Source organism: Ascidiella aspersa, chromosome 4 (assembly GCF_963924565.1).
Source record: "Ascidiella aspersa chromosome 4, kaAscAspe10.2, whole genome shotgun sequence".
In the NCBI taxonomy this organism is placed as follows: domain Eukaryota; kingdom Metazoa; phylum Chordata; class Ascidiacea; order Phlebobranchia; family Ascidiidae; genus Ascidiella; species Ascidiella aspersa.
Genome location: NC_139450.1, coordinates 22,719,464 through 22,779,094, shown reverse-complemented (window position 1 = coordinate 22,779,094; position 59,631 = coordinate 22,719,464). Strand labels below are relative to the sequence as shown.

General features: G+C 36.3%; 2 protein-coding genes across 3 annotated transcripts; one reads left to right on the top strand and one right to left on the bottom strand.

Annotated features, from left to right (window-relative positions):
- Window positions 1-21,596: 21,596 nt before the first annotated feature.
- Window positions 21,597-32,541, top strand: LOC146148704 (intraflagellar transport protein 81 homolog). 2 transcript variants are annotated; one of them, XM_083387097.1, is made up of 14 exons: window positions 21,597-23,130; window positions 23,199-23,412; window positions 23,527-23,586; window positions 24,085-24,216; window positions 27,013-27,182; window positions 27,382-27,499; window positions 27,786-27,974; window positions 28,075-28,218; window positions 28,656-28,836; window positions 29,050-29,237; window positions 29,985-30,143; window positions 30,477-30,599; window positions 31,590-31,682; window positions 32,200-32,541. In XM_083387097.1, exons 1-14 carry the CDS (start codon window positions 22,970-22,972, stop codon window positions 32,311-32,313), a joined length of 2,046 nt encoding a protein of 681 aa, XP_083243223.1. In that variant the 5' UTR covers window positions 21,597-22,969; the 3' UTR covers window positions 32,314-32,541. The 2 variants fall into 2 exon arrangements, with proteins under 2 accessions (XP_083243223.1, XP_083243224.1); XM_083387098.1 differs by lacking the exons at window positions 21,597-23,130; window positions 23,199-23,412; window positions 23,527-23,586 and adding an exon at window positions 23,768-23,937.
- Window positions 32,542-33,238: 697 nt separating this feature from the next.
- Window positions 33,239-52,941, bottom strand: LOC146148703 (uncharacterized). The gene is made up of 19 exons (XM_083386555.1): window positions 52,707-52,941; window positions 51,954-52,095; window positions 51,759-51,884; window positions 51,215-51,309; window positions 50,279-50,402; window positions 48,989-49,101; window positions 47,446-47,571; window positions 47,174-47,309; window positions 46,944-47,046; window positions 45,637-45,762; window positions 45,242-45,359; window positions 44,317-44,371; window positions 43,438-43,526; window positions 43,060-43,209; window positions 38,563-38,851; window positions 37,229-37,462; window positions 36,603-36,696; window positions 35,570-35,659; window positions 33,239-35,055 (listed from the first exon to the last, which is right to left on the bottom strand). The coding sequence occupies exons 1-19, from the start codon at window positions 52,854-52,856 to the stop codon at window positions 34,473-34,475; spliced, it is 2,943 nt and encodes a 980-aa protein (XP_083242681.1). The 5' UTR covers window positions 52,857-52,941; the 3' UTR covers window positions 33,239-34,472.
- Window positions 52,942-59,631: the final 6,690 nt, after the last annotated feature.

The window sequence follows — 59,631 nt, the reverse complement described above, 5'->3', positions numbered from 1 at the left end:
CGTAATGAACAACCTGAAAATTTTATTGCACAAAAATTTTTCTTCTTCAGGAGCGTCGTGTTGATTTTTTGTTAGGTGCTTCGAGGTCCCAGAAAATTGTCTCGCGGACCCCAGTTTGAGAACCACTGGTCTAGCAAGATGGATGAAGACGTAACTTCACATGTGCTCAATTGCTTCATCTGTGCACGCTCGACCAGCTAAAATGCTCATACAAGCAACTCCAAAGGGATAGCCCAGGGGTCGGCAACCCCTGGCACGCGTGCCACTTGCGGCACGGAAGATGATTTTGATTTAACACGCACGTTATATCACCTTTTTTGATTTAACACGCACGTTATATCACCTTAAGAAAGTGTAACCATTACATCAACATCACTACCACATCATTAACATTAATATTACATCACTAACACTAGCCCTAACAAGATGGTTGCACAATGCACAGTGCACAAATTGCCGGTTCGTGTCACAAATAATGTCTTAACTGTGTTGTATTTAATATTAATTTTTTGTGGGCGTTGTACTTGTTGTTTACCATAAATTCGTATTACGTCACAATGCCCTAAATTTGGCACAACGTTTACAACCTAAAGCAGTGTTTCTTTTTCTTTTTTTTTTAAGTAAGTAAGACAAAGTAATTTATTAGGCCACAATCGTCAACGCGGATTTGATTTGTTTCGTGCTTTTAGCTACAACGAACATCAACAAAATGCTAACTGCGAAGAACGATGTAAGTTCGAAAAAGCAAATTTTACTGCGCTACTTGCCTGGTGGGGTTGCGCAGTTGCGCACCTGAGAGGGAACACTGTAAAGCAGTGTTTCTCAACCGGTGCGCCATGGAAGGCTGCTAGGTGCGCCGCAAGCGATAGTAAAAACAATATCGAAATAAGTAAATTAATCGGAATAAGACTTTAATAGACAAAATAACGTTTTTAGTCTCAAAGGCTGGAAGTCCCTTTAAAGATATGCAACTATAAAACCCATATAATAAAAAAATGCAGGCAATTTAAGAGAAATATCGGTACCCCTCAAAAATTTCGCGCTCGCTTCGCTCGCAAGGTGCGCCGCCACCTTTTTATACGTCTCTTGGTGCGTCCCCAAGTATAAAAGGTTAAGAAACACTGACCTAAACCATCAGGGCATTCTACATAAGTGGTTCTCAACCGCCGGTCCGCGTCAACTTTCCTGCCGGTCCGCCAAATATATTACAAATTTATATCTCAATTGCAAAAAGCAAGATGTTGAAGGCGGCTTGTCCATCAAATTTAGAACTTAGCTAGTTCCGTAATTTGCAGCATTGTGACGTAACATAGCGTTAATGGTCTACTTTGGACTTCATCGTACGTTACGATGCTGCAAGTGTTGCGCCCAACTGTTTAAATGTAGGCTACAACTTGTCTAAGTCTTAAACTTTAAGACCAGTTGTATGTGAAAAACTCCAACAGAACCACGTATAACACGTATGATATCAAAAAGACAGCAGGAAATTTCTCATTACATTGAAGTTTTCGTTATTTGTTTAAGTGGCATACTTTGTCATAATTACATTTTGGATTGATTTTAATTTTTGAAGGTCCAACTGTCTGCAAAAATTGTTTCAAATTTTACCGGCCCCTAAGCTAAAAAGGTTCATAACCACTGTTCTACTTTAAAAGTAAACAGGTGTGTTTTCGTGCGACTGAGAAACCAACCAAAAGCGAAACTAATAATAATTAACCCTTCTAAGAATCGGCTTAAAAGCATCGAAGTATATTTCAAAAAAGGTATACGTAAATTAAATGTCAGATCACAGCAGGGCTGCAGAGTCGGACTCGGGACTCGAGTAAGACCAGGTAAAACTACCCAAGTCCGACGTGTGCGCATGCGCAGTACCAAATTTCGAAACTGATAAGGGAGCAAACTGTAAATTGTTAAGGTGGAATAGAATATGCTGGTGGCATATTTTCCAGTATATCCACCCTAATTTAGTTACGTAAATTGGAAATACAGAGGCTTAATCGGACTCGGGACGCGATGAAATCTCCTATTCGGCCGGAGTTGGACTCGGGTTGTTTTTAACCAACTCCGCAACCCTGCGGTTGTCAGTGCAACCAAACGTAGAAAAATGTTTTGGCACGCGAGTTGTTGATATTTTGACATTATTCATAAACTGGCACACTGCGTACGAAAGGTTGCCGACCGCTGGGAAAGCCTACTCAACTTTATTAAAATAAGCAGAAACTGTCGGAAATGCTAATATTGTGGAACGTTTGAAGGAGGCTCAAATGGAAGGAGACGTGCTGGTAATGCTTTTGCACCATAGCTCGCGACAGCCACTATCCACTCTTCTTAACCACATAGAAGGGCTCTTATGACGTTCGAAATATCAAAGAATCTCTCAGCGGAACACAGAGGACGTATCTACTCTTCTGTCACGCCTGTCATGGATGAACAATGAGTGTGCATGGATATGAGCCAGTTCCAATACTAGGTCCAACACAGGACCCAATGGCTCCTGATGAGCTATTGCAGTTTACGAGCTGTAATTGTCATGGAGTTTGCAACCAACAACCGGCGATGCAACTGCAAGAAGAAGGGGGTCATGTGCATCTCGGCCTGTGGAGTCTGTAAAGGCATTACATGCAAAAATGGCATTCACGATGATATTGAGTTGGAAGAATGCATAGACAATGACTGCTGAAACTTCTGACATTGTGAATGAGAAATAACTCTTGAGTATCATATATCTATGTGAAATAAAAGCTACTTTGTGCGTAGGCTAAATGTAAAAGTGAGTGTTGCGTTTTTCCACATAGGAGAGGAGTCTGTAGTAAAATATAACTGTTAATAATCAATCGAAAATCATGAAAAACTTTTTTTGTGAAAATTTTTAATTTTTTTTAATTCTCGAAATTTAACAGCTTTTTGGGGGGTTTCCCCCGAGACTTGAACTTCATTTTAAACACATTTATTACACATCTTAACAAACATATTGGTGAAGAAATTGTTTGGTAACAATCTAGTTAACAGATTTTCATATGTTTCCTTTATCATCGGTGTAACTCCGCGTATAGTGCAACGTTCAAGCATACCCTACGTAAAGATGTTATGCAATTAACAAAAAACTATTTTCGCGTTATTAGACCCTTCGACGAAGATGCGTTATGCTATCTGTAAAATTACTATTTTGTTACCTTTTAATTGCCTTATTTGTTTTTGCAATCAATTTTGCGAGCACAATAGGAGATTTTACAAATAGGCCTATGCAATAAAGATGAAGATTCTTAAATTTTGTTTTCCCACGCAAAATTCAGGTAGATTTCGCAAATTATGACGCTTATTGCAGGTGTGATTGGTTTACATTGCTGGAAAAACGCCATTTAGTCCTTGTAAGAATTAAACTGCTAAATTCTCCTTTTAACCTGGACAACACCGAGTATTTCGTCTAGTAATTACATAAAAAACAAAACGGACGTGTTCGCCACACCAAAATTATATATTTTGCCTATTCAAGCGACTTCACCTAAGCGCAAAAATCGTTGTTAGTTAAACCGTTTTAATGAATAAAACCAATTTTATATTATGGAAAATACTTTTTAGGGTTTTCTTTGGTTTATCAGCAGTTCTCAACCAGTGGGTCATGGCTCACTAGTGGGCCATAGAAACTTTTTAGGTGGGCCACAGACCAATTTAAAAAAGCTAGATTTATTGAAGAATTTAATTTAATTTGCGTCACGATACTTAATTTTACAGGAATAATCGCTTGGGAGGAATTGAGAAGGAATGTAAATGAAACGTAGATTTATTGATATATGCTTCGCTATTTTTTGTTATAAACCTTTTTTATAGTTTGTTCTTTCATAAAAATGTATTGGGCCACAGAATTTTCGTGCAACGATAATGGGCCACGAAAGAAGAAAGGTTGATAACCACTGGTTTATATTGTAGAGCAGCGGTTCCCAAACTTTTCTAAAAATTTGCCTAGTGGACCCGTTGCAATTATTTTGATATTTAAAGGCCCGATAAAAATTCAAGGGTCAGTTGACCCATGTTTCTTGAAGTACACTAGTGCAGTCACGATTCTTTCTGATGTAACAACTTTCTAACTTATGCGAACGATTCGCTGATAGCAGGTAGTACAGCATAATAGATGGTATAAGATGTCATAAGATACATCATAAAACACTATATTATCAAATAACAAAGCTTAAATGAAGACGAATAATGATGACAGATAATGTTTAAAAACTTTCGCTAAAGCCTAATGTTGAAAAAAATAAAGACTGGCTCTCCTTGCGGACCTCCGAAACTGCTGTACGGACCCCAGTTTGGGAACCGCTGTTGTAAAGAAACGACGCATGTCTGTTTGTGCTTGTAATTATGGCGTGTTCGCCTGGTAAAGTGTCAAATATTTCACCTCGATACCGTTTTCTTCCAGGCCGTTCTGGAAAATCCAGCCGGCATTTCGACTTAGCTAAACCGCAACGCAGTCGCTCTTGTGCTATATAGTGTCACGCTGCTGCTGAAATAAAAACTAAAGTCAACGATGCACTCCTTTCTGGAAACACATGTTTTCATTGCGCTGTAAGCTATTTCATTAAAAGCGAACTATGCTGAACTATGTGAATGTACAATAGATTTATAAGCGACCCGGCAGTATGCTCTTTGAAATGCAATGACAGTTTGTTTTAGTTTCGATATAGTGGAGTTCAGATAGTACGGTGGCCATGTCTCACCTGTTGAAATATACATTAGAGACCCCGAGTGAGATATGAACACGCAATTAAACCCTTCTGAGTTAAATTTTATGCATACTGTCAGGTTGCGCATAAAAAGTATAAATTATTTGTTTGCTGGCGCAGTTTCTCGCTTGTAAGTATTTTTGAGCTACGCCGATCCGTTATGATTTGTTGAAACTGTGGGTTATGATGACCACAATGGAAGAGTGTTTATTGCGACAACGCTAAAACAGTACTTACAATGCGTACAATAATTTACCTCCGTAACGTAGGCGATCTGACTCTAGAAGTGAACAGTGAGACCGCTCATTTTTTTTTTTTTTTTTTATTAATAAAATAAATAGCGAAAAAAAACGGACAAGAAAAACAAATCAAAACAACAAAGCTCTCAAGCAGCTAACGACCATTCAATTTTGTGTATCGTCATACTTCCTCTTTTTAAAGCCGAATATCGCTCGGAAGTTCGCACAGAAGATAGCAACAGTAAAAAGCGTAACATAGTCGGGACAGTGTCGGCATATTTACATTGATAAATAACATATCGCGCGCATAAAAGGACACAATTAACAAATGTTTTGCACGGTTCGTTTTTATGCACTCCAAAAAGTAATCGATCGCGGGAAAAAATACACCATATTCGTAGTTTAGTACTTAACCACGCACTTTCCCAGTATAGACGTAACAGGACACAAATAAAACAAGTGGTACAGGGTTTCCGTGGCCTTTTTGCAAAAAGTACATTGGGTAGATTCGGTTTTACCAAACGAATAAAGGGAGTCATTTGTAACAATTTCGCCCAAGTTAAACTTTATCTGAAAGCTTCTTAGTTTGTTTTCGATTGTTGAATTGTAGAGGTTGCGGTAAATTTTCTCCCATGGCAGACGTGCACCCCCGCAATTTAAGGTCCAGTGCCATTTTAATTAAGCTTTTGGAGGAAAGAGAATTGTTGTTTGTATTTTTTCGTAAACCGATTTGGTGAAGTTATACTGCTGGATAAATAATTTTAATGTTTGGGTTCTATACGATCGGAACGTTGCTGCGCTACCCGAATCCCAGTCTTCTGGGAGACTCGATATTAATTTTATGAATTGTACAAAATCTGTGTTGTTAGGTGTAAAGTTAAATTTATTTACTAATGTGTCATATTGTAGATACTCGCCGTTTCTATTCAATAAATCCTGGTGAAAAATTGTATTGGAATCTATAAGTGATGGCATAAAAAAACATTTGAGCGGAATTTTCTTTTTTGTTTAGCCAAAGCGGACGGCTGTTTGACTTTGGATCTATAATTTACAAGAGTTGTTTGCACGCCGTTATTGCGCAACGAAACGTTCGCATAGGAAGTATACGCCTTGTGATTGCATTGTTTGTTCCTATGTTCCCATTAAGAAGCGCTTCTAATCTGTTACCTTGGATAAAGGGGCCCTCGATTTGTTTCCAATCAGCTTCCGCGTTTTCATCAAGTAGTTTAGAGATCCATTTCGTATGTAAGACTAACAAGTAATTATCTATATTGATCATTTCCATCAGCCCCTAGAGTTTCTATATTATGGTCGGACATTATACCGGGGACTATGTCTACATTTTTAACGTTTTCGACGAGAGGTCCGTCAATTAAAAAGAAATCTAAACGCGATGATACCGCTGGTAGTTTCTGAAGCCTTGAGAACTTTTTACGGTTGGAAATTTGTGGCGAAAAATATCTGTTAATTTGTAATGTGTCATATATTGCAAAAGACTTTCTCTTGCTTTTCGGTTACGGTGATTTTTACTTCCGTTTTGGTCTAGGACATTGTCCAGAACTAGATTAAAGTCCCCTCCCATGATTATTGGGGCATCGGAAAAGCTGTCAAGTACGGCGAATAAATTGATGAAAAATTCTGCATCGTCCTTATTCGGCGCGTAAACATTAACAATTACTATTGGGGTTGCATTTATTGTAATTTCAACCATTAAGTATCGACCTTCTTGGTCTACCCGTGTGCCTGAGACGGAATAGGATAAGTTTTTGTCGATTAGTATTGCCACCCCTCTACTGCTTGAGGTGCCGTGCGCCATAAACGCTTCCCCTCCCCATTCCATACCCCATAACTTTTCGTGCTTAGCACTACCATGGGTTTCCTGCAAAAGGGCAACGTGACACTTTTTACGACGTAAAAAATTAAAAATCGATTTTCTTTTCATAGCAATGTTGAAACCTCGAACGTTGTGTGAAATAATATTTAAAGACATAAAAATAATATTTAAACGCGTTCGACACCAATATCAATGTCCCACTCGTACTCCATGCCACAATCACATCTAAACGCTTTATTGGGACCCATAAGACAGGAATGCTTTTTCCCGCAACTACAGTTGACTATTTTATATTTGCAATGGGTATTACTACACGCTTTACACATGGTAACCTTAGGGAGCGAGTGAACAGTAAAACAATTACAGACAACAGAGTACCTTTCGCACTGTATGCACTCAAGCACATCTTCCTTCGTCTTGTATTCTGGCTGGAGCTCATCGCACCACGGCATACGTCTCAATGTCCCTTCACATGGAGGACATTGACATGTTTCTTTACCCTCTTCGACCAGAAATAACTCGTCCGTGCAGCACTTTATTGCAACGGAATACTTGTTGGAACAACTCCGCACATAGGCTAATAGATTTGCTGTTAGGAAGCTCGTCTGGGCTTCGTTGCAGCCTTTTCCTTGACCAGTTGTTGGTAAGCTTCGGTGTGCTTGACTTGATGTTGGCGTTGTTTTCAGAGTTGAAGTCCGGGCAGTTCTTATCAGCATCGTTTAGAATGCTGCTTACGGCTGTTGTAGAGTGTGGATTGTTATCAGCGTTGTTGACGCCAGCGCTAGATTGGAGGGCAACTGCGTTATCGTTTGTCTCTCCGTGTGCTCTTCTTGTCTTTTTACTAGCCGAGGAAAATCTTTTTGACGTTTGGGACAGTTTGCTTGTTTGTGACCTTTCTCATCACAATACTTGCAAGTGAACACTTGCCCATGATATGTTACGTAAAATTCACAGTCCGCCATCCTAATATAACTTGGTAAAGGGTTTTCTTCCACGTCCGTTGAATTCATTGTCAAGATTCTCATTCCGGTTAGCAACCCAACCTTGTCCTTCCTGTGTGTCACCTTTTCAACTTTTCCATATTTTGCCGATATTTCCTCTGCTATGAGTTCACTGGGGAAAAGGATAGGCACCCAGCCAACTGCGATGTTAATCTTGTCATTTTCGTATAGTTTAACAAATTTTACTGATTCTGATGCGCATAGCTTTGTGTAAAGTTCCAAAACATTTTGTCTATTGGTGCAAGTTATGTCGACGTTTTGGCCTCGCATTTCTGCAATCCCAACTAATTTCTTCAGCGGATAATCGATACTTTTTATAAGATTTAGAATTTCGTCTCCTTTTAATAAATTAACTGTCCTCATACTTAAGCAATTCGGCCTCTTAAAGCTGGCCGCATTTTATTCACTGCCTGAGCGTAACTTGCTCTGCTTTTCGCTCCGCACTCCACGAGCGCCAGACTTGGAATGTCCTGGGCGAACATTTTGCCACCACTGATCTCTATGAAACCTGAATAGCGCAACTAGTGGTTGAAAATTGAAGCCAATTAGAAAGCTCTGACGCGACCTTGAAAGGTTCCAAAAGTGCGTAAATTTTGCATTACGGCTTATGGGAGAGGTATCTTAAAATTGTCTTTATGGCTTAAAATGGAAAATTAGACTTGTTGAAAAACAGTTTTACAGATAAAATTAGACAATGCACTAATTTGTCTATAAATTGAACTTGTTCGTATGATTAAAATATTATGAATAAGCAATGAAAGTAAGAAAACCTCAAAACAATTTCTCAGAACAGTATGAACACTTAAAAACAATTTAATTTACAGTTCAAGAAATTTGTCACTATAATACACTACATTGCTACATTCAATATTGGTCTTGTGGGGGACTCGATTGTTGTTTTTTCATTTTGAAAATAAAGGCATGATACCGCCTGGGTATTTTGTAGTGGGCATTTAAAAAGAGATTAATAATTAAATTTGATAAAAGCAATATTAAAACGGTCAAGAGATTAGTTATCTGCTTTGGCATTTATGTCATCAAACTCCTTTTCTGTTATGTTGTATATCCTTCCATTAATGGTAGATGGGGTTGAAACCGTTTGTATAATATATTTTTTTTCATCAGTCTTTTCTGGCCACTTCAAGTTTTTTGATCCACTTGGGTGCAGGAAAGAAACAAATGCTTCTTTGTCTTTGTCATGTTTGGCCTTAACAACACCAATCCACCACACATTGTCATATTTACATGCTATGTAAGACATAATCTTCAATTTCACAGTGTCTGTTTCTGGCTGCTTGAAATGATGTATAGCTTCAAATGTTGAATCCTTACTTGTCCGTTTGTATCCAATTGACCAACTGGACACAGGTTGAAGATGGTGATATGAACGTGTTCCTTTAATAGTAGTTCCAATCAAATATCTTACCTTCAGAAAATGTCTTGTTGTTTTTAACTCTTCTGTTCCGAGTGTGAAAAACTGTATACCACCAATGTTGTTTTTACCAAATTTAATTAAAGTTTCAGTTGTCAAAATTTGATCTTTATATGGGTTTTGCAGGCTTTTTCGTGCCACCATTCTTTTCACGACACCACTAATACCATCGCATGGGGACTTGCCGTGGCTGGTAGCGAAAAATGACCAACAGGCAGCATAACCAAAGTCCTTCTTATGTTGGCAAAGGTTCAAAAAGTTTTTGCAGTTTTTGTATTGGCCTGCACCCTAAGCTACTGACAACTGCACTGCAAAGCTGAGCTTAAATGTTTTCCGTAGCCCATTTGTGCTTAAAAACCAAAAAAAAAATAAAGTTTGGGGGGTTCATTTGGTCGAATTTTTAAAAACTATCCGCACATTAAAATTTTCTAAAAATTTCCATACAACTACTAGAAAGTATAAGATAAGCATAGTTTCCCACTCTGGTCATTCAGATATTTTCAGCGAAATAGGTTTTCCGTAGCCCATTTTTTTATTTCGAAAGCTAATAGTACGTAAAATTCAGCAAAAAAATAGCGTGGGGGGAACATTGAGCTGGATTTTTCAAAACTATCCGCACATTAAAATTTCATGAAAATCTCTATAATATCGGCGAAACACATTGGTTACCTACATAAGAGAACAATCCAATCTCCTATATCCGCACAATTTATTGGTACAACAAAACCAACCACAAAAGGTATCGTGGCAGCTCCCATCATAACATAACACGAATATATATAAAGAACGACACAAAAATAGTGCACTCATATTGAAAGAAAACTATGTCAGCGTTTTTACATTATGTCAGCTTTCCATTTTGAAGTAGCAAGACATAACTGATTTATCACAATTTACATACAGGTCACTCGACAAAGTAGCTTTGCGCATCTGCGGTTGATTAAAATGGCAATGTGACAGCAAAAAATGCCTAAAATGCAAAGTATTAAAAACAACAAATTTGGGCAGATCTAGGGGCTGGGCATAAAAATTTTTAGATCGATGTCACAACGCCATATATCAACATGATGATACTAGTAACTATTACAAACTTTGTGCTTCTGAATTAAATTCCACTTGAACATGAATAGGTGTTTTCTATGACTCTGAGCAAGCCCTCTGTCCGTCTTCATCAGACTGTTATTGGGCTCTGAAAAATCCTTTGATGTGAGCCTTATAATATTGAGTTTCCTAAAACGATCACGATGAGACGTCGGACATTTTTTAGTGATTCGCGCAAAAAAAAACTTTACACACCTTGCCAGTAATTATTGCACTAAGAAAGCGCAATAGCGGACGCTTGTTGAAGGGGTTATGGCGGGGAATTGCTGGGGCTGCAAGCCTACAACCCATATTGGTTGCTAAATTATATTTGTCATCCGAATGAGACATCAAAAGTAGTAAAACTCAAGGCTTCTTTTCAGTTGTGTTACAGAACCCTTTCTCTTTAAAAACGTATAACATGTAGATCTGTCTTAATGAATGGAAACACAATAAATTACTGTATTTTGGGTCGCGAGACCTCGGTACTAGCAATTTTGGGTAGCACCAAAGAGTATTTGCGGACCCCTGTATTAGACACATAAACTTGTTTTATATATTCACCGAAACTACAGATTTAAACTCTGTTATAACTAGGGATGTTCAAAGTAGAATATCGAATCCTTGGATTCGAATCCAGATGAGATTCGAATCCAATTCTGCCGTTTATTTCGGGTAATTGGAACCGATATAATTTAATGTTTTACCGCCGATTGTCGCGCCTAATTGTACAAACGCGTGTGGTAAGTTGGCCTGTCACTGCGGCGATTGCTTTAAATGTAACCAGGTAGTGCAGTGTCAGCGTTTTTTCGGGCGACCAATTACTTCGCGTCTCGCGATAACGTTCGTCTAATAATTAGGTGTCAATCAAGCATTATTGGGCGAGCGACTAACGTGTAATTTCAGGTGGGGAGTTCCCAATTTCCCTAAATGCGTTAAGTTGCAAACGAAACCAGGGTTTTTTAAGGTTTGGTTTGGGTGACCGCTAAGTAGTTTTAAGAGACCGCAAGTGTTTCATTTAAATACCAGAAAGTTGCAAGTCCACAATTTGGGAAACCGCTGGAGAAATTTAAACGCCTTAAAAAAAACACTGAACGTAACATTACGTTGTAAGAGGTGCTGGATGTCGACCAAATGCGCTATAGGGTTACTTAAGGTCAACTTGAGGCCAACTTTAGGCCAATATTCAGCGAGGTTATACAGTAATGCACAGGGTAATTGTCAAGTATTCGTTATGTCAATAGTTATTCTTTGCAGTACATTATTTGACTGCATAACAGATCATTTTAGTCAAAAAAAGAAGCACAAAAACCCAACAATGCTTTAAAAACAGGACCAAATTGCTAAAGAGTTCAGTATTCGGTGTTGCATTGTACTCACTATTGCCAAACATATAAGTTTTGGCAACAACCTGGACAGTGGACATATTACAGTTTACACAACTGCTTCAAATGACAGTTGTTAAGAATGTTAAACATATGGGAGATTTTTTTATTATAATGTACACATGTTAGCAAAAAATCCCTTCCCCAAACAAGGTTAAATAATTTAATAAAATTATACTAGGATTCGATATTCTGGATTCGTTATTCTAGATTCGAAACCTATTATTCTAGAATACCTAGGTATTCTACTTTGAGCATCCCTAGTTATAACTTTGATTGCTCGGACCAAGTCATGGTAGAAACTTACCCAGTAAAAGTTGGCAAAAGTATAGCAAACCATGGACGTTAAACCATTTTGAGAGAATGATAATATTTGCTTTTTAAACATGTTAGCTGGACAAAGTGTAATAACATGCTTGTACGCATTATCTACGTAAATTCTATTTATCAGATGATTATTTCCCAAATACTACGACGCCATATTTGAACCCCTTTCGCATCAACGCCAGAAGTTAAGTGGGGGAGTTTTCGGTCCATATCTGTTTTTGCTTGCAGAAACAAGTTAAGGAAAAAAATATAAAATATATAATATAAAATATACAATACAAAATATCAAAAAAAAAAAAATTAAAACAAAATTTGAAATTTGAAATTAAAAAAAAAACACCAAGCCCTGAAAATATACCCCTTGACAAAATATACAACAACCGCACCCCCGTCTAGTTTGTCTTGTTTTTGTGTATTATTTATCGCGAAGCAATATGACGTCATGCTCTGACGCTATAAATTAAAAAAAGCAACGAACTTGTTATTAAGTCGAATTTAAAAAAGAAAAGAATTCGACGTATTTTTTTTTAAATGAACACTGTAAAGTTGACTTAGAAGGAAATGTGACGCATTGAGCACAGACTAAAAAATGTACTCTACTTGAAATATTGGTGTTTATCAAGTTATGTGGCACGTTGACTTAATAATTTAGGGTAAAATACGTTAAAAAATTGCACAAAAAACTTAACAAAGTGATTTTGGCTTTTGAGGGTTAAAGTTACCAATGTGTTACTTGCTGTACAACAGCCATATTGCAAAGACGGTATAAATAAGGAAAAACACACAACGTGAAATATTTTACGTAATAAGAATATCAAAGCCCATACAGAAGCAGGTATCATTTTGAACGTTTCGAATAACTCTTTATTCATTTTTAACATCTGAAATATTTTAGGTTGACAAAAAATGTGAATCGGTATGTTTCAACTGGACGGTATGTCGTTCATAATTAATAACGGAATACATTCGACCGAAGCGCAAAAAAAAAGATAAATATTAGGCTAAGTTTGTTAAACTTTCTTTGGAGAAAGTGCAACAGTGCAGAGGACGCTTTTTGTCTGCAAAATGCCAAACAAATCCCGTTTAGTATTTAAAACAGGCTAAAAATAGAGTTTGGTGGGGTCACGACTAGACCCGTTCTGCAAGGAGTATTTACGATACAGCCAAACATGTAGAAAAACTCCCCATTTTGCTTAGTTATGTACTTCAAAAAATAAAATAAGCCGCGGGCCAAATTAAAGTGCTTTGCGGGCCGTATGTTGCCCAGGTCTGTGCTACAAGGTAATATGCAACATTGCAGAACCCAAAGCAATTGTCCGAAAAAACGCCAGTAATCCTTTACGAGTAGGAATTAAACTGGTAAGTACTATACCTAATGTTAATAGTAATTTAGCAAGTGCTTTTTATATATGTAATCATACCATCGTTCGCGCGACGAGTGTCTTCTCTCTCCTGGGCCACACGAGCCTGGATGAGGGCGCCCATATGGTCCTCGATGCTGGTCATGTACCTCCGTAGACCTGCGAGAGATGCACATCATCGCTCCACATCTCCCTCTCCTCGCCGATGTCGAGCCTAAAAGTCTTGTTGAAAATGCAAGCAAATACCTCGAAATGCGATCAAAGAGGACATTTGGGCATTTTTGAGCGTCCTCGGAGGACCATTAACTTTTCTTGAAAAAAGAGGACAAATTGTCCCAAAAGAGGACATATAATATGATAGGCCTGGCAGTACATGAATTACGGGATTCGAGCACAAATATTTGTAAGTGTTTTGGCTTGATGTCTATCAATTAGGGACTATATTTTCGTTATGACTAGGTTGTAACTGATTCCTAACAAAATTACTTAAATCAACCCACACTACTGTTAACCCAGTCCGGTTTTATTAGCACTTTAGAATAATTTTGTTCGTTCACATTACTTACACAAACAAGAAGAAACATACCAACCGATCATATTTACAACCAATTAGTAAAACAACAATGTGATATTATATGCAAATGAAACGTTGAAAAGCAATATTGCACAAGAGAGAAGGAAAACGGATAAATCTCACGCACGTTATGCAGGTAAAGTAGGAAAAAGGCAACTGGCGGAAGGCGCCAAAGACAGGTTTACGTATGACATTCGGAAAACCTATTTCGCTGGAAATATCCGAATGATAAGAGTGTGCGACTATGCTTATCTTGTTAAGAATACTTTCTAGTAGTTGCATTGAAATTTTTAGGCAATTTTAATGCGCGGATAGTTTTTAAAATCAAGCTCAATATACCCCTAAAGCGGTTGGTGCTTTATTGCGTAGATGCGACATGGTTAAGTTAAGGTAAAGAGATGGCACAGCACAAACACACGTTTATAAATGTACAATAGCGAAATAGAAAAAAATGCGATCTGCACGCTTTGGTGAACGTGGATAGACATCGGTAGGTTCGCTACAGGCCCCTCCAGAAGATGTGTGAAGCTGCGTAGGTTCCATGGAAGTTCGTCGGGTTGCTTCGTTACGTCGGTGACGTAGGGAATAATGCAGGTTGCGGTGAAAATAAAGCGGCTGTTGCTTCGACGGCGAAAATAGATGGCGAGCTTGCATAAGCTGTCTTGGAAACGGATTCTTTGAAGGGTTTGTGCGACGTTCGAGACAAGAAAACCTATTCGAACGTTCGAGACGAGGAAACTTTTAGGAAAACCTATTTCGCTGAAAATATCTGAATGGCCAGAGTGAGAGACTATGCTTATCTTGTTAAGAATACTTTCTAGTAGTTGTATGTATATTTTTAGGAAATTTTAAGGTGCGGATAGTTTTTAAAAATTCGACCAAATGTACCCCCCAAACTTTAATTTTTTTTGTTTTTAAGCACAAATGGACTACGGAAAACCTATTTCGCTGAAAATATCTGAATGACCAGAGTGGGAGACAATGCTTATCTTGTTAAGAATACTTTCTAGTAGTTGTATGGAATTTTTTAGGAAATTTTAATGTGCGGATAGTTTTTAAAAATTCGACCGAATGTAGCCCCCAAACTTTACTATTTTTTAGCAAAAATGGGCTACGGAAAACCTATTTCGCTGAAAATATCTGAATGACCAGAGTGGGATACTATGCTTATCTTGTTAAGAATACTTTCTACTAGTTGTATGTAATTTTTTAGGAAATTTTAATGTGCGGATAGTTTTTAAAAATTCGACCAAATGTACTCCCAAAACTTTACTTTTTTTGTTTTTAAGCACAAATGGGCTACGGAAAACCCATTTCGCTGAAAATATCTGAATGACCAGAGTGGGAGACTATGCTTATCTTGTTAAGAATACTTTTTAGTAGTTGTATGGAAATATTTAGGAAATTTTAATGCGCGGATAGTTTTTAAAAATTCGACCAAATGTACCCCCCAAACTTTAATTTTTTTTGTTTTTAAGCACAAATGGACTACGGAAAACCTATTTCGCTGAAAATATCTGAATGACCAGAGTGGGAGACAATGCTTATCTTGTTAAGAATACTTTCTAGTAGTTGTATGGAATTTTTTAGGAAATTTTAATGTGCGGATAGTTTTTAAAAATTCGACCGAATGTAGCCCCCAAACTTTACTATTTTTTAGCAAAAATGGGCTACGGAAAACCTATTTCGCTGAAAATATCTGAATGACCAGAGTGGGAGACTATGCTTATCTTGTTAAGAATACTTTCTAGCAGTTGTATGTAATTTTTTAGGAAATTTTAATGTGCGGATAGTTTTTAAAAATTCGACCAAATGTACTCCCAAAACTTTACTTTTTTTGTTTTTAAGCACAAATGGGCTACGGAAAACCCATTTCGCTGAAAATATCTGAATGACCAGAGTGGGAGACTATGCTTATCTTGTTAAGAATACTTTCTAGTAGTTGTATGTAATTTTTTAGGAAATTTTAATGTGCGGATAGCTTTTAAAAATTCGACCAAATGTACTCCCAAAACTTTACTTTTTTTGTTTTTAAGCACAAATGGGCTACGGAAAACCCATTTCGCTGAAAATATCTGAATGACCAGAGTGGGAGACTATGCTTATCTTGTTAAGAATACTTTTTAGTAGTTGTATGGAAATATTTAGGAAATTTTAATGCGCGGATAGTTTTTAAAAATTCGACCAAATGTACCCCCCAAACTTTAATTTTTTTTGTTTTTAAGCACAAATGGACTACGGAAAACCTATTTCGCTGAAAATATCTGAATGACCAGAGTGGGAGACAATGCTTATCTTGTTAAGAATACTTTCTAGTAGTTGTATGGAATTTTTTAGGAAATTTTAATGTGCGGATAGTTTTTAAAAATTCGACCGAATGTAGCCCCCAAACTTTACTATTTTTTAGCAAAAATGGGCTACGGAAAACCTATTTCGCTGAAAATATCTGAATGACCAGAGTGGGAGACTATGCTTATCTTGTTAAGAATACTTTCTAGTAGTTGTATGTAATTTTTTAGGAAATTTTAATGTGCGGATAGTTTTTAAAAATTCGACCAAATGTACTCCCAAAACTTTACTTTTTTTGTTTTTAAGCACAAATGGGCTACGGAAAACCCATTTCGCTGAAAATATCTGAATGACCAGAGTGGGAGACTATGCTTATCTTGTTAAGAATACTTTTTAGTAGTTGTATGGAAATATTTAGGAAATTTTAATGCGCGGATAGTTTTTAAAAATTCGACCAAATGTACCCCCCAACTTCAACTTTTCTTTGTTTTTTAGCACAAATGGGCTACGGAAAACCTATTTCGCTGAAAATATCTGAATGACCAGAGTGGGAGACTATGCTTATCTTGTTAAGAATACTTTCTAGTAGTTGTATGGAAATATTTAGGAAATTTTAATGTGCGGATAGTTTTTAAAATTCGACCAAATGTACCCCCCAACTTCAACTTTTCTTTGTTTTTTAGCACAAATGGGCTACGGAAAACCTATTTCGCTGAAAATATCTGAATGACCAGAGTGGGAGACTACGCTTATCTTGTTAAGAATACTTTCTAGTAGTTGTATGGATTTTTTTAGGAAATTTTAATGCGCGGATAGTTTTCAAAAATCCAGCTCAATGTACCCGCCAAAATCTGTGTTTTTTTCCCAAAAACTCTTTTCGAGTTTTCTTTATATTAGCAAAATTAATGGATTACGGCAATGCTGTTTCGGTAGCAATATCTGATGGCCAGAGTAGGAGGCTATGCTTAGCTTGTTAGGCAAACTTTATTGTTGTTGCATTGTATTTTTTAGAACTTTTGGATGTGTGCAAATTCTTTAAAATTTATTCTAAAACAAAGATTTTAGCATATATATTTTAAAAATCTGTTGTTGTTGTGACAACCTAAATGTATTGATGATAATTAAGGAAAATCATCATTTATAAATCAGTTTTGTATGAGTTCAGCAAAAGATAATGAATTTATGGTAAGCGGTTCGTAAAAGTGTGAAAAAAAGCGTAAAAAATTATTTCGCCGAAATGACAATGGTCTCTCCCCTAAGACGTAATGCAAAATTTACGCACTTTTGGAACCTTTCAAGATGGCGTCAGAGCTTTCTAATTGGCTTCAAAAACCGCTCACGCGTGACACTAGTTGCGTTATCTAGGTTTCATAGAGATCAGTGATACACACACACATCTCACAAACTTTATCTTTTATTATGTAGATTCTGCAATATTCCAAAGCAAATTCTCAAAAGCGACTTTTACCAATTTATTCATTTAAAAAAACGGCTAATGTGGTTGGATTCACAATTTTGAGCTAAGTAAAATTAACGGTTGCGGAGCAACCACTTCTTCCATTTCCGACTACATATTTAGTTGAATGTGGTTTTAGTGCCATTACAGATACGTATAAAAAAAAACAGGAACACTTCACATTTGCAAACGCGGTGATCTTCGAGCAAAACTGACACGCTTTTCTCGGACTCCAGCTATAAGACCGAGATAAGAACAACACCAACGTCAGAATAAAACACAATTCGGAATAAGGCCAAAATAGGACTAATATCTAATGGTATTGCTAGCGTCTAAATCGGAATAAGTCTCTAAAAGGTCAGAATCAGGCCTAAACGACACTTTAACTAACCCCAAACCCCACCCCTAAGTACATCGCTAACTCCCCTAATAATTTCAACACTAACCCATTTTCTAACCCCACCCATTACCCACCAATAACCCCAAACAGGACCGAAAATCCGTTGCCAAAACAGCGACGCCCTGACGGCGCCAGTCAGACTATGGCAACCAAACCTTGGCACCAAAACGGCCGATGCCAGACCAATGGACCCCGATCGTCCCATACCCTCTACCCACAGGTTCTGGCGTTATTATGGCTATTTAGGTCTTCTTCCGATGAATTTAGGCCATATTCCGATGAATTTAGGACTTATTCCAATGAATTCAGGCCTTATTCCGATGAATTTAGGACTAATTCCGAGGAATTTGGGCTTTATGCCGATGAATTTAGGCCTTATTCTGATGAATTTACACCTTATTCCGACAGATTTAAGGTCTTATTCAGACGATTTTGATCTTACGCTGTACGAGATATTACTGCGTATTTGGCTGTATTATGTCGTTGGTCTTAATACTATGGTTTTATAGATTTTTCTGCTTTAGGTATTTTTGCTTTTTAGGTCTTATTGTGTGTTCCCGCTTTTCTCCTCAATTTTAATTGTTTTGTTTAAACATGAAGCTCATAGTTCACATTAACAATAACTAACGCTTTGTAAATACCTTATGTATTTTTCGTTCGGTAAAATTGTTCTTTGCATTTTTGTATTGTTTTTTTAATTATACCCTACTTTTGTAATGTTCACTGTTATCTCTGAGATAAATCATAAAAACGCTCCTTGCACATCATATCCAGTTTTGGCAATATTCCGTTTGTAGATTTTTTTGGGAGTAATTAACATTGTTCGAGTCTTTAAGGGAGGAATACAAAAAAAACTTTGAGAACCACTGATGTAGACTCTACATTGTAGAGAAACGACGCATGTCTGTTTGTGTAAATTATGGCATGTTCGCCTGGTAAATTAAGTGTTAAACTTTTCACCTCGATACCGTTTCCTTTCCTGGCCGTTCTAGCAACTCCAGTCGGCATTTTGACTTAGCTAAACCCCAACGCAGTCGCTCCTGTGCAACATAGTGTCACGCTGCTGCTGGATTAAAAACTACAGTCAACGATGCACTTCTTTCTGGCAACACGTTTTTTTACTGCGATGTAAGCTATTTCATTAAAAGCGAACTATGCTGAATTATGTGAATGTACAATAAATCTATAAACGACCTGACAGTATGCTTATAGCAGCCACTTCTTCATATTGTTGTTTACACAGAGAATTTTTGTTTTAATCGCTGTGTCGTAACGGAAAATTTCAGTAAAAATCTATGGCCTAAATTCTTTGCAATCCCTTTCATGTTTGCGTTATTCTTGCAGAAAATGTGCAAGATTCAATTTTTTGACACCAATTTTTATGCGTCAAGGCATTAACATCCGTTTTAGCATATGTTTTCAAAACGCCAATCCACGCCGCGGTGTAAACATAAATCAGTTTCCCCGGTCGTGTGGTATTCAAACTGTTGTCATTTAACTGAAGTCAGAGGCTGTTTCGGAATCGCGTTTTGACGTAAAAATTGTATGTTTCGTGTCAGAAATAAGTGCAAAGAAGGTTTTGAGGGATCCGCCCTTGTCACGTGACCTTTTATTAGATATTGTAAGAATTAATGACGTAAATCCTTCTTTGTTCGCAGAAATTTTGTTAACTGATTCTCGTCTATAAATAGCGTGTTCAATCAATATAAAATGGCTTTTACGGCTTTTACCCAGACATCAAACTCGAGTGCTTTTGTGACTGAAGCAGATTTCGTTATTATGAATTGCAGTATCGAATAAAGTCTTGTCTGTTACTCAATGAACCAATTGGAGTGCTCGTATGTTAGAAGCAGAAGATGAACATTTCAATTTGAATGCAGCATCTACATTGTAGTTATAAGTTTGGTACATCGAGACACAAAAGGAAAATAAATGAGTACTCATTATCAACTACTTCTACATGCTCTTTGAAATACAATGACAGTTTGTTTTAGTTTCGATATAGTGGAGTTCATATAGTACGGTGGCCATGTCTCACCTGTTAAAATATACAATATTAATCAAGTCAATAGGGTGCGAAATAGAAAAAAATGCGTTCAACGATTTTGAATCGATTAAGTATTCCGACCCACGATCACCACTCTTAACAGTTATTTGGTACTTAATGCAAAATGTTTGGTGACCCCTGTTCTAATATAGCGTTTTTTCTTAAAGGTGGAGACTTACAGTGGAGTTTGACGACCCCCTACATTTGTACCAGAACCCAACTAAAGAAGAAAAATTAAAAAAGCGGTTGCGGGAAGAAAAAAAGTTGTAAACCACTAATCTGTAACTATTTCACCTTCAATGCCGAAAGGTTTTGAAAAAAACGAATCAATTATATTAGTATTCTATGGTCTTCCTTTAAAAAATTATCACAGCTTGAAATAAAAAGAAGCTTAAGTTATCTTCCCCTGTCACTGTTACGAATCAACAAAGAGTACAATTATAAATCTGACACAAGACAATTTATTACCATAAACATTTAGTTTTGTTTTCATCAGTTAGGCTAAACGCGTGATGAACACACGTATACGTTCCTTCATCTTCTAGTTGCACATTACTTATTACAAACGTCCCAGTTGAGGAAAAAGTGGCTCTCTCCTTTATTGAATCTTCACATAATAGTCGGCTGTTTGAAACCTTAAAAAGGTAATTGGAAAAAATAAATTATGTGGTTACCCCCCAGTGGGAAAAATTTCCTCGTTTTAGGGGATAAATGAGCTATCAATCAAAATATCCACATCGGTTGGCGGGACAGAAAATTGCAATAGGTATTGGTCCTTTCCTAGTTCTGACTAACTGCTAATTTGAAGCTACCCTAGATGTAGTTGCCTATTAATTCTGTATGGTCTAGTGTCATTCCCACGTTATATGCTTGGCTAATTGATACTTTTTATCTTTTAGTTACTTCATTGTTACGTCATGTATGAGCACCATTTTATATATTGGGAGTAAATCTGATTTTTCTCTTTTCTAAAAGGGCAAAACATACAAAAAGGTTAAGAACCACTGATGTATAGACTTGGATAATTTGTATAACTGCACTAAGCTTGGCACTCGATGACATAACTATACATTTTGGCACTGGTCTGGAATCCTACCACAGTGCTCAAATTTTTTTTAAATCAACGCACAATATTAGGGTTGGGGTTAATAATTAGCGTTTAGGTGCGGGTGGGTCAATTATTGTTATATTTATTAGTTTATAATATTGCTTAACCTACCTAAACCCCACTGTGGAAAGTATGGCAAGTGCACCCGCAAGATTTTTTCACCCTTTCAAAAGTGCCCCCCGAAAAAATATGAACTGCACCCCAAATATGTAAAACGCTTGAGCGGAATACGTTTACAGTGCCATGTATGCAAAACAGAGTGCTTTGGAAAATCATAAAGTGCACCCGAGGTGTGCTCCAATAATAAATTGTTTCAACGCTGGGGTAGCGTAGTACAAGAAGGTACTTCTTAGCTGCAAACTAATTCTATAGGCATTACTGAATTTTTAATTTTGAACTTTTGGGACCGACTCATTCTTCCATATATATGAAAAATGGATTGGTTACCATATTTTGAATTTTGAAGTTCGGTATACGGGTTGCCAGGCAGATAATAGTCTCTTCCAAAACTAAAAATCAGAGCGCTGGTCTAGAATCCTACAACAATAAACATGATTTGAGTTTGGTGCTTGTTAGCTTTTGGATAGGTTAGGCAATATTATTAAATAAAATGATGCTTGACCCACCATCACCCAAACACTAACCCACACCCTAACCCAAATGAGCACTGGTCTGCAATGTTGTTGTGGTAGGATTCTAGACCAGCGCCAAAGTTATATCCCACTTAATTACCGAACTTGGAAATCTACACCACTGTAACCCGATCTGCAAAAATACAATACGATTTATTGCTAAAGCCATTAACAGTACTTCGCAAACTGAAGTTCGCACTGCTATAAACAGCTTTTGCAATAAATCAAATTGTAATTTTTGCAGATTCGGTAACAATGAGCCGGGAAAATAGCCTCTTTCTTCAGTTTTTACATATAGTTTTGTCATTGCACAAATTGTGCTTGACTGCTTGGCATAATTGTCAGAAGTTTTTAATTTCACCGCTTTAACAATAAATCTTAGTCTCACAGCCAGTAAAATATTTCTTGAAACACAGCCAACACATACACCAATTTGTGTACACATTGATGCCCGTATATATACTTTTGAAACATTTCTTTTTAGCAGTGTGACAGTCCACTGTGTAAAGTACCTGGATGCATTCCATAATTTGTAGCCACCAAAGATTCGCGCTACTTTTTTTTTTCTATTTTTATTCCAAGTTTTGCTACTTTTTTATTGTATATTCACTCGGAATTTTTCGGGCCATGCACCTACAAGATCTGCCATACTTGCCAGATTGGTTAATGCTTTTTTGCCAGCAAACATGAAGTTTTTAAATTTGAATATTAGGTTAAAGAAAAAAACTGTGTTTGATACTAGTTTGACTGTCAATTTACCCTCTTCCAATGTTGTCTCGGGACTTTACTTGTTGACAACAGTTATAGGCACTTATCTAAACTTCTGTATATATAACGTATGAACCCTTTCAATGGTAGAGTGTGTTTGTAAAAAAATTGTAATGTTTCCTTAAATATAAAAAAATGCTAAACACTAAGAAGGTTTACACTAATTATAAAATTATATAAATCTAGTAAAGTTTGATAGCAGTGAATTTATTGTTATGTTTTTTGCATTATATTGCTAAACTGCTTTTAGGGTGTGCCATTCTTTATGCATAAGTGGTCATATTTGGTAAGAGTTGGAAACTAGGTACTATAAGTATGACAGAAGAAGCAAAACATATCGTTGAACTTTTGAATGGGGAACCTTTCAAGAAAAGTTACAATCTAATATCTTTTCACTCACTTGGACCCGAACAATTATTGCAATTATTAAATGATGTTCTAGGCGAGATTGACCCTTCTCAAAATGGTGATATTAGGTAAGTCAATGTTTAAGGTTATTCTCATACCATGCATTTTTTTTATTTTTTAATAAATTGTTTTTTAGGGATGAAGCACCCGAAGTTCGAGCTCAAAGAACACTGACATGTATTAAAAACCTAAAATATGTCCCCCCAATGACTACAGATGTATCAAGTTTTCGACAGGGGATTGTTCTGGGTGAGAAACCAATTATCCACCCTATACTCAATTATCTACTGATCAACCTATCGAGTCTCAAAACACGAGCTTATTTGGCAAAGTATTTAGTCAAGCTACAGGTAATCAAAAGTAGAGTATTTCGTAAATATTTAATTTGTTTGGTATATATAGGACGATAAAGTATGAATTCAACATACCTGCAGATACACTTAAATACATTTATTCTAATTCAGATTCCAGATGAGCTAATTCTTGACCAGGCTGATACAACAATGCAGGAAACTTGGACTAAGGTATGGTCTTAAAACTAGCAACAAACTTTAAACTCAGCCAATTTTGAAAAGGTTTGACAAATAAGCTTGACATGATCCAGCTAATGACATCCCTGTCGCTCATAAATTTGAAGTTGGTTATGCTAACAGAATCTAGCAAGCATTGTCGTCATGGTTGTTCCTCGACAATCCCCTTTGAGCCTGTGTAGCTTAGGTGATAGAGCGACAGTCCCGGTATTCCCAGAGGTCTAGAGTTCGAACCCCACTGCAAGCTAGTTGCTTTTCTAGCCTGCCTTGCTTGGATCATTGATGGATTCTGTTACTCTGCAGTGGCTTACGGTGTACCACATTACATCTATTAACATAACATTGGTAAATCTCTCAAACAACCTGGCAAGGTAGCAGTGCAAAATAATATCAAATATTGATTTTGGACATATCTTAAATTACTTGATCATTGTTATAGTGCCAATGGTGTACTTATATATTAGTAGTCAAACAAAGTATATTTAAATATAGTACATGGAGCTTCAGGCACATTTTCAAGACATTCACAAGGATGTTACTGAGTTGAAGACACAGAGTCATGGAACAACTGAAATTAAAACTGACATCAAGACTATGGAAGAAGAAAAAGAAAACCTCTCTCGGGTAGGGTTTGGATATGATTTTTTGCGTTAATTGAGGTTATTTGCAAGTGGTAAAAGTCCTGCCATACATAATGCTGTAATGACAAAAGTCAAAAATACTATTGGTTAAGGCAGTGGTCTCCAACCTTCTGAATAACTGACCCTAATTTAAATAAAACGAGATCAGCATTTAAAGGCGACTCCAGTTAAATTTTCGGTAAGTAATGCTTCACCTAACTAACACAAGCGATTTATTATATGCTTAAGCTATACACAATTCCAGGGAACTGTGCCTACACCTTTGTGCCAAAATGAGAAATTTAAGTTAACACTTGCAACACTTTTAAAACTAGAAATTTTTTAAAAATTGTTTAACATTTTTAAAAGAATTATCTTTAAAATTTGTTTTAACATTTTTAATATACTCATTTAAACCACAAGCGAAATGAAACCACTAGAACTGCAGAATTTGGTGAGTGATGGCGACCCCACACTGGGCCGCGATCCATAGGTTGGAGACCATTTTGTTTAGGTATGCATACTACACAGTAATAATTATAATTGACACTAATGTGTATTGTTTATTGCCTTCAATCTAATATCATGACATGGACTGTTTATAAAACATAATTTGTATAAACTTTTTGTTAATGGATAAATTTTATTTTTGCACTTTGAGTGATATGGTTGTTCATTTCATTGTGACCAAGGGTATATTGGCCTGATGCATACTTTTTGCAGACTTTAACTATAGGGACTTTTTGCATCAAACTGAAAGCTATTTCTAATTATAAAATGAAAATTTGCAAAACACATTATAAATGTGGCACCTAACCTTCAAACCATACCAAATATGTGAAGTACAGACATACTGCAAAGAATGCCACCATCACTTACTTATCAAATTGGTAATTAAATACATATTATAAACCTTGCAATTATAAGTTTTTTTTTATTGTCTCAATAAAGCAGTGATTCCCAAACTTTTTTTCTCGCGAACCATTTTGAGCTTTTGTACAGTGTTGATGTACCACCTAAGTTACACCTTACCAGAATATCTCAAACTTTAACTCAGTGGTTCTTAACCTTTTTTCAGCCGCGCCCCCCTTTGGTAATTTTCTCATGCCTTGCGCCCCCCTAATATTTCGACATTTTGCAATTAAATATCACTGAGAAAACAGGAAAATAGTGAAGGAAGGGGTTGTTGGTCGCGCGAAGCGCGAAAAATTTTGAGTTTTAGTTGGTCGAATTGGCTAAACTGCAACCGAAGAGGCGTTTCGCATTGGGCACGCAACAAATTGCGCGAGCTCGACACATTGATTTTATCGAGCTGATTTTGACAAACGTGTTGCGAGGGCATTTACTCCACAGTTGTAAGAGTTATTATGTCGAGCGCAAAAAATGTCAAGCGCAAATATTAAACACTGCGTTATCGTGTTTCAAAAGATGTAACGACACACAATACAACGGCAATATTGCAAAAACAATACAGTTTCGCGCAAAAAAAGTTCGACTCCCCCTGTTGCTATAGCCTGTTATCATATATAAAATATGGATGAAAAATAGTCCGAAAGGGCGATAGCTTTTATCGTTTATCTATAAGTTAATTTAATAGGACGGTGATACCATGAATTTTCTAAAAGGGAACTATAAGATTCGCGCGCAGCGCGAAAATTTTTGCAGTTTTAATGTTAAAGTTGGCAAAAAACAGAGTTTGTATGTAGGAATTATGCCTGACCCAAACGAAACCCTTAAAATCACTGCAAAAAGTTAAAATATATAAAGTCGAGCTCGCGCCCCCCTTAGAATTCCTTGGCGCACCCCTAGGGGGGCGCGCCCCCCCCGGTTAAGAACCGCTGCTTTAACTATTTTAGCATATTATACAAAATAAAATGAGCATGTAAGCAGAATTAAACTTTACCAAACGCCATACCAGGAAGACAAAGAAGCCATAAATTAAACAAAACCCAATTCAATGCGATAGTTGTTTTTTCTTCACCAGCTGGTCGATACATACGACAATACTACACCGCTCACTATTAGTTTATTACTACATATATATTAAACCAGCTAACAATTAGCGTTTTATTATCTTGAACAAGATAAGTGTTACGTCATAAACGTGCGAAACCTCAAGTTAAAAGTAACTAAAACGCAGCACGGCAAATTACCCAATCTGAAAGTTTAAAAAGTTGAACGTTTTCGAAATTTATACGTATGCTGAAGTTAGTGGCGTACCATCTGAAAGACTCTCGCGTACCACCGGTGGTACGCGTACCACAGTTTGGGAACCTCTGCAATAAAGGGTATAATCACCTGCCTATCCTACTTTAAATCGGTTTTGAGCAATTTAAAAGTTCTGATTCAGCTCCGTTTCGACTAACTTTATTTTCAAAACCGGTTTATAAAGTTCCGGTTCGGATGCAACTTGAGATAAAAATGTGTGTCAATAAGTGTAGAGTTATGTGACGTAAACAAGCAGCTCATTATTGAAATATATGAAAAATAAAAAGCAACGTTTTATTTAATAAGTACTCATTTTTTTTATAAAATTTCGAACATGACATAACTTGACTGTGTAAAACAGGAGTTGTGACGTCATGCTGGAGTGAACCGCTTTTTATTACAGGTTCAGGTTCTTTTTTATAGTTTATTGAAAAAAACAATAAAGCAATTGACAAGAATTTCAGCAAAAAGCACTTCGTTTTTAGCAATTTATTTAATTGAGTTTGAAAGCAGAAAATTACTATTAGTTGTGATTTGATTCTTTTTCGATTAGCCATATTAATGTTAGGATTTTCTGGTGATTTAATTACAGAAAGTTGAAAGAGCGAGGAAAAAGGCGGAAGGATCACCAGAATTTGCAGAGGCACTTCAAGTAGCGCAGAAGATGCGCAAAGAGAAGGAAAGAGGAGAAGATTTGCAAAGAAAGATTCAACAGCAAAGAAGACTTATGCAATCTGCTGAACAAAGGCTTCAGAGGATTAAGTAAAATTTTTGCTACTTTTGACATTATTAGGAAATAAAATAAGCACTTTTGTATCAAAAACATAGATAAGTTAAAAAAATATAATGTTTCTAATAAGTTTATGAAAGCCACAAATATTGAAAGTTTGATGGAAGAGAAACAGATGATGAATATAAAATGCATGTGTGGCAAAATTATAACCTTATGTCACTGATTTAGACAACAATTGCATGAAATGAAATCTTCTGGGACTGATGCATCTCCACAGAGCTTGATTGGAAAAATGGAAGAAGAAAACAAGTTAAACATTTATTTGATCAAAGAAAAATTGCCCAAGGTATGTGTCGGTTGGTACTTAAAACCCTATGAAGAAAATGCTACAGACAAAAAAATCCTGAAAACGTTACCTGCACCAACATGTAAACAATGAATTATAAATACAGTACAACGTTAGCGCCTACCTTAAAAATATTTTGTAGGCAATTTCCAAGACAAAATATACTTTGCCTCTTGCCTAACAAGAATGTTTATGTTTGCCCATTTCATTGTACGTTTATTAGCAAGTGCAGGATACATTTTCGGTTAATTGCTAATAAATCATACCTTTTCCGTATTTCTTTTAGGAGATAATAACAAAACGAAAAACAATTCGTGATCTTGAACGGGTTGCCATGGAACCAGTTACCCAGCGTGACCTCAACGCACTAGAGGATGAGATTGGGCAGACAACAGCACAGATTAATCGGTTGGTGGAAAAGCGCATGGTAAAAGGAAATCCTGCAAAAGACAAGTTGGCCATGTTTAGGCAGCAGGTGTGCTATAATTTTGGTTATTGTTATTAAAAATGTATCTTATCTAATCACATGTTCTTGTGTACTTGTCTTGTGTTTATTTTTAAATTGAATTTGCTAGGCGTCAATCCTGTCCCATCGAAAGGAAACCGTTGCAGAGAGTGTCCAGAACAAGAGGGAGGAAGCATCTTTGGTGGAGCGAGAGCTTATGGAGAAGAGAAGAAAGCTACATGAGCTGGGAGGAGAAGTCCTCAAAGGAGAAGAGGTTTTTCGTGTTTTTTACGACTGTTTTTATGCAATTGTGTTTGTAAACACACTGTTTTTATCTTGGCAATGAATCTCAAAGCCAAAAAGGTCGAGTAAATCGTGTCCCACATTAACTAAGGATGATACAAGTACGTATCAAAACGTCAGGTAATGTAGATTTACTCGTGCTTGTTGGCTTTAAGAGTCATTATCAAGCTACATTACAGATCCGTGCAGAGTGTACCGTCACTATTTTACCTTTAAAAACATCTAGCAGTCATACGGCATTATAAGCCGAATACCCCATGTTGGTGCACTAAATGTCATTTTATTAAAAATTTACTGGCAGCAATAATTTAAAAAAAAATCGAGTAACATCATGGCATTTAGTTCTTTAGATGAAGTTAAATACAGGTATGGCATCTCAACAAAATATACTTCGTTTAATATCAACAGTACAAGAAATACGTGGGAAAGTTGCGACTCAAAGGAAGTCAATACAAGAAGGATAGAGCTGAGCTAAACGACTTGCGATCAGAACACGGTGTTCTCAGTCGCACAGAGGCTGTCCTGCAGAAGATACATAGCCAGTCTCAGGGTCAACTAACAGTCGCTGAACAGAAAAAGGGAGTCTCTGGTAAGTTATACAGGCCTTTAAGCTAAAAATTCAACTTTTGTATCAAAAACTGGTAAAAAATGTTGATCAGTATGCTCTAAGGCTAAGGTTATTTTAGCTAGCTTTTTAAAGAACATTTGTATTCGATTAACTAGAAATAAAAAGTGCGCGTGTTTTAACCTGGTATTGAAATTCTTGCAATTTCCATATTGTTCACGTGTTGTTTCGTGACAGGTTTTCGAGATACACAGGACGAGCTCGAGAAAGTGTCAGCGATGAAAAGTGAGATGGACGACATGAAACATCGCACACTTGATGACATGTCCGACATGGTGCAGAAGCTTCACTCCGTCTTCAACGAAAAGAAGGCGATGCTCGCCCCCATCATACGAGAGCTGAGACCGATGCGACACAGATACCAGGTGGGCCACTGTCTCATTTTAGGCTCACGCGCAACAGATTGTGGTGAAAACAACCTTTAGTTTAACTTTAAGGCTGCTTAGCTAGGATCATGACATTTAGTTTCTTTAGATTTGTACAAAAAACAAATTGTATGCCCGTCTGAAGAGATCAAAATGTCCGCGGTCCAGGCGTTGGCAATTTGTAGTTTCCAAGATAATATTTAAGATACAGACTAGAGTAAAAAACGCTCTCAGAACGGTGACAAATATTTTGCTTAGTATATCACGTTTCATTGCAAGTAGAAGGCAAGGAAAAGAAATAATGTTGTCTGACACTTGATTCGCTGTCATAATAATTTTAGGCAAAAAGTACAGCCGATCAATCTTGGGTCATTGCTTTGGTGAAATAAGCAAAACGATCAAAAATATTAGTTAATTCAAAAGGAACATGAGAAAGTTTCTAAAGCTGTTTTAACTTTTAACCCGTTTTTAACACTTGTTACCCTCTTGAGGGGAGGTCAATTTTATCTGGTAGTTCTTTAAAAGAAAACATTTGTATTATGACTCACTCCGTAAAAATGGGCCATTGGTTCGCAGCACATTGTTTTCTGAAACAAATGTAATAATTTGTATGCAAGGTTGCATGGGTTGGTCGCCATCTGAATAGGTTAAGGGAAACCCAACACAGAACATCCATCATCACAATATTTACGATAGACACCTCAACTTGGCATCACCTTAACCCCACGCCCAAATGTTCAATTTCAGGAAATTCAGCAGGAACACGAAGAACGCAAGTTGCAGTACGACAGCGTTTCGGCAGGGCTCGAATCGAATAGGGCGCAACTTGAGCACACGGTGGCGGCATTGAGCCACGAGCTTGCTGAATACGACAGTCGGTACTTTCTTAATCAAAGCCTTTCAAAGGTAAGTGTACTTTTGTTTCATGTTTTTCAGTGTTATTAGCTTTCGTGAATATTTTTTTCTGAAGTAACTTAGTGAAACGGAATTTTCTTTCGAATAACAGAATTTTCCTGAACCCGAATGGTGAAACAACAATTCTGGTTTCACATCAATGATAAAGATTGCACATCAATAATAAAGAATTGATTCATTCGAATTAAGATACTGATGATGCTTTTAATAGCGAAATATATTTATCATAATATAGGATCTAAACAAACTGGTTTTCGGTTTACTAAGTTCTGTACTTAGTTTAATATTTATGTAACTTAGTGAAGTGCGTATTTTTTTCTTTAGATCGCCCAAGCACAACTCGATCGCGCTAACCAGGAGATGAAGATGTACACAAGCGGAGACAAGAAGAAGTCGTTTAGAGAAATCTACAACCGCAAGATTCAAGAGCAGGAGAACCTGACCAAGGTATGTTCGTAATCGCGAACTAACAAGCTCACCCATTGTTTGATCAATGATCATATTATTCATAGCGTAACTACAATAAGTTACCAGACTTTTAAAGTAGCCTATATGCAAACTTTTTCGACTCACACGCGACACTTTTTTTCTTGTTTTTTTTATCGATTCACATGAGTATTCTCAAATTAGGCAAACCTAAAACAACGTTTTGTGCCAAATTGTTAACTCTATAACAGTGATTTTCAACCCGTGGGACGGTACACACTTGTGCGGATGAAAAAAATGTAATGCAGATAAATAGTATGGTTAATGCAGTGGTCAAATAAGCTGGTTCGCAGGCTTGCGTTACTGATAAAGTGGTATAGTCTTTTAGTTGTTTATTGACGCTTAAGCTATCTGTTTTATATCGGTTAAGGCTCACGGTTTTTAAACACATAACCCTTTGATTGTTATTTCACAAAAAGGAAAAGCTACGGTTTGCTAACTTACTGTGCTTGTTTCGTGCGGATGATCATTTTCCGAAACAAAAAAATGCAAACGGTTCTTTAAAAGGTTGAAAAGCGCTGCTCTATAATATAAAAAGGTTACCCAGTAAAGTACCTGTGAAATCAAATATTGACTTTTGTTCTTTAATCAAATTCCAAAACAAAAACTTTAATTTGTACAAGTTAAAAACAGCAAATTTTTTTTGCGACAAAATCAGTTCGGGTAATATTAAACAAAGTACTGCTGCTTGATTTCAAAACAATTTTATTTTTGTTTTTACTTTTTTTATCACCATAATTGTTAATTGATTAAGTTCTAAACGTACCGCAATAAAGCAGGGCTCAGTTAATTACTCGATATAATGTTTAAATTGTAACTTAGTTCTCGTTAACGTTACTGGGGTATACTCAGAATATATTATGCCATTTGTTTACGTAAGGGCTTAATCAAATATATGAAAGCAAGCAAACACACTAATATAATTTGTGTATTATTGTTTACTTTGTGCAGAACCTACGCGAACAACAGAAAAACGTTCGTGAAAATCACGAAGGCGATTCTAAGCAGTTGACAATGTGGAAAGATCTAGAAACTCTCTTTAAGGTAAGAAGAATCTTGCAATTTGTTTAACTATATACGTGGTCTTTAGCAAAATAATCTATAGCAGACTACCATTGTAGCAAGAACAACTACATAAATAAGTCCCAGGTTTGAAAAATTTTGAAATCTTATTTCAATGTAGGGCTTATTTTCACTTTTAGCTGGATTGTTGATGTTATTCTAATTTCGGTCTTGTTGCTCGAGTCCTTTCCTGTTTTTAAATTAGGACCACCATCGAACAAACCAACCAAAATAAGGACAAGACTAAAAACTATGACTTTCCGTATTACAGTATACACAAACTCTTTAACTTTTGCTTATTATTTGCGAAAAAACATTATTAGTTTCTTCAAACATGACATAATAACCCTGACTATAACGTTGAAGAATAAAAGGCGTTTTGAGTTACACTAGGTTGGATAATTATAAGGAAATGAAATTTTACAAACCCCTAAGTAAGACTCTTGTAAAATAAAACGCGAAGTTACAAAATAAATTATGTTGTGCATCGTATTCATAGTGCAAGCTCGGCATCCTGCAACAGAACAGAAACGACATCAACCGACAGAAAGGGTCGCACTCGAGCAATTTTTCTGCAAGTCGAGAGGGCAGTCAAGACAGGATGGTGCTTTAACACGTGACTGCTGACCAACAATGTATACTGACACGTCACAAAACGTGCTTTGAGTGGATAACCCTTTTTTGTTCTTTTGACTCTCTTTGCTGCAAAGTGTAAATGGTTGCAATTTTCGGGTGCTTACACGTTTATTGTTTATACGCATTATATTTTAGAAATAAAACGAAAAAATAAATGTTTTTAACCCTAATGCAGTTTATATAAATAAAAAAACATCTTTAACTATGCCACTAATAAATAAACACAACGAACGCCAAAATAGGCAATTTCGTAGTTCGCATTTTTGGTTTTGCTGTGACGATTCAAGTCTACACGCAGTTGATTTACGTCACTGAACTTTCGGCTAGTTTTTTTTAGAAAATTGGTGTATGGCTACACCAAAAATTACAAAAGCTGCAAGCTGCTTAACTTAGCCGGAGTCAGTTTTTGCATTTAACGAATCTAAGCAGCGAGTAGCGTTTGAACAATTTAGTATGACATTAGAGCCGTTCATTGTCTCTAGGGATTTTACATGATTTACGTCACTGAACTTTCGGCTAGTTTTTTTTAGAAAATTGGTGTATGGCTACACCAAAAATCACAAAAGCTGCAAGCTGCTTAACTTAGCCGGAGTCAGTTTTTGCATTTAACGAATCTAAGCAGCGAGTAGCGTTTGAACAATTTAGTATGACATTAGAGCCGTTCATTGTCTCTAGGGATTTTACATACCACCATAGTACCGAATACACTGCTTGTTAAGTTAAGCTGTTCTTCTGGGATTAACATGTCTTTACCGATGCGATGATAATAACGACAACCCGCTTCAAAACTTCGTCGGTGACCTGGCAACGTACGACAAAACACAAGTACAAACCTGTTTTAAGTCAAATTTTCAAAATGTAGTACAAACTCCGCTGTTGAAACTTCACAAGCAGATGCGGACAGCGCTGAAAAAGTGCTTTTATTTGCAATTTTTAACAAATAAGATGACTTGTCAAGGCAAAATGTTTGTAAACACACAAAGAATAGAACAAAATAAAACGCAAGTGAAAAATATGATAGAAAGGGCACTGAAATGCAGGAGTATGAAAAGGTGGCATTGCTTCAATACTACGATATCACTGAAACTTATAGAAAAGTGAGAAAGCAAACATTAAAACGCGATTGTCTTTTCGAAACTTTAAGGAAATTTGAAAACTTTAGAACAGCTTCTACAGAAACGTCATATCAAGTTTTATTTTGTTATTTCATGTAATAGCATTGTCGTTTTACAATAACTAACTATGCTAAAAAGCCTACATTTCTGAGTCACAATTCAAGAGTCTCATAGCACGAAATGGCAAAGAAGCAATGCAATCGATGAATTGCGCTTAATTGACAAGTATACAAAGAACACGAATAAGATCGTGATGTGATCTCGTGACAAATGACATGTCGCTGTCGTGGCGATGCTACTTTAAAAATACACGCATAAGAATGTCGCACTATTAGTACAAAATATCATGGTACTGTTTTGGGTACAAGAACTAGTTTGCTTATGCTCGAGTTTTAATAAACCGAAAGCCTTGGCTCAATTTACGCAAAATAAAAAGTGTTTGGCAATATGTACAATACAATCAATTAAATAAGTTTGGCATAATTATAGTTTTGGTCAACATCTGAAAGTTTGGGTGCAAAAATGAAAATGTTTATGAAATGAGTTTAATCCGATGATATTCATTTTAAATTAGGTCCTGCTACCTACTGAAAAAATATGCCCTCGATGAACGATTGAGCCCAGACCAGCTGGGTAGGTTCGAAACAACTGGGTGCCAGCATAAAACGAAAAACAAACTTAAAAATTACATTTTTGCAAACCACCCAAACTCATTATCCTGGACTCAAAAGAGCAATTTTAAACGGAATAAAAAGCGTAAGTTCTGTTTAGAATAGCGAATCACAGTATGTGACCGGTTAGTATAGTCGAGAAAAGGCACTATAAACATTTATACACAGTTTAATAAGGTAGCATTCTTTACCAGATAAAACATAATAAGACTGTGTTTTAAAGTTTTTTTACTAATATTAAACATGATGTATAGTAAAAAATAAGCAAAACCGTCCATTGCTAAAGCACACCGGTTGAAATCACGATTGCACATGAACATCTGTACAAATTATTACAAACTTGAAGATTATTACAGCGTTGGCGGGGGAGGAAAAGAGAAAGAATCCTCTTGTTGGTAAATTTGCCTTTCTTCTTCTTCTACCCTCAGGTTATTGGCAAAATGTACAGTGGAATCTTCAGAGAGTAGCTCCGCTGGTGGTGGTGGGAGATCTTCACCTACAAGGCTCTTCCGTTTGTTAATAACTACTTGTGGCGTGTAGTCCGGCAAAGGGGGTGGGACAACGCTAGGAAACGATTCTTTTGTCGGCCTCGGAAGCGTTTGGCTTTCGAGTGGTACTGTTGAACTGGCAGTTGTCTGGTTAAACGAGGTTAAAGAGCCCTTGCGATTGGAACCAACCTGGAGGCGATCGGATGAATCGCTTAACCTCGTTCCGGGGTTACGTCGAGGTGGAGGTGGTGGGCCATTGCTCGACTTTCGACGAGGCAGCGTGACGTCAAGGTATCGACTTTCGTAAGACAGGTTTCCCGCGAATGACGTAGTAACTTCGTCACTGAATCGATTCATGGCGATATTGCTGGAAAGGTTTTGATATACCGGTGCTTCTTGGTCGGTTTCCGACTGAAAATGTTTGTTTTGACCATCCCAGCTGTGCCTGAGTAATTAAGGAGAGATTTAATCTATTTGGCCATTAAGCTATTTCGCGGAAAAAACAGTTTTAACGCACCCCGACAACTAGCAGACTTTCGCATCCACAATATTTATAACTTGTTTTACCACGAAATGCAATTACTGAACAAAGTTCATTTAATCGGAATTCTTGCCGGTTAAGATGTTAAAGAAGTTCGTATGATCCATTTATGAAAAAACTAAATATATTGACTATTGTACTAAACCTTAGTTAACTTATAAAATCAAATTATGTTTTACTTTCGTAATTGTTTTGTTCCGTTCATTCGAATTAAGATATACTGAGGATGCCTTGATTGGCGAAATATATATATATCTTTTAAGATTGCTAGCTTTGCTAGAGTACTTTGCTGTTGTTTTGTTCCGAATAGGTTTTATACAATAGCCTGCATGAAGTTGACATAACACTTGGACACGTTACGAAATCACGAAGCATTTTAATCGGCCAATTAGATCACACAAAGCAGTCTGCGACTTGCCTGTTGAGCACGGGTGAAGTCTCCACATTTCCTATTGCAAGTCTATTATCGCGAAGTATTCGTCCCCTGTCCGATAATAATGATCCGTATCTGTATGAAATAAAATAAAAACAAATCGATAAAAAACAAACAAATCCAACGTGATTGCCGCTATATGTGCAAGGTAAACCTAAATGCGATTTTATGTTTCGTGATAGCTTTTTGTCGGACGACAAAAGTTGTTCCGGAATCAGGACTAAACTTTTACTGTATAAAAGTGTTAACTTTTCATTAATGCTACGATGGTTCTCGTATAGGTAAATCAGGTAAAACAGCTACGCCATATGTAATGTAGTTCTTCAGAGCATGGTGTTTTTTAACAGAGTGTTTATTGAATAAGCAAAAATATTACATTAAAAGCCCGAATATAACGGCAAATATTTAATAATTTAAAATTTCACTAAAATGGTAATCACTACCTAATGATGGATAAACTCTTTCAACCAACGTTTCTCAGATAGCCACCATACTAGGCTCGCTCGTGTATAGATAAAAAAAATGCTTTGTAATACGTTACTTTCACTACACTACATGTAAATGTGGTCATCCTGACAATGTTTGCATACAGATGTTCACTGGTTTGGTTGGTGCAATTTATTAACGTTTCGTATTGCGATTTATCAAAAACACATTAAAGGAATAAAACGAACAACGTTTAACCTGCCATCAGCTTTTTGACATTAACAGTTGTTTTTTATCTTGATCTATGTTTTATATTAACGACCTTGTTTAGTTTGTTAATCAACATAGTAAAACAAAAAAGTTTGCAATAAACATAGTTTTTCAGGAATTGTTGAAAGTCAGAAATGTATGATAATACAGTATTGATATATTATCTTTTAAATTCCTTGTAAAAAATGCTAAAAACAGCCATACAGCCAATGGCTGACAACTACCATTGAAGTTTACATTGTTTCAGTTTATTTGAAACTTGTAAAGAGGAAAAGGGGACTATTGTTCCTTGTTAACAAATGACATGACTCAGTTGTGTTACCTGTGTTCACGCCCTGGCGTTTTCATTGAGTGAAACTTGTGTCGCAGAAATTGTTGATCACCACGATGAAAATGATTAGGCTGGATTTCGTCGACTGAAACAAATAACAATTATTGTTGCTTTAAAACTTTTAAATATTTATGATTAAATAGAACTAAAAATAAGACCATTCTCTTGGCGAACGATTACTTGGGTGTAGCCATGTACGCAGACTTCAAAAGCGAGAACAATTAGTAAACATTATAGAAACTTTAACAACGTTTGGTAGCGAATGTTTTCATTTTAATGATTACTACAGACGAATGACCATTAACTCTAATTTTTTAGGTAATGAACCAAGCTATCGTTTACGAACTATGTAACAAAAGATTCTGATTTGGGAAAAATGCGATTACCCCAGTGATATCAGTCATGATCAGTCATGGTGTGTAGAGCAAAATGCCCTTTTCCTTTATGCAATAACAGTTGAAACGTGTTTAGGACATAAGAGTGTTTAGCATAACGACAAGCTACTATATAAAACACTTATCTTGCAACGCCAAGCTTTGTTAATGCTACATTAAAAATACAACAAAGTTTCCCGAAAACATTTATGGCGTTTGATTAAATCTACAATATCCAAGCACCTGGTTGCATAACTTTAGCGTGCGAGTGGTTGTCATCGAGTTCCTCATCTTGCTTCACGGTTGTAGTGTGGTGGATAAGTGTTGCCACTGTAGGGGTGAGGGGTGGCATCCGATAAGTGGTATAGTTGGTGGCGGGTCGCATCGCGCCAAGGGACGACTTGCGGAGTCGGACTGGGATTGATTCAGCGTGCGATGGTGGAGAAGTTGCATTTTTACTATAACTTGATCGCTTGTCTGAACAACAGTTACATATCGTTTAATTTAACTGTCAAGATTTAAGATGTCAAGATCTATACAAGAACCAGACTAATACAGAGCTACATCGGTTTTTAAATGGTAGTTTTATAAGGCTTTGCACTGAGGTAACTAAAGCGCCTGTCACAGTTTCTTGGCCTTATCTCCTAATTTAGTAGTGAGTTTCGTCAGTTTTGAAAAAAATAAAAACGTTAGAACTGTAGAGATGTCCGTTGTTTGAAAGCTATGTAATATGTAAATAATAAATAATTAAACAAAATTAATTACTTTGTCTTAACTAAAATGTTGGGTTTGGCGACATTGTCATGTTCGAAGTAACCCAATGATGAATCGCATTAGGGTGTATACAAAAAATAAATAAATTAAAATAGGGCAAATAAATAATACTATCTTCATACGATTTTATTGCATGGATTTGGAGTATGTTCGTATGAATTAAAAATTATAAAGTTTCCCCCTGGCATTGCATACGATCAAAATGCCGTCTTGATGTACGTTTCACGTGGTGGTTCGAGTACAAGACGGTTTAAAAAAGCGTAAGTATAAAACACTTTCAGTAAATCGGCGGCACATCTAGCAAGGTCACCAGTAGCGAAGGGCACTAATAAAAAAAGTCGAAAAATATCAAGGATTTACCTTTTGTATTTAATTTTAGAAAATATATGAAGACACAAATCTTTGCATTAAACTCAGACATAATCCATCAAAAAAAATGAATTTTTGCAATCGGTTAAAATAAGGCTGGGAAAATTACGAGTAGAAAATAAAAACCCTTATGGATTAATCTCAAATAAATCTCAAAATGCTTGGCATTAAAGTTGAATGGTTGACGCGAAATGCATGACATCAGATTCCCTGGGGAAATTGCGCTATTTTGGTCTTCACATTTCACGCCCTTTGATGTCAAAAAACACAGTTTTTTTTAAATAGTGCATCTTAAATTATATCCTGCTTATAAAATGAATCAAACCTCTGTTATTGGCTGAATACCAAGCAAGCGCTGGTGATAACGCCCTGTGTATCAGACCTGCCAGTTGAACTGACTGGTAGCTAAGCAAGGAACTTGATTAAAAACTGACCTTTGATGGTGAGGCTTCGTTTCACAGTGCCAGTCAACTCAACCAAGTCTTTGGAATTGGACATCATCGAAAGACCGCTGTCGATAGAATCTCTGTGGTGAGCCGATTTGCCGCGTTGACCGCGATGTGGCATGGTACTCCACATGCGGGACACCTGGTTGTTTCCACAGTAAGGCACCACATCGGGGGGCATCTGTTGGTAGGTGTTCTCCATGATGGTTTGGTGCTGGCCAGGATCCTGGGGCAGCCACACAGCCCCTGGATCGGGGGCGTACGACATTTGTTCCATCTTGCGTAAACAAAACTAGTGTAATGTTTTTTTTACTTTTTTTCTTAGTAAAGCTTTTCTGCTGACCAAAAATACAGATGTTTTGTAGTCGGTTTATTTGGAACGAGTTTAAGCAGAGAATTAAAAGAATTATATGCGTATGTTATTTTTTATCAAAAGTTTAAATGGATAGTAAGGACTTTTTAGTTTACGACACAGATAAACAAATTGATCTTGTAGCATGAGTATTCTACGACGTACAAACGTTCTAAAAGATAATTAGAAAATACAGTACAACTTTCACATTTACGACTAGCCGTTTATAACAAATTATCTGGTAGAAAACTTTAATGACAACAAACAAAATTAGCAGAGTTTTCCATATTTCTCTCAAAATGTTATTCTTACAATGAGTCGTAGGCTATCCAGGACAAGACGATCAATCAAAGCCTTGGCGAATGTCTGGCCTAATCTGCCCATTATCGATTCGTAATCACATGTTGGGTGCAAAGCAGAACAGAAACTTAACTACCAGCGTTTGGAAATTTATTCAAGTGAAAGCGCCAAGAAACCGGCAGCATTGAATCAGAGTAAAAAAAACATGCGAAAGCTTCTTCGTTCTTGAACTACGACTGCTTTCTTCTTTTTAAACTACACAATCTCCGTAACAACTGTCAAAAAGCGCTGAAAGTGCTTGCCTTAATGTCAAAATAAAATTTTCATATACCACTAAGCTGAAAACAAGAAGAAAGGCGACTGCAAAGTATAATTTTTTAAACAAGGACTCGTCACAGTTAGTTTGATACCTAAACACTGCCCTTTAATGAGAACTCTGTGGCCAACGACCACATCAGTGGTGAGCGAGACCTGAAAGCTTTTAACATCAACAACCGTGGCACAATACAAGCTGTACGTCGGGGTAGAATACTAGCTGTTAATACGACTCCAATTGGATTCCTCCCAAATCGTGGCACGAATCTGACAGCTTCCTTCCATTCACTGCCAACGCCACTTTAGGCAGACAAGATCTAGCTATTGGCGTAACAAAAAAACGCCACGGTAAGCATATTTTTATAACATGTACGTCATGCAGTAAATTTATGTTGGTCATAACAAGCACCGTAGCTCACTTACACCAGGCAAGTCCTAATGCTAGGTGTGTAAAAATAATCGCACTCTTGACACGTCCTCGGTCTACAATAAGCCTTAAACTAAACACAATCGGAAATGACAATAGGTTGCTTTGCTTTACTGTTTGCTGTGTGCTGTAAGGCAGTGACAACAAAACCAGTGGTTGGCAGACGCAAAAAATCACTCGGATACGGGCACAAACATTCCCACTTTAATCGGAACCCGTCACAAAAATATGATATTCCCAACGCGACAAGCCGATAGAGCGTCGCCACGCTCGATTGAGTTTCGACTATCTTTTATTTCGCAAGTTTCGCATCGCAGGGATCTTCACCAGACAGGCGGATGGCGTTGGCGGGTGTTAAGTGGCGACGGGTCATAAGCTAAAAATCTGACCAGACTTAAACAAAGGTCGGCTTAGGCCTTGGGTATACGTGTTTTAACTTTTATTGCTGGAGTTACTTCGCTGGCCAACCGTCTATGAAAAATCTTAGTGATAACTGCAAAAAGTCAAAATCACATTCAGGGAATAATTTCAAAAATGCCTAATCCAAAATATTAACATCCGCTCCGCCGATTTAAGAGTAAAATCCAACAAATGAGGTGCTAAGTATATCTTACCAAAACAAGGAAGACTTATTATTAATGTAATATAAGTTTCAAGCCCCGATACCGCCTAAAAAATTGTGAGGCAAAAAATGAAGATTTTGCACGTCTTGCTATGTTTCTACCATATATCTGTTAAAAGAATCGCGTATGCCGTTACGCGCGGTAATATAGATTTTCCTTGGGGAATATAAATACCTTGAGGGGTAAAAAAAAATACAAGCGATTAAAAATGTATCCACACTATATAAATATTTTTTGCTGGAAAGGTTTGGTAAAACAGTTATGCTTTATCCATCCCAGGATTATATAGAAAACGTTTTCTGTAATCGAGAAATATCGAGGCTGGAAGTGAAACAATCCAGATTAAACGTTATGCTCTATTCTAAAAACTAACAAAATAAAAAATGTGTTTGTCAAAAGTCGAAGTGTTTTTCAAAGCGCAGATCAAGCATACCTTCCAAACGATAAGCTCGCTAAAACAAAATGCAAAAGGTTTTCAACGTTTCTATCAGAATTAAAATATATATTAGATGGAACCCCGAATTTACTGTATACAGGGGTAGATAACCTCTGGCGCATGTATCGCATTGTACATGATTATAACTGACGCACTATACCCCAGAGATATTACACGAAAATGCACGACAGCTCGTAAAATTAATAATTTCTAGAAAACAAATTCGACAGGATATTAAATAACTCATAACCAGAAGTGAGTTTCGGTAAGATTAATTATAATCTTACACAAAGTATTCGTTTTTAGGGGTGTATATATGAATTGTGAGTGGCGTAGCTACAAAAACAAACAAATAAACAAAATACAACCTAAATGTTGGCGCGTGGGAAACAAACGGTTGGCCAAATGAACACCAATGTCTATAGCAATATCCTCATAGCCACCATTGGCAATGTATAAATTTAATTTAGTTATTTTACCAATAAGCAATAAATGCGTAAAAATATACCTTACACTTTTCAAGTTTGATTTTATGAATGTATTTTTATTTAAAGCCTAATGTCAGTATTTACGTGACATTTGCCTCCAGTGTTGATAGAAGTTTTGTTCCGCTGATTTATGAAAATTTTAATGTGCTGGTAAACGACCAAAGATTACACAGCTCTATACCGAAAATCATAGCGAAAGGTAACATCCAGGGTTAGGATTGGTTACGAGAAATCTCATGGGAAGATCAATTTTATAAATCGAACACATTTCAATGCGTAAACGTTAAATACTCGAGCTGGCTTCACATTATTGAAGGTCTTGAAACGCGTACAAGTCGGACAATTATGCCATGGATTAGGACGTCTTTCAACAGTGATTGGTTGATTTTAGTAAAAGAAAAAAAGGCTGTAAGGTTAAACAAATATGGCGTAATACTTATTTTAAACTCTTGTAAATATCGAGCACCGCTTTCGGTAGTTTGCCGGTAAAGGCGCAGCCAACGTGCATAATAATTATGGGACGTTCGCATTGGGTTATAAACAGAAAACTAATTTCCGGTTCACAGGAATGGGCTGCTCAGCTTTACCCAAACTGCATACACAGATACTCCGAACATCAAGCAAAAATCGTGACTGTCGAGGCTGTAACGATAAGCAGCAAGAAAGCAATACTTTCCAGCAAAGCCAAACATGTTAATGTTATCGCTGCTCTGTGGCTACTAGCACTCGGTACACGTTCTTTGTGTCTTCTGTGTACAACCAAATTCAATTAAAACCAAACTTATCGAATTAAAGTATTAAATGTCAATTATCTTATAGAATTGTTAATTGAATAATCTTCAGTTTTATAAACATAGATACTTTCTTAGTATGTTATGCACATTTTATTACGAGATTTACATTGGCATATACGAACTTATTTGTTGAGTACAGTTAATTGCAAGCCATTTTTTATTTAATTAAACAAATTATCAGATGCTGGGAGTATTAGGCATACACCAATACTGAGTTTGGCACACAAACGAAAGCATCACAACCGGAGGTGAATATTTGGAACATGGCGAAAGCAAACATTAAATAACAACTGCTTACATGACTATTGAATGTAGCACACCATTGAAAGTAAAACACGTCTCCTATGACAACTACCCTCGTATATCAGACTAAATTTCTATTGTTAAAAAAGATAAGATCGACTAACTGTTCTGGCTTTATCCTAATGTTTAATACAATACTTAAACCTTTCATTTACCAACTACTCGACATTTTATCTGCTGTAAAACTAATTCGAAAGTCTTAATTCTACGTTTTTTTGCCACTCCTAACTAATTCAAAAGTCCTGAAGCTACATTCAGGCCTGTACTAAATTTTGAACAACACAAAAAGTAATCTAACAGAAGATTACAAATGCCTATAAATCAACACCTCCGTAATTCACATTGAAGGCTAAAATGTTTTGCCAAAATAAAGGTTCTTTTTAAACATCAAGCATGTTTGCTTCACTACTGGTAGAACTACTGTACTTAATCTAACAAGTTGCTCACCAAATACCCTGTCGACATTGGCCGATCGTTTTTAATATGAAGAAGCATTGGGTTGGAAGCTTTGGCGCTCCAACTTTTGCGCTGGTGCATCTTTAGTGCCCTCTGACGGTCACTTTCATTGGCAATATCTTCAGCGTTTTGAATGACCACCTAAAGAAAAAGGAAATCGTTTAAGAAAAATATTTGTTTGATTTATACGTTACAGCGATTACCTTGACACAAAAATGCTAAAATACATTTATTTAACTTAACGCCGTTTTTAAATGAATTAAGAACATTTGTTTACAATATATAGAAGCTTGGGAAATTCATACACAAATCTAGACATATCATACAAAAACCAAGAGCTTCTACATAAAATATATTATCTTTGGAAACCTGGTCGCAAAAAATATTTCCAACTTCTTCAATCTTGCACAGCATTCTTGAGATTTTTCTCCTAGGGAGGTGAAGGTACTTGCGAAAAGCTGTTTCATAACAACATCATCAATAATAGCATCGCAATGTGAACACATTGTAAATAAATGTTGGGTTATAACTTTTTTTATTATTTAAGTTAAAGGATAAAACGAAACAACAATGGTAAACACCAATGGTAACAAAAAATATACATAAAAACCATATATTTTACAAAATACTTTATGAACAGATCATTTGGTCCTATTAAATTTTAAAAAAAGTTTAAACTATTTTTTAAGGCCAAACAAATAATTCTTGTTTATGTAGTTGGCTTAAAACTAATAGATTGTTGTTAATTGTGTTTTAAAATAATAAGAAAAAAATTATGCCATTTTCCAACAATCTTAATCAGGTGACCCTAATCACCCTCTACTTTTGTACTTTACTGTAACAGACATCAACCAAAATAGTTAAACTGAACTGCTAAGTATTACTTTATCTATGAAGTCGGAGACAATGCCACCTGAATTAAGGATTTTTTGGTACAAATATAACCTGATACTTATAAAACGATTCTAGTAGCTCCATGCAGTGAGTCGTGCTACAAGGTTTATAAGTAACTAGCAAATGCAAACAAGTGATGTAAAGGACATAGTGTAAGTAATTGCTGTGTAAACTTTAGAAGGACATTTTTAGAAACATAAGTGCCGGTTAGAACATAGAAAGAATGGTTTCATAGGGTCTTTGAAGTTTTACAATACAATATAAACAAATTGTATCATGTGTGAAATGTGCTGACAGTAACACAAATTCTAAAAACAAATAATCTCAGCAATGGGCCTAAAATAAGACAGTTACCTCTTTGAATAGTTACAACAGCCTTGAGTAACTTTTCGTCATGCAGATTAGTAATCTTGAGAAAAACAAAAATAAAAACAAGGAAAAGGAATAACTTAAAGACACTCAATCATGATTCATGCAATTTAAGAAAAAAAAAGTTTTACAAGAAAAACACTATGGTCTAAGCCAGGGGTCGGCAATCTACGGTCCGCCGATGCAATTCATTCGGCCAGCCGCCTCTTTGACAATTTAGACACGAGTCCGTTTCACATACTTTTTGACTATTTTAACTACGTAAGTGCGAAAAATTTTCTTGCAAGGAATTTAAAAGAAATGCCGGTATACCAAAAAAATCGCGCTCCCTTCGCTCGCCAGGTGTGCCAACACTCAGCTAGATTAGCTTTAAATGTTGCGCGTTACCTCAAAGTAGTTTTATTACTTTTCGTTAGTAGTATGGATGACAACGCGTGAACTCGAATTTTAAACCAAACAAACGCTTTGTTTCGCTCTTTGCGCCAACACTTTACAGCCTTCTTAAATGTTATTACGATCCGAGGTCCGGCTGATTCACAGTTGCTTTAACATGAAAATAACACAATTCTTAGTTATCATTTTGTGTGGCCCGCAGAGATCTTTCTGAGTTTGGTTTTAGCCTGCGACTAGAAAAAGGTTGCCGAACCCTGGTCTAAGATAAATCAAACATGTAATAAAATATTAATCAATTTCTTAATTCTAAAATAAATCAAGTTTTGCAATATTAGACCAAGCAAGTTATTGTACACAATCCTTTTGACAAAAAAATGGGAAAGAAAGCAAATTGTGGTTAGTCACCAAGAAACAGCAAATAAGACCTATCGAAACTAAAATAAAAATAAAATGCTAAATTTAATACTATATTTAAAAGCTATATTTAAATGTCATTTAAGGGTAAAGGTTTTCCTACTTGCCGGTGCTGCAATTTTACTGCCGAGAAGGTTTGTGACTGGTTAGGGGTTTGAGGTGCATCACGTGGTGGGATTGGAGGAGGTAGCACTTGATCCCATGAAATGTCATTCAAAAAACTAAAAACATAAATTTGCTAGTTCCAATATACTTAACATTCACACATGCAAATGGCACACTACAAACCAAGACACCAGAAAGTGAGCTTTGTAGAAAAAAGTCAAAAAGTGTAATGAAGATGGGCAATAAGCATGCATGTGATTTAAAAGTGATATACATAGTTTAAAAAATTGAATTAAAGATTTGTTGTAGATAGATGTTCAGATGGTAAAAATGCTGAAACAAACTTCATTAACAAGCATTTAAGTTTGCAGATAAAAAATTCACCATTGTTACCTTGAGTTAATATTAGGTGGTTGAAAAGCTATTTGCTGCTTAATTTCTGCTGTTAAAACATCCGATGAAAGTTGCAATATTTCCTTTTCTCTAATGATATCCCGCTTGCAAATTTTTGTTGAGCTTCTGCAAATGAATACTTTAACATATTTTTATGTTTTGGTTTAACACAGTAAAAAGACAATTAAACTTTGGCCTTACTATTAAGCAGTGAATAGGTCAAGGATGGCGAACCTTTTCGGAGCGCGGGTCACAAACCTGACCTTAATCCTTACAAAATGCACATGTGGGTCATATTTATTATTATGGAGTCCTATTTTTTTTTTATGTGAAACTTTGCTGATGTTTTTTTTTCGATTTCCAGATTCGGATTCCCACGAATATTAAGAACCTAAATAGTTAACAACTGCAGCATTAGTATGGGATTGCAGGAGTTCAGCAGAAAGCTTTTCAGTATGGTTTAACCAGAGTTTTCAGAACTTGTAGTCTGTGAGGTCTTAATTGCTTTTATTTGTCTGCTTTTCTGCATGCATTTGTTGGCGTGGGGTACTTGTCACCTTGTGTAGGCGTACTTGTCACCCCTAAAACACTTTTTTGTAAGACCCACAGATTGGACAGCCCTGATTTGAACAGTAATTTTTTTTAAAATACATCCTTTCCTGAAAATAAATTATAGCATTCCGGTATTTCTATAGAGCCTGCGGGTCAGTAGTTCGCCATCCCTAGAATAGGTGAACTGTTGCGTAGCTTTAGGTGAATCTACCGCTGCGGATATTGACGTCAGCAGCAGACTAAAAATGTATAGACTAAAAAAAGGTTTTTCTGCAGAGCCAGCCTCCTTTGACACTTTTATTTTTGATAATTTAGGCACTTTGGCACTGATTTTTGGCAGTTGCAAACATCACTGCTATTACATGCCAACCACATAAAAGAAATCCAGTGTTTGAAACCACAACTCTTTGGCTCTCATTATTGAATAAACAAAAAATAGGACTCCTAAATGACAGTAGATGTTATAATTAATAAATGTAGTATGGTTTAGTAAAATTTTTCTTTACAAGTTAAATAAACATAAAAGATAATAACAAAATGATACATGTAAATTAGAAATAAATGCTCAAAGTGTCCTATGTGGTATGGAAATACTATTTTTTCTGCTTAATTTTTTTTCTTTCAATGTTGGTAAATTTTAATTCACCTTATGTTTTTTTAAAACAGTCCACGTATTCATTATATATTTCAGCAAATATATCAAATCAGTTTTTTAGTTCATTAGATAATAGGCTAACAAATAGAAATACTCTTACATAATTCGGGTTTGAACTCTTGAAATTTCCTCTCCATCATTTTGATCTAACAAACTCGCTGAAAAGCGTTTAGTTTTCGATGGAGTCTTTTGATTATCTAAATCTGATCAAAAAACAAACTATTTTATAATGTTACACAAAAATATTTATTAAACAAAAACAAACAAATTATTATTTAGCAAACAAGTTTGTAAATGTCAAAAGTAATGAATTGCACTCGCACTACATACCCAGGAAGGTCTCTTCTGCATCAGTTAGCATTTTGACAATTTCAGTATTACGTGTCATATCTTTTGGCAAAAGATTGCTGGTGGTACGAGCATGGGGATTTGCATAATGTGAAAGAAGCAGTTTAACCATTTTTGCCTGTGGATTTAATTTTAATGTTCATGCTAGCCAGTTTACTTAATAGAAGATAAGAACAGAATACAGAGTTTATCATAACAAAACTAGAACTAGAACTAAATTTAAGGTAACCTCATGTAACCAAAGAGTTACACACCTGCCTGTACTTGGCAGCACAGTGTAAGGGTGTCCAAAGATGTGAATCTGCAACATTTACATTAGCACTGTTCTCCAACAGAAGCCTAGCAACTGACAAGTATCCATTGGTGACAGCAACATGTAGCTTAAACAAAAGACCAAATTAGTGTTTAGTAAAACTTATCTAAGAAAACAGTGAGACTAACCTTACTATCAGTAAACTGTCTGCACAATGAAAATAGTAACAGGGCGGAAATAAATCAAAAAAGAAGTTTACAGGCAGCATAGTGAAGTTGCATGAAGCTTTTAGGGATGTTACAAAGCTAAGTTTTAACATGAGATTAAAAAATAAAAATAAATGATGTTAAAACACCTGTTGCTTTTGAGTTACAAATATACAGAAAAAGTTCAGTCTGATTGAAGCAGGAAAAAAATACTTCTATTGGTTAACATTGGCAAAACTTTTAATTTAATAGGTGGCACATTGGGCAAATAAAAAATATTCACATATTTATTGATATAGTCCAAATTAACAGAAAATACATGGACAAAACATGGTAAAAAAAACAAACTAAACAAAATCTATTTTCAGATTACAGTCAACAAAACACAATAGTTTCGGGGACCTTTGCCTAGTGACCTATCCAACTAGATCTTGTTTGTGACCATGTTTAACAAACTCAAAATGTTGTGTCTGTTCTATGTTTCTATTAATCTAAAACACTGTCTATGTATAATGCAGATTATTCTATATTAAAATAACAATGGGAAGCACATGGACTTGTGGCTATGTAACATATTAGTCGGAAGGGTGCGAGTGTAAAGGGGGGCATGGACAAGAACGTTTAAAAACCCCGGCTATAAAACATAATCTTTAGGAGTGGGGTACTTTTAAATGGTGTCAAGTAGGTCTGACTTAAATTTAAAAACATCGCTGTAGAGTGTGCAATGTTAGTTAACAAGCTCAATACAGTCATATAAAACAAATTGTAACAGTAACGGCGATAGGTTGCTAGTCCGTGATTGCCCTAATCCATTTGCCAATCTAGTAGGTGTGCACACCAAGTTTAAAGTTGTGATTTAAAGTAGTGGTTCGGAAGTGTTTAAATCCCACTTCCCCTGAGATAAAAAATATATTTTGATGGGAGTTATTGTCTAAAATGAACACTAGCCAAAAATTTTACATTCAAATAAGTAGAAATAAATGTTAAAATTTAAATATTTGTAAGGCTTTATACGATTTTTTTTAACATTAAGGCTGCAAATCCTTTTAACATCAACATGAAAAAAGAGTCACAAAAACCCTAGTAAAAAGTTGCGGGTTGATCACCAAGGTTATACAGGGAGAATGAGTGATAATGTATTGGTAAAAAGGTATAACCGTAATAATGTAGTTTTAAAGAAAAATTCATCTCAATTATCGATACCTAACTTGTGCAGAAAATAGCATGACAAACTTGTTGTTATTGAATACCTTTCCACCACCTAACTATTAACCTTATACAATATACACCTAAACCTAGAGTTTACAAGACACTGATCTAACAATCACTTTGTACTACCAATGTTATTCCAGATGTATTGGGTGAGTCAACTGAAGATCCTTGTTCCAAAAGCACTTTAATATCTTGCAACATTGTTTTTTGGGTTTTATTTCTCCAGGATGATAGCTGATCTGAAATCACAATATTGTAGCAAATTGTTTTAGTGTCAATAAAACAGACAAAGTGGCACGCCACCAGTAGCTACTCCTAATCAACATGTTAAGTATTACATATAAAAAAAATTGTAAAAATATTTGGGGCTCTTTCTTTCTTGTTCTATAAAGGAGTTTAGCAGATGCCCAGCCATTTTTAAAGTTTAAGTAAATGGCATTTAGCAAAGTATAGAAATTGGTAAAAATAGCCTATGTTAAATAATAAACCTAAATTAGCACATATTACTCATAATATGCAAATTTTAGGTTTCCAGTGGTGAAAATTGACAAAAAAACAACAACAAATAAAATAGTATATACTAGCCAATCTAATAATTGTGTTTATACCTTTAACTTTAAAGTAAATTACGCTAGTCTTCAATCAAAGGCTGTGGCATAGATTTAGTCAAATAGTCTTGTCTTATATAAATAGAAGCAATGACACTCTCCAGTCAAAGTATTTAAACACAATTTAATCATATGTAACAAAATTATTCGCTGCTTAAAAATTCATAAATAGTTTTTAATTTTCCTTTGTTACATGATAAGGGTCAATAAATTTTATCATTAGGCCAAAATAAAGCGAATGAGTCGGTCCTTAATCCATAACTTTGGTTAGTTATGCATTTTCACTTGGCATGAATCTAAAAATTCTTGCCATAAAAACCCACCATTCTGAAATGTATGTGGTTTCCCATTAGACTATGAGTCTTTTAGTGTTTTGTTTTAGGGTAATAGGCTACACCAAAATCGGGGAGAATCACAAGTTTCCGAAAATTAAAAGGGGTTCACAAGAAAAAAATGACTGAAAACCACTGAAAGAGAGCATACCATGACCTGATACACCAAATTAATTAATCATTAATATATGAATTTGCCCATATGCTAGCACTTCTTCATGTGAAATGTAAATAAAATGCCTACTAGACATGGGAAATATGCTTAATAGATGTGAAATAGGGTCCTGAATCGCACACATAAACAAAAATAAACAGTAATTTTTCAGGTAGACTGTTTTAGAGGACTGAACACCTTAAGACTATGTTCAGCTAGATGTGCTTAAAGTACAGTAGGCACACCAAACTTGCATCCTCTATGTACTACGATATTTTTTAAATTTTAGTTTAATCCTATAACTGTCAAAATCATGTAGTACCTTCATCTACATTAAGCTTTTGTCGAACATACTTTTTCATCATAGCTTTCATGTGGCTATTTTCAGCTGCAAGATCCACTGCAAAATTTGAGTCAAGATCCATCACATTTGCAAGAGCATTGTTCTGTAAGCAAAAATTTAAGTGTAACAATAGAATATACCGCAATGAATAATTGGCAGTAGTTGTGTTAGAGAAAATGTTCGAAACAACAAATGTATACATAGCTCTTTATTAGTACCAAAAAATGATAAATGCTGTTTAAATTATTTGTCACATAAAAATAGGGCTCCAAGTAAGTATGACGTTTCCGAAAAAGCTTCGCTCAGTTTAATCAACATTTTTGTCTGAGCAAGACCATGCTATAAAGATAACTAGCTCGCAGCGAGGTTTAAACTCATGACCCAAGCCAAACCAGGAACCTTGTTCTGATGACTGAGCCAGAATGTTTTACTTGCTAATACAGGCTGTCGATCCCCTTCAAATGAGCTTGTTTGTGCAAACAGGATGAAGAAGGCAACTGTGCTACAATGGTTCTTTCAAAACTCAATTGTGCAATAATAAAACAAATTTGGCCACAGTCATATGTGATTGCTAATCAAAAGTAGCTTCTCTGGTTACTATAATTGTTAGCCATTGTTCTGAAACCTATTTAGGTCGCCTTTCTGGAATACCTGTGTTGTAATTAAATGGTTGAGAAGAGTCTTATTAGAAATATGACTTTACCGTAGAAGTAAACTTGCTTATCGTTATGTTTCAGTCATTATCCAGTTGGAATGTAGTTGCACAAAATATTAATTAAAATGATGTATGCTTATGAATGATGTATGTAGCAAACATGTGGCTTTCTCTCACATTATGTATTATGTTTGTATTTACATTTTGTTGTTTAAACTAAACACTGAAAGCAGCTTACAAATGCAATAAATAGCACTCACAGCAATTAGTAGCTGGGCACACTTTAGAGAATCGTATAAGCAGCAGATGTGTAAAGGCGTACAGTGATAGTCATCCAACATGTTAACAGAGGCACCTGAGAAAAAAAATGTTATAAACCAGGGGTGGCCAACCAATCAGATACCAAGAGCCGCATTTGTTGCTTGGTTAACTGCAAAGAGCCACACCTTTCACACATGGAAAAAAATAAATGGCCACTCTATATCTTACTCACACCCAAAAAAGCGATGGCGCGAAAAAAAGTGTGTCTATTTTTGAATTTGGGCCTATTTTTGCGTTTATCTTGTTTAAAAAGTGTTACTAAAAATACAATAGCTTTAGGTAAACAGTCTTAGTCAAAACCGAAAATAATCCATAACTCAACCAAAGAAAATCGAAGCATTCTAAAAAATTATGAGTGCAACATGAAAGTAAAAGCCACATACAACTGGGTGAAGAGCCGCGTGTTTACCACCCCTGTTAAACTAATAAAAGCTTTTAGGCAGGATATATTTTATGGTGGCCCAAAGGCAAGACTAAACTTACCTTGCTTAATTAGGGTTTGAGCTATGATATAATCATCGTAGGCACAAGCTTGGTGCAACAAAGTCATGCCTTCCCCTTGCACATCATTGAAATTAACTGGGACACCAGAATTCAATAGCTCAAGTACTATGAGTAACATAACAATTAAAACCTAAATGAGAAAACAGAACACAAATCAATAGACTTTAAACAAACCTTCAAACTTATTTCCCTCTTTAATTGCATCTTGTACAATACTTCTTGGAGAAAAAGAAACATTTTTATGGGCATAAGTTTTTATCCTTGCTTGGCGAATGCTTTGGTCAGATTTGCCTTGCCACGCAAGGTTATCCTTTAGCTGTGATGGACAAAAAGTTGTTTTGTTAAGATGTTATTTTTTATAATAGTAAATCTGTTTCGGTTTGGGGACCATCATTTTTTTTAAATCATTAGCAATACCATGCGGCTTCATCAAATTTACACGGTGCTGGTACAACTTAAAATGTAAGAGTGATTAAAGGGAACAGCTTGATGGCTTAGTTAAAATTGGACTGTGAATGTTTGTGCCTTTTCCTGTTTATAAAGTTTGAGTTAGACACAGTTCATTTTCCTCGGGGTAACTCTGACATTTTTTTAACTGAAGCAGATTCTCTTTAAAAGTGGTCTAACTGTGAATGTCACACCTTTTGAAGGCTTCATTTTTAATTAATGATAGTTACCACAAAAATATCATCTACAACCATATTATAATAGTATGTGATTAGTGTACAACTGACAAAATTCATTCTCCCTCAACACAGCTTGGATTTTAGCTGACTTGGCACACGTCTATGGTGCAACTTATTGACATATTTTATATAGGAAAAATATCAAAATCTTTTTTAGGCAATAACTGGTAGTTATTGTGTACTATTGTTTTTTTACAATTACATCATATAACTAGTAAGGATTTTAAAATTTAGCGTGTACCTGTTGGATCCTGAGGACTTTAGCTTTGTCACTTCTTTGAGAAGTTAATAAATTTTCTAATAAAACATCTTCTTTGACTTTGTAATTCAAATCCACAGTTTTATTCTTGGAATAGTCAGGTTCCATATTTTTGGAAATGAATGTTCTCATCAAGGTGAAATAATGGTAGCTCCAATGGAAATACTTAGGTACATGTTTTTACACATCCAATATAAATATATTATAAGAAACAAACTTAAAAAACTATGAAATATGAACACCTGGCCGTTAATTTAGAAAGTAGGCCTATATTGGCGCTCTATCACTTTGATGCATAGAACGTAACGCAAAAAACAAAATAAAAAGGTACGGTTTACAATTTATCTCTTTTTAAGATTTTGAACAACAAACATTATTTGGGTTAGAGTGCGGGTTAGCTTTTGAGTTGGGTCTACAGGTAAAGTATTATTATTAAATATAATGATACTTAACCCACCCACCACACAAACGCTAACCAGCATCCTAACCAAAATATTGTGCGTTGATTTAATAATTACTTCAACGCTGTGGTTGGATTCTAAGCGCTCTTCCACAGCATTCGCAATCTTGAAATAATTGTAGGCTGTGCCTTTTTATTTTTTGCATTACTTTCTATGTATCAAAACAAAAGAGCACCACTGTATTATATATATATAACGCAACACTTCCTTTAACAGCTCTATAGGAATAATTATCATGAGAAATATTCTGAATAGTTCCAAAAAATGGGTAGCCTGTTGGGAAGATGCCACATATGTGACATACCCAGGCACCAAACTTTACACCACTATACACGATTCTGCAAAATTAACATATCATGTATTGTTGAAGCTTTGGACATTAGCGCAACAACTAAAGTTCTATACCAGGATATTCATGTATCCAACTTCATTTTTTACATTACTTTGTGCCTTCTACAAGAATCATATTGCAATTTGCAGAATGGTGGACACTGGTGCCAATTTGAAAGTGTGTTCCACTGTTCCCATACTAAATATTTGTGCACCTGCACCCTATGTAATGATTGTGTCCCGAAGTTTAGTACACGGCTATAAAATTAGCTTTCTCAGCAGTACGGTATTGTATTTCGCCTAAGTTAAAAAATAAACTCACTAAAGGTATATACTATACAGCTATTGACGAACGTTCCAGAGACAATCGCGCTCGCGCTGATACTTAAGTTTATAGGTAAATCCCCTACAAAGATAAAAAGGCCGTCCGGCGAGTTTTAAATGGTAACTTCACATTAATAAAAATTAAAAATGGGAAAAATAAATGTTATTATAATTACCTCACCCTAACCCAAACGCTAACCCTAATTATTTACGTTGGTTTATAATTTAAGCAGCAATATGTTTAGCGGAAATGTTTATGACACCATAAAGTAGTAGGCAGTAGAGTGAGTAGACCATAGTACAAATAGTAAAAGCAAGATGATCCAAATACGCAGTAATAACTACGACGGAATAAGACACATACCTGTTGGAATAAGATCTAAATAACACGTACAGTACTGTAGGGAGAGAGTGTGGGTCTGTGGGACAATTGGGGCCATCAGTCTGACATCGTCCGTTTTGATATCGACGTTTGGACGTCCTAGTTTGGATGATGCCCTGTTGGATCACCAGATTGTTTGCTCGTGTTTCGGGTCGGGGGTATGAATGGACGGGGTTAAATTTGAGTTAGGGTTAAAATGATTAAGTTAGTACGTAGGTTTGTAGTGTAGGTTTGTAGTGGATTAGGCCTAGGGCGATGCCTTATGTTTAATGGGACTACTGTTACGTCCCTAAGACTCCTTAAATCTGATTCCTATCAGAAGGTTCCAAAACATCGACCCAAACACTACTTAATTTACCAGTCCGATTTAATAGCACTCAAAAGGCCGCACCTTGTAACACGACCAGGCTCGACTTGAGTGACAGTTTCCAAAATGGAAAAGGCTATATCCACAAAGTAATGTGGTATCTGCGATAATGTTGCAACACCCTAATGATTCGAGGCATAGTATTTTGACATCATTTGTCGGGATTAGTTTGTATTGGGTAACCGGCGTGATGTTGGTATGCGTTCAATCATCGAAATGAAAGTTCTTTTTTCGGTAAGCTCACCGGAAGCTTGTTTCAGGGCTTCATTAAATGGGCTCGGCTTTATTGAGCTGACTAGCTACACTACACACCACGAAGTCGGGAAGGTTTGCTTGTTAAAGCCTACTGTCGGCGGTGTTCTCGGTGTTTCGTTATCATATCTATGATCGCATTTGGTTGGTTTGATTTTGTCGTAGCTTATTCGCCCACACGCTGCTGCCTTTTAAGTGCTCGAAAATATGGAATATATCGCTTAGACCACGTACTAAGTTTTCTTGAGTAGTGGAAATAATTATTGCGCGAATACATTCGCCATCTTTACTGACTAATGCAAACTATTAAGCCAGCCACCTGCTAGCAAGCTAGATATATATATAATATATTATTTTCTATATCACTGTTGTGCTGTCTTCTTTATGAGGTTGCTTACAACCCGCGTCAAAGCGTGCTATGTGTTCTAAAACGTGCGTGTTCTATATTTCTTGTTGAATTTTCCCGCACCCCGCCTACACTTTTTGGAAAGTTACAACTTTCACGGATATCCTTCTAAAAATGAAATCATCGCAAGTGCGGACGCTTTACTACAAATTCACTGGATTAAGGGGAGATATGTCATGTCACTCGCACATCCTCCATTAGCGTTATTATAGTACATTTAAATAAGTTTACTCTTCCAACATTTCATTATATTTTTATCATGGTGTTTTTTGTTTATTGATTCTTATATTTTATGAACCTGTTCTTCGGTAATTTTGACGTAATACCCAAAGTCGTTCAAAATGGAAGGACTGCATTCCATCTTCTGGTATTTTTCTGAAAAGATGGACCACTTTGAAGTCTACAATGTTTTTTATATTAGTTTTGATTTCATCTTATTTGCCAGAGTTAACCGTTACTTTCAATGTTACGAAGATTTGTTTGTCATATGTTTAGCACTACATTGATGCACTTACAAGGCCTATTGAATAGCAGCAGTGCGGCGTGGTGGTGTTTCAAGTCTTCGAATACAAGCGACCTATTTTTATCGATCGCATTTACTTCTGTGGTCTGTTGTTTTTTTTTTCTTCTTTTAAGTTTTATTATTATATAGCGACACAATAAAGCGAGTGCGAAAGAAAAAAAAGAGGCGAGACACATGTCAGAAAGCGACGAATTAGCAGGAAGGCATTAAAATACAGTTGGGGATTCGGAGTAACATGAAGTGAGCGTTAAAATAGCCCTTGCCACTTGCAAAGAAAGTCGTTAATTTTATAATTCCGAATGGCGATAAGATGTTCCGATTTCTGAACAGATTTAACCATATTTAGGAACATATTGAAATTCGGCACGGATTCGGCGTACTTACAGCGGTAAATTACGAAACGCGCACACAACAACAAACAATTCAAAAGGGTTTCAGATTGATCTGCCACAATACCAAACAACATATGAACAGGGTTAGGGCGTAAATCAATCAGAAGTTTCGCCGAGATCCAGGCAGTTACTTCTTCCCAGAAAGTTACTACTTTGGTACAAAAATAAAACACGTGCGCTACAGTTTCTAATGCATCGCAGCAGAAAACACATTTATCTGAGTCTTTAATTCCAAATGAGCACAGGGCGTCATTGGTGACGATGGCCCTAAGGTTTAATTTTATCTGAAAACTTCTAAGTTTGTTTTCCACGGTACAGTCGTAGTTAATTTGGTAAAGTTTGTCCCAAGGGATTCGGTTTGTTAAACTTGCAAGATCTGTTCCCACTTGATTTGCTGTTTGACTGGGGGGGACAAGCCAGCATCTTTAATATGTGAGTAAATTTCTTTAACTGTATCAAGTTTTACGAGAAATTTGGTACAAGTCTGCAACTTGTTGTCAATCATAGATATGTTACTAGGTTCATTCAAGTCCCATTGTCCAGGGATAGCCGAAATTAGTTTTAAATGTTCTAAATATTCATTATTGTTGGTGGAAAAGTTGTAATATTGGGCGAGGTTATCGTAAGACATGTAATGATCTGTATTGTCGATAAGATGCGCGTAATCCAATATGCCAGCATTAATTATATAGTCTTTATAAAAAAGGTTTGTTTACGGTATTGAACCTGGTCGTTAATCCACAACGGTCTACCGTTCCTTAGATTTGTAAACATTATGCTAATCAACTGTTTGCAGTCCGCAATTGTTTTTCTGATAGTTTGCAAAGGAATCAGTTTTCGGGCTTTTTGAGAGAGGGCAGACTGGCTTCCGCGAAGCCAACATTCTATTTCATTGTTGCTTATACTACTTCTTTCCAGTTTTTTCCAAGGCGCCTTATAACTGTCATCGAATAGTTTTGTTACCCATTTCATACTCAGCGCGAGGATGTAGGCATCCACATCGATCATGTTAGCGCCACCTTGAGCAACGCTAGCGCACAATTTTGTTCGTTTTATCCTCTCCCATTTAGAGCCCCAAATAAATTGAAAAAGTTTTGTTTTAAGTTTGCGCAGGAAGTTTTTTGGAAGGTTGATCGGGATGACGCTGACTTTATAAATTAGTGATGGGATAACCAGGCTTTTGAGAATGCATATTCGCCCTAAAAGGGTGAGCCCTCGTGACGACCATACATTAAGTATTGTACCTATATTGCTTAAGAAGTTACCGAAATTTAGTTTAAAAAGATCATCTCGTGACATGATTGGAACTTCTATGCCTAAATACCTAAATGATTCTGCAGGCCGAGCTAACCCTTTATCTAAAAAGGGTCGCTCCGTCCTAATCTGTCGCCCGGGCCCGACGTAAAACGCAAGTGATTTATTCATGTTAATTTTACAACCTGACATTAGGCCGTATTCGTCGAGAACATTAAAAACTCTGTCGAAATCTACCTGATCACCCTTAAGGAAAACCAAGGTGTCATCTGCAAGTAGAGATACTTTAAATTCATTATTAAAAAGCTTAATACCAACAAATTCATCAGCGCGTAGTGCTGAGGCCAGGCACTCTATGCACAGTACAAAAAGGGTAGGGGAGAGTGGGTCGCCTTGCCTCACACCACGTTCGATTCCGAATGCCCGGGATAGAAAGTTATTGTTTGTGATTTTACACGATGGGTTGTTGTAGCAGCACCGCAGCCAGTGTAAAATGTTGTTTCCAAAACCAAAGCTTTGCATAGCTTCATATATAAAATCCCACTCTACAGTGTCAAACGCCTTATATATGTCTAGGGATAGCACGGCTCCCGGGATCTCGCAAGAGTCAGTTAGATCCATAATATCAAATAAAATCTGAGATTATCTCCTATAAACCTACCCGTGATAAAGCCGTTTTGGTCGTGACTTACAAGATGTTGTACGTTTGCCTTAATGCGATTGTTAATTACCTTTGATACGATTTTATAGTCGGTATTCAGCAACGTGATTGATCTGTAGTTGTTTGTAAACAAATGGTCTTTTTTAGGTTTAGGAATCAACGTTACTACGCCCTGAGATTGCGTTGGGCTGAAACGACCCGTTTTTTCGGTATGCGACCAGGAGTCGAGGAATATATCCTTAATCTCAGGCCAAAATGCTTGATAAAACTCTGCCGGAAACCCATCCAGCCCCGGGGATTTGTTTTTTGGCATACAAAGGACCGCTGTATGTAGTTCATGTGCAGTTATAGGCAGTTCGCTTGCGGCTAACTGCTCCGTGTTTAGTTGCGGAAGATTTAATTTAGCTAACCGTGATTTAATTGCCTGCAGTGAGTATTTGTTGTTGTTGGTCTTGTAAAGCTGTTCAAAATAAGTTATTAGCTCTTCCATTATCTGCGTTTTATCTGTGCATATTGTGTCTCCCACATTTAAGCGATTTATTGCCTTTTTAGCGGTGTGTCTTTTTTCGAGATTGAGGAAATATTTTGTATTTTTTTCTCCCATCTCTGCCCACTGTGCTCTACTTCTTATAATAGCCCCCTTTGTTCTAGTTTCAACTAACATGTCAAGTTCGTTTTTACGTTTTGTTAGTTCATCATTTTTGTTGAATAGGGGTTGAGTGGATTTCGTTATTTCATGTTCAAGATCTCCGATGGCTTTTTCTAGGTTATATTGTTTGGCCTTAATTTGTTTTTTAAACTCAGAGCTATATTTAATTGACACCCCACGTACAACTGCTTTTAGAGCGTCCCACCGGGTTGACATGACCTTTTGTTATAATCTTTAATTGTACTACGAATTACAGTGAGGTACTTTTTATCTCCTAATAAGTTATTGTTAAGCTTTCAATAACCAGTTCCGTGTAGGCTTGGAGCTAATTTAATAGAAATTGTCACTATTTTGTGGTCTGACATGATTCCCTGGACAATGTCGGTGGTCAAAACATCACACATAAATGTTTGGGAAACCAGAAAGAAAACTATACGCGTTGCTACCTTAGGATTAATTTGAATCCTGGAATATTTTGGGGTTGTTGGATGCAAGACACGAAACGCGTCATGCAAGCCTAGCGTGTTCATATGCGCTCTTATAGTAGAGCGTGAGTTGCGGTTTGCGTGCTGTGGGCCTGTACTCTTATCTAATTTTTCATTTAGTATAACGTTAAAGTCACCACCTATTATAAGGTCAGGGCTACTTGACGTCATTAGGTTTGAGAATACGCTATCAAAGAATGTCGGACTGTCAGAGTTTGGGCCATAAATATTAGTTAAAATCTTTCTATCCCCAACTATCAACGAGGCAATCAAGAACCTTCCAAGTGGGTCAGCGATTAAATGTGCCCATATGACTTCTCCGCCCCATTCCATCCGCCATAATTTCTCGTCCGCGGGGGAACAATGTGTCTCCTGCAGCAACGTAATATGATATTTTTTTTCTCTGATAAAATTAAAGATC

What these genes read in the sequence shown, in the direction of transcription:
- LOC146148704 (XM_083387097.1), top strand. Translation starts at nt 22,970, where the DNA reads ATGACAGAAGAAGCAAAACATATCGTTGAACTTTTGAATGGGGAACCT. An exon ending in TGCAGGAAACTTGGACTAAG is followed by an intron (nt 23,587 to 24,084) that starts GTATGGTCTTAA and finishes ATTTAAATATAG; the next exon opens with TACATGGAGCTTCAGGCACA. An exon ending in CGATGCGACACAGATACCAG is followed by an intron (nt 29,238 to 29,984) that starts GTGGGCCACTGT and finishes GTTCAATTTCAG; the next exon opens with GAAATTCAGCAGGAACACGA.
- LOC146148703 (XM_083386555.1), bottom strand. Translation starts at nt 52,856, where the DNA reads ATGAGAACATTCATTTCCAAAAATATGGAACCTGACTATTCCAAGAAT. An exon ending in GTGCCCAGCTACTAATTGCT is followed by an intron (nt 50,403 to 51,214) that starts GTGAGTGCTATT and finishes TTTTGCTTACAG; the next exon opens with AACAATGCTCTTGCAAATGT. An exon ending in TGTTGTAACTATTCAAAGAG is followed by an intron (nt 43,527 to 44,316) that starts GTAACTGTCTTA and finishes GTTATGAAACAG; the next exon opens with CTTTTCGCAAGTACCTTCAC.